Source organism: Budorcas taxicolor, chromosome 16 (assembly GCF_023091745.1).
Source record: "Budorcas taxicolor isolate Tak-1 chromosome 16, Takin1.1, whole genome shotgun sequence".
NCBI lineage: Eukaryota > Metazoa > Chordata > Mammalia > Artiodactyla > Bovidae > Budorcas > Budorcas taxicolor.
Window position 1 is genome coordinate 42497516 of NC_068925.1, and position 54984 is coordinate 42552499.

General features: G+C 50.2%; 2 protein-coding genes across 13 annotated transcripts in view; both read right to left on the bottom strand.

The window, feature by feature from the left end:
* Positions 1-10599, bottom strand: part of MIIP (migration and invasion inhibitory protein) — an 11588-nt gene extending 989 nt beyond the window's left edge. The window contains exons 1-10 of one of the 3 annotated variants that reach the window (XM_052653776.1): positions 10533-10599; positions 8576-8759; positions 8021-8356; positions 7501-7582; positions 4193-4301; positions 4053-4105; positions 3201-3330; positions 2955-3051; positions 1727-1861; positions 1-1444 (exon numbers count right to left, since the gene is read on the bottom strand). The exon at positions 1-1444 is cut by the window's left edge and continues 217 nt beyond it. In XM_052653776.1, coding sequence (XP_052509736.1) covers positions 1358-1444; positions 1727-1861; positions 2955-3051; positions 3201-3330; positions 4053-4105; positions 4193-4301; positions 7501-7582; positions 8021-8356; positions 8576-8689 — 1143 coding nt within the window. In that variant the 5' untranslated portion in view covers positions 8690-8759; positions 10533-10599 and the 3' untranslated portion in view covers positions 1-1357. Of the gene's footprint in view, positions 1445-1726; positions 1862-2954; positions 3052-3200; positions 3331-4052; positions 4106-4192; positions 4302-7500; positions 7583-8020; positions 8357-8575; positions 8760-10357; positions 10498-10532 lie in introns of those variants that run through there. The other 2 variants (XM_052653775.1, XM_052653777.1) reach the window with 2 other exon arrangements.
* Positions 10600-23164: 12565 nt separating this feature from the next.
* MFN2 (mitofusin 2) lies at positions 23165-50541 on the bottom strand. Of its 10 annotated transcripts, none has more exons than XM_052654189.1 (21): positions 50365-50541; positions 48970-49017; positions 48494-48561; positions 46347-46510; positions 44063-44241; positions 40388-40523; positions 37402-37564; positions 36638-36762; positions 35591-35699; positions 35371-35478; positions 33877-34030; positions 33640-33707; positions 33376-33497; positions 31802-31928; positions 31282-31386; positions 30926-31028; positions 30280-30500; positions 29530-29685; positions 27755-27951; positions 26588-26722; positions 23165-25325 (listed from the first exon to the last, which is right to left on the bottom strand). In XM_052654189.1, exons 5-21 carry the CDS (start codon positions 44235-44237, stop codon positions 25256-25258), a joined length of 2274 nt encoding a protein of 757 aa, XP_052510149.1. In that variant the 5' UTR covers positions 44238-44241; positions 46347-46510; positions 48494-48561; positions 48970-49017; positions 50365-50541; the 3' UTR covers positions 23165-25255. The 10 variants fall into 10 exon arrangements, with proteins under 10 accessions (XP_052510149.1, XP_052510143.1, XP_052510140.1 ...); XM_052654183.1 differs by having other exon boundaries at positions 48970-49108; XM_052654180.1 differs by having other exon boundaries at positions 48494-48578; positions 48970-49108.
* Positions 50542-54984: the final 4443 nt, after the last annotated feature.

Here is a 54984-nt window from a genome sequence, read left to right on the forward strand (position 1 = left end):
GAGGGAAGACTCAGGTGAGAGTTTGTATTGCCTGTCATTGTTGCCAATGGCCTGGGAAGTCTGTGTGTCCATCTTTCAGGGAAAGAGCTGGTGAAGTCATGACATGGAGGGCAGTAACACTCACCCAGTATACCATGCGCCCCTTCGTGTCCCAACTCCACGTGAATTAGTTCTGTCCAATGTACCACAAGCACAAGTGACCTGTGTCATTTCTGGGCTGAAGCCACTGGTGGAGCCACCATTGGTTTGGGTCCCCGAAAAACAATGTCAAAATAGAGGCCCCACTGTGAACCATGACGAACAGGTAGTGTGAGCAAGTCAGCAAGAAATAGGTCTTTATGTCAGACCACCGTAATCTGGGAGTTAATTTGTTGCTGCAGCACAGCCTCGCTTATCCTAATACATGTGCTGTGACTGGTGGGAAAGGTTTTCTCAGCTTCACAAGCTCCAGGTGGGAGCCACAGACCACAGCCCTAGTTCCACCCCTCTAAGCTAGAAATCTCAGAAAAAGCACATGCCTTCCCTGGGCTTAGGTTCCCCAGCCATTCCATTTTTATCCTACAAATTAGAAAGTTCGTATTATTCAACATATAGGGGGAAAGACAGGTGCTGCTTACTAATTCAGGAGGGCAGAGGTGAGCACTTGCCTCTGACTTGAACCTTCCTGGCCTTTTATTTCCCCAGGTGTCCCTGCTGGGGCTCTGAATCATCCATGGTTTCTAGGGTTGGGCTTGAGATGGAAATTAAGGAGCCACGGGGCCCAGGAACTTTAAGAGCATTCCTTTATCACTGGACCCCGGTGTCAGGGGTCAAGAAGGAGGGGCCGATTCACTCCCCACTGTCACAGCTTCAGCCTCATCTACAGGGGCTGGCCTGAGACCCCAAGCCCCTTGCTGAGGGGACCTTTTGATGCTGACCTTGACCCCAGCCTGCTTTGGGGACCCTCACCCCCAAAAGTGCCACACTCAGTGCTGGATCCACTCCACCCGGCACACGCTGTCAGAGGCGTCCTTCCCCAGATGAGGAGGGCCAGGCTGAGGCCAGGGCACCTCTGAGATTCTAAGGGCATCAGCAGGACAGACCCGGCACATGTGGGAATCTGGGGCTGCAGGGAGCACTGAGCTTTACTTACAAATGTGTCACAGAATCCCCTCACCCCAACCCCAGGGTCCCCTTCTGTGTCCCCAGGAAGGAGACAGGCCGGGGCCCACCCACTGGCCCAGCCTAGGAAGGAAGGTGGGGCCTGAGTCCACCTCCAGCCAAGACTGGGCAAGGCTCCCCTCTCGTGGGCACCCCTGCCAGAGGGGTGAAGCTGAAACGACGGCAGGAGCACTGTTCACTTCCAAGTGGCCAGTCCTCAGGGCTTCGGCTGGGGGGAGCGGGGCCGGGACATGGAGGGTTCTGACCAGATTGGGGTCGGGGGTGGGACCTGTATTGGCACAGCCTAGGGAATGAAGAGAAAGGTCTCAGAGGGGGCCTCTTTGGGATGGGTTCCCCCCATATGCAGCCTCATCCCCTTCTGGATCTCAGACTTGGGGTCAGCTTCCAGGGCATGGTGGGGTAGCCAGTGGGGAGCAGTGGAGACTGGAGAGGTGCTGGGGGTCAGGGCCAGGGATATGGGAGCCCACAGAGAGAGGCTTCCAGGTTCTGCGCCCCTCCCCCAGAGACTCTGCAGTCCCCAGGCTGCTCCAAGGTGTCTGCCCCTCCCAGGGCACCCTGGACGTACCAGGTGAGGAGAGCCGGTGGCTGACAGCTTCTGATGGTGGGCCTCAGAGGAGACACTGGACCAGAGGTCCAGGGTCTTGGGAGCTGAGCTCTTCTCAGACTTCGGAGGGATAATGTCCCAGCCCAGCAGGCAGTGCTGTGGAGAGCAAGGGATTAAGGCGCCTGGCTGGGGGCGGGGCTCCCCACTGACCAGGCAAGCCCAGGGAGGGGCTGCACCTCTCCTTCCGGACTGGCAGCCTCCTCTAGGACAGGGCTGTGTCTCCCATGAGGGGGGAGGGACCCCCCGCAAATAATCAGTGTCTCCCATGACTAAGGCTCCCCCAGGGCAGAGGTCTGTGTCCACCACTGTTCCCCCAGGCCTCCCTTTTCTAATCCTGCGGACCCAAACCACAGATGGGTGGAGGGAAGGCTGTGGATGCTGATGGAGCACATCCTGTGTGCCAGGCTCTGCTCCAGGCCCCTAACAAGTACTGACTCACTGACCTGCCCCCCGCTCACCCCATAAGCCTGAGGACAGTACACTGGACCCATTTTACAGATGAGCAAATGGACTTTCCTCAGTACTCCTTCTCCTTGCTTCCACTCCAGCATCCTCGGCCTCAACTGGGAGTGAGTGGGGTCCCCACTGACCCCTGTCCTACCCAGAAGACACAAAGGGTGGCTCTATGGGGGAGGCATCATGGAAGTATAAGACCCCAAGTTCTACCTGGCTGACCATGGAAAAGGCACCTCCCCTCTGCCTCAGTCTCCTCGTCTGTAAATTGGAATAACAGCAGGACCTCTATTCTCTGGAGAAGGAAATGGCAACCCACTCCAGTATTCTTGCCTGGAGAACCCATGGACAGAGGAGCCTGGCAGGCTACAGTCCATGGGGTCGCAAGTGTCGGACACGACTTAGCAACTAAACCACCACCACTGCACTCTCTGTTGCTTGACCCCACAAGATAAACCCCCTGAGGACTGTGCACACGGCACACAAAAGCATGAGAAATCAGACCTTTCTGCATTATGCTAGCTCATGGGCAGACGGGGGGTGGGTGGGGAGCCTGACCTCCATCAGGGAACAGGAACAGCACAGGTGACGTGAGTGGCCCAGTCTGAATTCCAGAGACTGGGGTCCTTGAGCCCAGCGTCACTGTGTGGCTCTGGGACAGTCCTGGCCCTCTCTGGGCCTCAGGACACAACCGAGGACTGGGCCAGACAGGGGGCAGCCCTACCCCCATCCTCACCCGGGGCAGTGCCAGTGTGTCGGAGGCATCGAAGCTCTTCCGCCGATGGATGCGGTGCCGGTGCGGGGGATCCAGGACGGACAGTGGGATGCTCACCCTGGGGGTGGAGACAGTGGGGGCGCTCCTGCAGGTCTCTCCAGGCTGCGATGCCCGACCTGCCCCCAAGACCATGGGCCCCAGGCTCTGCTCCCCTCTGCCACCGCCCCTGCGACTCCCCTGGGTGTCCTGCCCACTCAGGCCACTCACCTGACCTGCGCTGGCTCTGCCAGGGTCCCCGCACCCCGCTGGGCCCGTGGCTTCCTGCACAGGCGGCAAGGGGTGCCAGGATCCGCAGGCACCAGAAACAGGCGCCGGTTGACACGGTAACAGTACACGCCTGTGAGACCAGAGAGGAGCAGAAGTCCCTCCTCAGCCAGGGAACCTAGACCCCCTGGACCCCAACCACACAGGCCCACCAGCCCCTGCACAGCCCCAGTGGCCACATTCACAGGCCCACCCACGTGTACACGGAGTGTGCACACATACACGTGCTCACACACAACGACACTGAGCACCGCTTTCTACTCAAGCATGACACATGCGTGCACACGTGCTGGCATCTTCATACATTCAAGTGTCATCTGTGCACACTCAGAGCACTGCTTCATATAGTCACATTTGTGGACATATACGGTGTGTTTATACTTGTAATCACACATAGTGCACACACATATATGTCCACGTGAACACACCTCACACACGCATATACATACATGGATACAAACACTATACGTTGCATGTACAAACCCACAACATAGACTCAGATGCTCACGTGACTGAGCTAGAACCCCCCCCACCTCACATGACCCATATGCAGAGAGGAGAGGAAGGGGGTGCGGGCATGTGGGAAGCAAGGCGGTTGGGGAAGCTGGCAGTGAGTGCACAGGGCTGGCCCTACTCCCCATGAGGCCAGGCCTCAGCTCACCCCCACCCCTTACCCAGGGCTCACCATGCCCTGTTGGGACACCAGGCTCCCTCCCTGAGTCCTCAACACTCAGCTGCTTCCCCAGGCCCCCAGGCCTTGGCTGGGCTCTGGGGTAACCAAGTGTTTACACTCACATTCATGGTCCTCCTCCACGGCATCACTCTCCTGCAGGCCTAGGAAGTGGGGTCTGTGAGGGTGAGAGGGTGAGCAGGCCAGGGCAAGAAGGCGAGCAGGCCTGAGCCTCCCTGCCCACCCTGTGCCTGCCCCTGCTCACCCAGGGCCACTGCAAATACACTCCTCCTTGTTGGCTTCCCGGAACTTCTGCAGCTTCGAGAAGAAGGCCTCAGGCTTGCTGGTGACGGCAAAGGTGTTGTCCAGGGACCCTGGGGGGACAATGCACAAAGGAGCTGCTGTGTGGCCAAGACGCAGGGGTTGCTTAGCACTGGCGATCCAGGCCACTGAGTCGCGTACAGACCTGGAGGGGTCCTTCAACTCACGTGACACATGCATACCCAATCGTCTGTGCAAAAAGTATTTATAGAGCGCCAGCTACAAACCAGACAGTGTTTCAGGTGCTGGGGAAAGAACAGCAACCAGACTAAGCCTCCACCCTTTTGAGGCTTACATTCTAATGCAGCCACAAACCAGTCGCTAAACAAACCTGAGATACCAAGTGGAAAGGCGACACCTATCAGGAAGCAGGAGAGAAAGAGGGTCAGGAAACTGAGCTTGGCCGGCAGAGGGGCCAGAGGGAGCTTCCCTGAGGACGTGACACCTGAGTGGAGACCTGATGAGGGAGGGAGGGAGCCATAGGGACATCCCAGGCAGACAGAGGAGCAAATGCAAAGGCCCTGGGGCAGGTGTGTGCTGGTACACTGGAATCACACTCAGGAGGTGAAATGCGCAGAGCGGTGAGAGCTGAGATGTGACTGGGAAACCACTGATGGGTTTGGGGACAAGGAGTGATATGATCACATCAGCCATGTGCTTTTAGAGTACTCCTCTTCTGGCTGCAGCAAGGTGAGAAGAAGCAGGCATACCAGTTAGGGGACTACTGCAGGCATCCTGGTGGAGACAAGACGGTGAATTCTAGAAATATGTTGAAGGCAGGGCTACCAGGGTGTATGTATGAAAAGGAGAGGAAAAATCAAGGTTGATCTCCAGATTATGGCCAGAGCTGCCGCCAAGAGATAGGAAAGACTATGGGAGGGTGGACCAAGAGCCGTGGAAGTCAGGACCTTGATTTTGGACCTGAGATTAGTCTAGGACACCTAATGAGCCAGGCAGAGAAGAAAGTCAGATACACAAGTCTGGAATTCAGAGGAGCAGCATGGGTTAACTGGGTGAGAAGAGGGCGAGGAGAGTCTTAACACTGACGGGGCCTAGGAAGTTTGGAGGTTGGAACAAGGAAGCAGATCCGGCAGAGGAAACCGGATGGAGCTACCAGGGAAGTGGGGAACAGCCAGGGGATGCCCAGGTTTGGAAGCCAAGGGAAGAAAGAGCTTTGGGGAGGGAAGAGGGAGTGGTCGCTGTGTCCATGCTACTCAGGGCCCAAAAAGTGTGTGGACTGAGAACTCAGCTGGGAGCTGGTAATGCAGTGGTCACAGCTAACCTCGGGTGGTGTCAGGGACTAAAGCCCGATTTTAAGAAAAAGTCAGGGAGAGAAACTGGAGATGGTGAATCAAGATGGCCTTTAGAGTTTCATGATAAAGAAAAGCAGAGAACATGGGTATTAACTAGAAACAGGAGGGGAAGTCACAGACTTAATCAGTTCTCATTAATACTCCCAGCTTTACCCCAACCGGATGTGAGATTTGCTAAGCTTTTCAGTCTCTTGGCCCTCAGCCTTCTCATCTGTCAGTGGGGACAGTAATAGTATCCACCTGATCAGATGATTGTGAAGAGTCAAGAAGTTAATGGTAGGAATCTTGGGACAGGGCCCAGCACAGGACAAGTGCTCCGTGAAATCAGTTCTCATTAATACTTCCCAGTGTTCATAGGCTGACGGAGCAGAATGATGGTGGAGGGAGGACAGGAGAGAATTACAGGAAGCAAGAGCTTTGGGAATCAAGAAGGAATGGGGCCAAGCACACAAATGCACAGACAGGCTGGAGACAGCTCAGAAAGGAGGAGAGAGGTGCACATGGACACAGGGCAGGAATGAGGCAGGCGCCTCCGCTTTCCCAGGGACAGGAAGCAAGGCGGTGAGCTGGCAGACAGGGACCATGTCCCCTCCGCAGGGGCCCAGGAGCCTCACAGAGCCCCCGCCTTGTGGCAGGAACTCAACCTCTCCGAGCATCAGTTTCCTCCTTCATGAAAATGATGATCCAACAGCCCAAGCTCTGAAGGCTGTCCACTCACTCCTTCAACCAGTGTTGGTGTGCTGGCCCTGTTCTAGGCTCAAGGAACACAGCAACAAAAAGACAGCCAGGCCCCTGCTCCAACAGAGCTCATGAGCCAGACAAGAAACAAGCAAACAAGATGATTTCTGAGAATGAATGAACGAAGAACACAAAAGTAGCTGACGCTTACAGGCAAGGATGCAGGGGCGGTGTTCCTCCGACTTTGTGCTCATGCAAGGCACCTAATATTTGAGCTGGGTGCTTGGTGATGAAAAGGAACCCGCAGGTGTGAATCTGGGGAAGTGCATTCAAAGCAAAGGGAAGAGGGACTTGCATAGCAGTCCAGTGGTTAAGGCTCCATGCTTCCAAGGCAGGGGGCATGGGTTCAATCCCTGGACGGGGAACTAAGATCCCACATGCTGCACAACACCGCCAAAGCAAAGCAAACAGCAAGTGCAAAGGCAGGTGGCCATGAGCACACAGCTGGTTCAAGGACCAGCAAGGAGGCCAACGAGGCTGGAGCAAAGAATCAGAAGATAGATGGTTAGAGGTTATGTCACCAGGCCAGCAGAGGCCAGATCTTACCTCAGAAGTCTAGATAACGATTTTGGATTTACTTTAAGTGCTAGCTTCCTAGGTGGTGCTAGTGGTAAAGAATCCACCTGCCCAATGCAGGAGACGTAAGAGACCTGGATTTGATCACTGGGTTGGGAAGATCCCCTGGAGGAAGGCATGGCAACCCATTCCAGTATTCTTGTCTGGCGAATCCCATGCACAGAGGAGCCTGGCAGGCTACACGGGGTCGCAAAGAGTGAGGCACAAATGCAGTGACTTAGCGCACAGACTAAGCGCTAGGTATTCTGAATGACATGATCTGATTCCCAGGTTTCAAAATTCATTCTGGCTGTTGAGTCAAAAATGGATGATAATGGGGTTGGAAAGAGGCCAGAGGGCATTCAGCCAGGAAGCAACTGAGGTTGCTGGGGGAGGGGGAAACGTAAAGAGACGATACACATACAGTTTCCCAGGGCCTGGCACACAATAAATGCCAAAAAAATAAGGCAGCTCTCATTCATGCAACAAACACTCGGCGAACACCATCTCTGTGCTTTTCACTGTGCCAAGGGCCGAGGCAGGAGACGTGGTACTGAAGATGCTTCCACCTGGTGGGGGCTCAGGCAGGTGCATAAGCAAGCTAGGGCCCCCACCCCCAATCTCCAGGCCTTGGGGAGGGCCACACCTGCAATCCAGTCATAGCCCAGGTAGGGTCTCAGGCGCCAGCTCTTCTCAGGCACTGGAGACTCCTTTTTGGTCACTCTTGGCTGAGGAGGGAGGCAAAGAGAGACAAGGTTGTGCCAGCAGGCCCGGCCCAAAGGAGGCCCCACCTTGAGGGGAGGAAAGGGGCTATGTCTTAACTTACACCCTGACATAGGCCCCAGGGTTCAGCTGAGGGCTTGGGGGCTGGAGGATAAGAGTTTGACCCCCCACTCTCCCCACCATCTGTGACTGTGAACAAGTCTGTCCTCTGAACCTCGGTCTTCCCATCTGCACAATGGGGCTGGTCACCTTCTTCCCAAAGTGCTCTCTGAAAAACTAATGGCCACAACTTATCAAGCACTCAGGCTGAGCAGGACACGACTCACAGCACCTCCCAGGAGTCTCTCACCCTGGAAGGGAAGCTGCCTGTGAGTGCATCTGTCAGAGGAGAAACTGAGGTTCAAGGAAGCCCCATCAATGGCTGCCCCACTCTCCCACATTACCTTGGACAACTTGCCCTGTCGAGCCAAGATGGACCTCAGAGCCTGAGCCTCCTGGGTCCCTGGACTGTCCAGCTCTGCTGAAAGCTCTGGGTCATTTGAGTCTGAGACGGCCAGTAAGGGAGCTGAGTGGGGCCTCGGTGGGCCCAGGGTCTCCTGGTGGAGGCATTTGGCAGGTAGGAGAGAGTTCATCCCAGAGCTGGCCTCGCCAGGCCAGTACCTATCACAGGGGTCACCAGGGTGGGCATCTTGTAGGCAGGAGGCTCTCAAGGCAACTGAGGACATCTCTTGGGACGATGGCACCTCCGAGTCGTAGCTGCTGCTCGAGTCCAGGCTCGACTGGAACAGAGAGGCTTGATCACCAGCCACCCACCCGCTCCTCATCCTTGCTCAGCCTCTGCAGTTTCCCAGGCCATACCTTCCCACGCTGGAACTCACTCAGTTTTCTCATCATCAGTAAAATGGTCACACTGCGTAGGAGGACCTGGAAGGCCTGGATTCTGGCCTGAGGGTTAGGCAGCCCCTCTCTCACCCCTGGGACTTGGCCAAGGTGCTTACCTCTGAAGCTGCCTTGGCCACGGACCGCCGCACGGCATCCTGCCCGACCCACAGTTGCCTCAGGAGCTCCAGGTTGAGCTGCCGCAGCTGCACTAAGTCCCTGGTCTCCACCATCCTGGGCTTTCCACGACAGAGGTCACCGACTCCCAGACCACAGACTGCCCTCAGGGCTGAGTTCTCCTACCTGAAGCCAAGACAGAGAGCATGACAGCACTGAGGAGGCTGCCCTTCAGAGCCAGAGTCAAATCCCCACTCTGATACTCCCTAACTGGGAAACCTCGGGCAAGTTAATTAACCTCTCTATGCCTTAGTTTCCTCACCTGCCAAACAGACGATAATACCATCAACCTCCTAAGGCTGTTGTAAGGGCTAAAGGAGGTAATGCATATTATATTGGCGGTCCAGTGGTTAAAGACTCCACACTCCCAATGCAAGGGGCATGGACCGGTTCGATCCCTGCTCAGGAAACTAAGATGCCACACTCAGACCCGCCAAAATATTTTTTAATTAAAAGAAAATCTTAGTCCAATACCTGGCACACACAATGAGCGCTCAATAAATTCTTATTATTGTTAAACTAGCCAGAGCATGTTTCCTGACATGTCAAAAGAGATTAATCTCTCCCCTTTAACAACCTTAACTATGAAATTATGACTAGTTTAATTTGTAGAAATCAACCCTGAATATTCATTGGAAGGACTGATGCTGAAGCTCCAATATTTTGGCCACCTGATGCGAAGAGCCGACTCACTAGAAAAGACCCTGATGCTTGGAAAGACTGAAGGCAGGAGAAGGATGAGATGGTTGGATGGCATTACCGACTCCATGGACGTGAGTTTGAGCAAACTCTGGGAGATGGTAAAGGACAGGAAAACCTGGCGTGCTGCAGTCCATGGGGTCACAAAGAGTCAGACATGAATGAGCGACTGAACAACAACACCTTAATTTATAGTGGACAATTAGGGCAAGTCTACAAATGTAAAACATTATAACTTTCGAATTCAACACAAATCAGATTTCTGAAGGGACTGGTCCTTCTCTCCTGCCCTCCCTTCTTCTTTTCTTTTTTTTTTTTTAACAAATGAAGAAGTTCAGAGAAATTAAAATACTAGCCCCAAGTCACACTGCTTGTAGTGGCATAGCCAGGATTTGAACCCAAATCTGGCTCCAGGGTCCACGGTTATAACAACCTTTCCCCAAACAGTGTGGAGGGGGGCCTAGGAAGCCACCTCATTCTCCAGCCTTTGGCCTCCCAGGGATCTGGGCTCAAGGACACACTGATGCCTCTGGAAGAGATTTCAGCCGATTAGGTGAAGAGGCTTCATCTTCTCTCTTGAGCTCCAAGCCCAGATTCCTCCAACTAGAAATTCAGCCTCCCCCAGTACACACGATCCCTTTCTAACACTGGGTCCTGTCAGACACCCTGCTCTCAGAAACCCTGCCCTGACCCCAGCCCTTCCACCCACACTCCTCACCTGTGGACCACCCATATCGGGGCCCCCTCCTCAAGGCCCGGCTGCAAGGGCTAAAGCAGAGAGACCCGCCCCCCACATACACCCACGCAGGGAAGGGAGAACAGTGGAGATGCGAGTACAGTGGTGGGTGGTGCAGACAAGTGGGGAAGACAGCCTGATCCCGGTCCCCGCCCTCATCTGACTGAACGACTTTGGCCTCCATTTTCGCACAGCGTTAAAGAGAGAAAACCTCCGGCTCTGGAGGCTCTCTGGAAAGCTATAGCTGCGCCAAGGCGACGGGAAGGCAACGTTCAAAAGAGACACACACTGAGGCAGCGGCAGTGCAGCGGAACACAAGGGCGGGAGGTCCCCTCCCGGGAATGGGAGACTCAGCCTCCCTCTTCTTTCCCATCACCGGACCAGGACGCTCCGTGGAAGTGCACGTGGAACAATCCGTCCAACCACTCCTCTCCAACCCCGGGGCCTGCCACTTCCGCACTCACCGCCGGGAAGTCGGGGAATCAAGCTGCCTGCCGCAGCCAGCGCTGCCGAGAGTTCCGCCAGGCCCACCTAACGCGTCAGCAACTGAGGGCGGGGCCTGAGCCGGGCGCCCTGATTGGCCAGACGTGGGGCGGAGCCGAGACGCTCCTGGGAGCCGTTACTTCGCATCAGAAGCAGCAGGCTCAACATTGGGGCGGGGCTCAACGCTGATTGGTCAATTCCGAGACCTGGTTCGATCGTCAGAATGCGGCGGGCGTCTTCTGGAGCCCAGAAGACGGGCTCCGATTAGTCCGGGCAAGGCCTCAGTCTCTTTCTTGTTTGGTTGCGGAAGTTTTAGCTTCCGGGAGGGTAAGCGGCGGCCAGCGACTCATGCTTTCATACTTTCATGTACTTATCTTGCCTGTTTTGTGCCAGTAGGCACTATGCTAATAAGCACTTCAGTTCAGTCCCTCAGTCGTGTCCGACTCTTTGCGACCCCATGGACTGCAGCACGCCAGGATTCCCTGTCGATCACCAGCTACCGGAGCTTGCTCAAACTCGTGTCCGTCGAGTTGGTGATGCCATCCAGCCACCTCATCCTCTGTCATCCCCTTCTCCTCCTGCCTTCAATCTTTCCCAGCATCAGGGTCTTTCCAGTGAGTCAGTTCTTCGCATCAGGTGGCCAAAGTATTGGAGTTTCAGCTTCAGCATCAGTCCTTCCAATGAATTTCAGGGTTGCTTTCCTTTAGGATTGACTGGTTTGATCTCCATGCAGTGCAACGGACTCTCGAGAGCCTTCTGCAACATTACAGTTTAAAAGCATTAATTCTTCAGTGCTCAGCTTTCTTTATGGTCCAACTCTCACATCCATACGTGACTACTGGAAAAACCATAGCTTTGACTAGACGGACCTTTGTCGGTATAGTAATGTCTCTGCTTTTTAATATGCTGTCTAGGTTGGTCATAGCTTTTCTTCCAAAGAGCAAGCATCTTTTAATTTCATGGCTGCAGTCACCATCTGAAGTGATTTTGGAGCCCAAGAAAATAAAGTCTCTCACTATTTCCATTGTTTCCCCATCTATGTGCCATGAAGTGATGGGACTGGATGCCATGGTCTTAGCTTTCTGAATGTTGAGTTTTAAACCAGCTTTTTCACTCTCCTCTTTCACTTTCATCAAGAGGCTCTTTAGTTCCTCTTTGCTTTCTGCCATAAGGGTGGTATCATCTGCATATCTGAGGTTTTTGATATTTCCTTGATTCCAGCTTGTGTTTCATTCAGTTCAGCATTTTGCTTTATGTACTCTGCATATAAGTTAAATAAACAGAGTGACAATATACACCCTTTTCGTACTCCTTTCCAATTTGGGACCAGTCTGTTGTTCCATGTCCAGTTCTAACTGTTGCTTCTTGACCTGCTTACAGATTTCTCAGGAGGCAGGTAATGTGGTCTGGTATTCCCATCTCTTGAAGAATTTTCCACAGTTTGTTGTGATCCACACAGTCAAAGGCATTAGAGTAATCAATGAGGCAGAAGTAGATGTTCTTCTGGAATTCTGTTGCTTTTTCTATGATACAACGGATGTTGGCAATTTGATCTCTGGTTCCTCTGCCTCTTCTAAATCCAGCTTAAACATCTGGAAGTTCTCAGGTTGCATACTACTAAAGCCTCACTTGGAGAATTTTGAGCATTAGTTTGCTAGCATGTGAAATGAGTGCAGTTGTGCAGTAGTTTGAACATTCTTTGGCATTGCTTTTCTTTGGAGTTGGAATGAAAACTGACCTTCTCCAGTCCTGTGGTCACTGAGTTATCCAAATTTTTTGGCATATTGAATGTGGCACTTTCACAGCATCATCTTTTAAGATTTGAAATAGCTCATCTGGAAGTAGGAAAGAATTATGAGATGTCTCTGCCTGGAGAAGGGAGAGATAGCCTGTGGGTAAGATATGAACACAGATAGCTATGATTTAGTCTGTAAAATATGGGCAGGTTTATATGGTGTGCCTACTTTATGACAGGTATTTTCCATATACCAGTGTGTGCCAACCAGCCTCATAAATGTGCTTTAAGATGAGTATTATTGTCCCATTTTACAGGAAAAAAGAAAAAAAAATGAAAACGAGGTTATGAAAGATGAAGTGACTTGCCCAGAACTTTTAAAAGCAATCAGTGTGCTATATTCGAAATGGATCACCAATAATGGATAACCAGTAATGGATAACCAATACTATATAGCAGAGGACCCTGGCGGGCTATGGTCCATGGGAATCACAAAGAGTCAGACACAACTGAGCGACTACCACTTTCACCTCACTTCATATAGCACAGGAACTCTGCTCAATGTTATGTGGCAGCCTGGATAAGAGGAGAGTTTAGGAGAGAATGGATACACGTATATGTATGGCTGAGTCCCTTTGCTGTTCACTTAAAACTATCAAAACATTGTTAATCGGCTATATCCTAATACAAAATGAAAAGTTAAAAAAAAAATCAATCAGTGTAATTCCCCAATTAACAGAGGAAAGGAAAGGAAAGAAAGAAGAGTCATCTCATTAGATTCAGAAAAATCCACCAAGTGCTGTCCGTTTTTCTTAGTAGTTGGAAGTGGAGTGCCACAATATTTTAACTTGAAGCAGTGTTCCAGCATTTGACAAAATCTAACATTCATGTCTTATTAAAAAAAAAAAAAAAAAGCTTCCAAATAATCCAATTTTTAAAAAGGCAGAGGATCTGAATAGACATTTTTCCAAAGACATACAGATGGCCAACAGGTACATGGGAGGATGCTCAATATCAATAATCATCAGGAAAACGCAAATCAAAAGCACAGTGAGTTATTGCCTCAGTGTGTTAGATTGGCTATTATCAACAAGACAAGAAATAATAAGTGTTTGCAAGGATGTGTAGAAAAGGGAACCCTTATGCACTGTTGGTGGAAAATCGATGCAATCACTGTGGAAAATAGTATGGAGGCTCCTGAAAAAATTAAAAATAGGAACTTCCCTGGCATTCCAGTGGTTAGAACTCCACCCTTCAAATGGAGGGGCCATAGGTTCGATCCCTGGTCAGGGAACTAGGATCCCACATGCTGCATGGCATGTGGCCAAAATAAATTTTTTTTTATTAAAAAAAATAAAATTACCAATTTTTAAGCAATTCCACTTCTGGGTATTCATCTGAGGAAAACAAGAACACTGATTTATGCACCTCCATATTCACTGAAGCATTTTTTACAGTAGCCAAGATATGGAAACAATCTAAGTGTCCAGTAGTGGATGAATGGATACAGAAAGTGTGTTATATATGTTACTAAATGCAAATCATGTGCCTGACATACAATCAGGCCAAACAATACCAAAACATTGGAGTTTAGAGTTATCACCACTTCAATTCAGTATTACACTAGAGTTCTAGCCAGTCCAATAAGAAAAATAAGACATTTAGAATGGGAAGGAAGAACAAAAACTGTCTTTATTCACAGACAGCATGATAATAGAAAATCTCATGGTGTCTACAAAATAACCTACTAGAATTCTTAGCTTTGCAAAGTGTCAAAATACAAGATGAATATACACAAATCAGTTCTATAAGAAATCAGAAATTTAAAAAAGTTTTAATATAATTTAAAATAGCATCTATAAAAATAAAATATTTAAGAATAAATATGACCCCAAAAGTACACATATAGTTTAAAAGTTATAAAACAGTGTTGAGAAAAACTAAAGACTAAACAATTAGAGAAACTGTGTTCGTGGCTTGAAAGATTCATGCAATCCCAATCAAAACCCCGATAAATTTCTTTGTTGAAATTGATCATTTCTAAAGTTGATGCAGAAATGTGAAGGAGCAACATATCCAGAGAAGAAAGTCAGATGACTTGCACTACCTGCTTCAAGACTTATGATAAAAGCTACAGAAAACAAGAAAGAGCAGTATTGGCCGTCAACACAGACAAATAGATCAACAGAACAGAATAGAAAGTCAAGAAATTGTCCCACACATAAATGATGAATTAATTTTTGATAATGATGCGAAGGCAATTCAGTGGAGAAATGACAGGTGTTACAACAAATGGTACAAGAACAACTGGATACTCAGACACCCAAGACACACACACCACAAAGCAAAACAAATTTCTGAAAGCCCTCTTTGTACCATATTTGTACCATATGTAAAAATTAACAACTCAAATGAATCATAGATCTATTTGTAAAACTTCTAGAAGAAACCCTCAGAGAAAATCTTTGTGATACTGGATTAACCAGAAGTTTCTTAGATAGGACACCAAAAGTATAACCCCTAAAAGAAAGAATGGATAAATTGGACTTTGTCAAAATTAATAACTTCTGTACTTTGAAAGACATTGTTAAGAAGATGGAAATGCAAGCCATAAGACTGGAGAAATATTTGCAGATCACATGTCTAATAAAGATTTGTATCCAGATTATATAAAGAATTCTCAGGATTTCCCTGGTGGTCCAGTGGTTAAGAATCCACCTTGGAATGCAGGGGAGTTGCTGGGGAGGAGAGTTAGATCCCTGGTTGGGCAAATAAGACCCCACATGCCATGGTGCAAGTAAGCACCAGCACAGCCCAGTTGCTGAACCTGTACACCACAACAAGAGTGTCTGTGTGCCACCACAAAAGATCCAGCATGTTGCAACTAAGACCTGATACCACCAAATAAATAAATATTTTTTAAAACCCTTACAACTCATAAGAAAACAACCCAGTAATTTGGAGTATATTTTATTTACCATACTGTGTTACTTTTCTACAGTGATTCAGTTATATATGTATATATATTTTTCAGATTCTTTTCCATTATGGGGCTTCCCTTGTGGCTCAGACAGTAAAGTGTCTGCCTACAATGCGGGAGACCCGGGTTCAATCCCTGGGTCAGGAAGCTCCCCTGGAGAAGGAAATGGCAACCCACTCCGGTATTCTTGCCTGTAAAATCCCATGGATGGAGGAGCCCAGTAGGCTACAGTCCATGGGGTTGCAAAGAGTCAGACACAACTGAGTGACTTCACTTCACTTCATTTCACTCCATCCATATTTGATACCGCCAAATAAATAAATATTTTTTAAAACTCTTACAACTCATAAGAAAACAACCCAGTAATTTGAAGTATATTTTATTTACCATACTGTGTTACTTTTGTACAGTGATTCAGTTATATATGTATATATTTTTTCCAGATTCTTTTCCATTATATATTAATATAAGACATTGAATACAGTTCCCTGTGCTATACAGTAAATCCTTGTTGTTTATCTACTTTATATATAGCCATGTGTATCTATCAATCCCATACTCCTAATTTATCCCTCCCCCATCCCAACGTTTCCCTTTGGTAACCGTAAGTTTTTTCTGTCTATTAGTCTGTTTCTGTCTTATAAGTAAATTCATTTGTATTAGTTTTCATTTTAAAATATTTATTAACTTGTTTATTTATTTGGCTGCATTGGGTCTTAGTGTGGCATGTGGGATCTAGTTCTCTGACCAGGGATCCAACCCAGGCCCCCTGCATTGGTCACATGGAGTCTTAGCCACTGGACCACCAGGGAAGTCCATTTGTATTGTTTTTTAGATTGCACATATAAATGATATCACTTCACTCAGTGTGATATTCTTTAGGTCCATCCATATTGTTGCAAATGGCAATATCTCATTCTTTTTATGTCTGAGTAGTATTGCTATATTGGAGAAGGAAATGGCAACCCACCCCAGTGTTCTTGCCTGGAGAATCCCAGGGACGGGGGAGCCTGGTGGGCTGCCGTCTATGGGGTCACACAGAGTCGGACACGACTGAAGTAACTTAGCAGCAGCAGCAGCAGTATTGCTATACATATAGGAGCCTGGTGGTTGCAAAGAGTCAGACACAACTGAGCAACTCACTTTTTTATATATATATGAAATGGACTTCTTTGTCCATTCATCTGTTGATGGATTCTTAGTTTGCTTCCATTTCAGGGCCAAAAAACAACCCAATTTTTAAAACGAGTAAAAGAACTGAACAGACATTTCACTAAAAAAGAAATGCATACAGATGGTAACTAAGCATATAAAATATGCTCCACATCACAGAACTCTGCTATCGAGGCTAGTCAGAGACTCCCCACAGCACCCTTACCCACCATGAATACATGTAGCACCAGCTTTCATCCCAGTCTGGCTTTCTAGAGTCTTCTCTAGACAGATGTATTGGGTTGGCCCAAAAGTTCATTCAAGTTTTTCTGTTATATCTTATGGAAAAACTCAAACAAACTTTTTGACCAACCCAATAAAATAAAACCACAATGAGACATCGCTGCATAACTCTTTCTGTGTCTAAAATAATGGCATGTGAAATCAAAGACTCTTTATGCCAGTGTTGGCAAAGATGGAGAATAGACCGTACAGGCTCTGCTAGTGGGAATGTAAAATGGTACAGCCACTTTAGAAAACAGTTTGGCAGTATCTTAAAAAGTAAATATAAATTGACAGTAAGACCCAGCAGTTCCAGTGCTAAGTATCTATCCAAGAGAAATGAAAACATAAATCTATGCAAAGCCTTGTGTAAGAATGTTCCTGGCAGCATTATTCATCATAGTCACAAAAAAAGGGGAAATAATCCAAATGTCCATCAGCTCACAAATGGACAAACTAAATGTGGTATCTGTACAATAGAAGTGCTTCTCCAGTGGCTCAGCGGTTAAGAACCCACCTGCCAATGCAGGAGACACAGGAGACAGTGATTCAATGCCTGGGTCAGGATGTTCCCCTGGAGGAGGGCATGGCAACCCACTCAAGTAATCTTTCCTGGAGAATCCCATGGATGGAGGAGCCTGGCAGGCTACAGTCAGTGGGGTTGCTAAGAGTCAGACACAACTGAGCATGCACACTGGCTATGCTGCAACGAAGATCGACAGTCTCGCACACTGCAACTAAGATCTGGCACAGCTGAATAAGCAAATTAAAAACAATTTTTAATGGAAGATGTGTCAATGGTGGCCAGTATGTGGGGGCACAAAGGATTAAATCTTTGTGTCTCACATTTCAGGTCCATCAGAGAATGTCCACTGCTGGCGAGATGGTCCACAACCAGCTGGAAGGGACTAGGTGGCTGGTAAGTGTCAGCCAGCATCTCTGCTCAGCTTCCCCAGTGAGGATATGAAAGTCCAGGGACAGAGCAGGCAACATGAAGGTGTGAAGTCACCTGGGCTCCTTTTCCTAAAGGCTGGGTCCTGCTGCTGCTGGACACTTGGTCTGCAGGACCAAAGCTGAGCCTTCAACACTGCATCTCCAAGAGACCAGCCAGCTGCTGCCCTGGTGGCAGATCAAGTACATCAGAATCCTTTGAAGGAAGTGATCTGTACTTAACTGAAATCAATGCAGTTCCAGATATGGGCTTGCTTGGCCTGCCTTTGGGGCCATCACCAGCACCACCATCTGAGGGCTTCAGGCTGCCTGATACAGTGACATGGTCCCCCACACCACATTGTCTCACCAAGGGACCCATTTCTTGGCAAAACAGGTGGGACAATGGGCATCTGACAGAAGGATCCACCGGTCTTACCAGATACCCCTACACCCAAGTGGCCTGAGATATCATTCAAGGACCATACCCTGCAGCTCTGTTCTCCAGGAAGTAGACATATGCTGCTGTGTCCCCTGAAGCTAGATCACATGGGGACAGGAAGCATACTCACTACTACTCATAGTGACTCCCTGGTAAAATTTGTGTTTCCTATCCCTGCAAACATTGACTCTGACAGGTTGAGGGTCCCAGTGCTCAGGGCTGGGAAACTTCCACCAGGGCATACAGTTGAGTACCTGGGATTCCAATGAACTTGAAGACATGACCATCACCTGGTCTTCAGGCCTCCCTGCTGGTGGACCAGCAGGCAAAGAGAGTTTCTATACTGCCAGAGGTGATAGATTTTGATCACCATGAGGAGTCAGAGGTTTCCCTGGTGGCACTAGTGGTAAAGAACCCGTCTGCCTATGCAGGAGACATAAAAGACATAAGTTCGATCCCTGGGTCGGGATTCCCTGGAGGAGGGCATGGCAACCCACTCCAGTATTCTTGCCTGGAGAATCCTGTGGACAGAGGAGCTTAGCAGGCTACAGTCCATGGGGTCACAAAGAGACATGACTGAAGCCACACAGCATGGCATGGGATGAGGAGTCAGGACTGCATGAACCAAATGAGGCAGAGGGTTCAGAATCTCCTTGGGTGTCTCTTGATGTCTCCACACTTACTGATGATAGTGAGTTGCAGTTGTGGCGTTCACATCCCTCTCAGGGCAAGACAGTCAAAGGTTCAGACCCCTTGGGGATGAAAGTCTGGATGACCCCACCAGGAAACAATCAGACCAGCTGCAGCTTTGGCCAAGGTAAAGGATGATGGAATGGGGGCAGATGAGGGACTGGCTGTATCACCTTGAAGCGGCTCTGTCTGGTGGGACTTAAACCACCCCTCTCAAGGAAGGGTAGGATGGCAAGAGCAGATCTGAGTGATTGGAGGGGTGACCCATTCAGACCACTTTGGCCTTGCTTGTGTTTTATTCTGACTCTGCCTGGGCTGAGTGATCTGAAGCAAACAACTTGCCAGACCATACTCCCTGCCTGAGCCCTGCCTCTCTCACCTTCACCACTCCCGTGGGCCCAGCTTGGTGCCCAGGTGATTTCATATGTAACCCAGAAATGCACAGAGTCAGTCTCCCATGGGGCAAATCTTCAACCAACTGGAAGAGGGAGATGGCAGATAAATTCTGCCCCTTCCTCCCCACCAAGAAATGGTGCTGAGACTCTCATTACATGGTTCCTCAGGGTCACATTTGGTGGTGGCCAAGGGCTTCCCTGGTGGCTCAGATTGTAAAGAATCTGCCTGCAGTGCAGGAGTCCAGGTTTCGATCCCTGGAAAGATATCCTGGAGAAGGGAATGGTTACCCACTCCAGTGTTCTTGCCTGAAGAATGCCATGAACAGGAGCCTGGTGGGCTACAGTCGATGGGATCGCAAAGAGTTGGACACAACTGAGTGCTTAACACACACACACACACACACACACACACCACCCCACCACGCACACTTCTGCTGGCTCTCCCTCCTTCCAACTCCCCCACAACCCACATCTCTCTGGGGTCATTCTGTACATTAGGATGAGGGTACATATGTCCTCTGCATTAGGCTCTGCATCCTGGGGACCCCAGCCAAGGCACCATCACACGCTGACTCCCCAGTGTGCATCTCCGGGCCAGACTTACCTTGAACTCTAAGTTCACATATGCAACTATGGAAGAGGGACCCAAAGTTCAACAAAATGAAACTCCTGATCTTCCCCTCCAAGCCTGCTCCACTGAAGCTTCCCCATCCTACCACGTACCTAGGACAAAACTCGAGTCAGCCATGACTCATGCAGCACATCTCATTGTTTCTGTCTTCGAAAGGTCTCCAGAACTTCCCTTGGGCTGCCGTGGTTAAGAATCTGCCTGCCAGCACAGGGAGCACAGATCTGATCCCTGGTCAGGGAAGGTTCCACATGCAGTGGAGCAACTAAGCCCATGCGCCACAATTGCTGAGCCCGCGTTCTAGAGTCCAAGAGCCTCAGCTGAAGCCCTCGCACCTGGAGCTTGTGCTCTGCAGCAAGAGAAGCCCCCGCAATGAGAAACCCTCACATTGCAACGGAGAATAGCTCCTGCTCGTCACAAGGAGAGAAAGCCCTTGCAGCCGTGAAGACCCAGTACAGCCAAAAAGAAAGAAAGAAAAAAAAGACGTTTAAAAAAAAGATTTTAAAAAAGGTCTCCAGAAACGACCACTTTTCACAGCCTCCATCACAATGGTCGGGTCCAAGACAGTGTCCTCTCTTCCCTGGAACACTGCAGTTTCCTCCTGACCAGTCCCCCTGCTTCCATCCTCACTCTCTGCCGTCTGCTCTCCCCACAGCTGCCCAGAACCTTGGCTCAGATCACTCCATGGCATCTTCCTTGCTCACAGGTAAGCCAAGGTCCTCACAATGGCTGGCAAGACCCCAAGCTCCCCTGGATCTTTTTCCCAACTTAACTCCGACTACTCTCCATCTTCCTCACTCTGCTGCAGTCACACTAGTCTCTTTCTGTTCCTTGAAGATACTGGGCATACTTGCACCCCAGGGCCTTTACACATGCGGCTCCATCTGTCTGGAATGCCCTGTCCCAGGTATCTGCAGGGCTTCATTCCCCACCAAATTCATCAGGTCTCTCTTCAAATATCATCTTCTCAGAGAGGCCTACCCCAGCCACACTCTTGTTACACCCTACCCGACCTTCCCTGCCTCATTTCCCCTGTAACTCTTATCTTCTGATACACTGTCTTTTACACATCAGTTTTGCCTGCTGTTTGCCTTCCCCTACTGGCATATGAACTCCACCAAGGCAGAGCTTTTTTATCCACCTTATTCACTTGGAGAAGGAAATGGCAATCCACTCCAGTATTCTTGCCTGGGAAATCGATGGACAGAGGAGCCTGGCGATCTCCAGTCCATGGGGCCGCAAAAGAGTCGGACTGATTTAGCGACTAAACAACAACAAAATTCACTGCTGTATCTCTGGTGCCCGGAACCACGCTCAGCACACAGCAGGCACTCGAATATTTTGCTGAAGAAACTTCATTTGTACAAAGGGGAAAATCGATCACTAGGTTTTTGAGAGGATTGGATGCTATGCATAAATATGTCTGACATGCCAGGCCCTCCATAAAAGTCGGCTGTTCCTATCTCAAGCTTGAGTCTGACTCAGAGACAGGAAACCCTGTCCTGGAGCTCAGAGTGAACTTGGCTGACATCTGTGAGCAGGGCTCAGGGCTTGGAACAGAGAGGTACATTCCTGGCTACATATACTGTGATTAAATGGGGACATTGTTACTGAAGGGCCAAAAATCTCAGGCTTTTGATTCCCCAGAACTCTCAGTGGGCAAATGAGGTAGTCTGAGAAACCACAGGAATGAGTCTGGCCTTTGGGAATAAAGAACTGGGAGGTGCTGACTGAGGTGAAGTGGGTGAACACCTTTTTTTTCAAACTACCGGTCTTGACCCAGGAGTGGCTGGTAAGCAATTTAGTGGGTTAGCACTTCTCCGTGAGAAAATACCTGTGTATTATGAAAAAAAAAAAGGCGGGGGGTGGGGGTTAACGATTGACTTTTAAGTTTTTTGGTTTCACTTGCACGTGTGTACTCAGTTGCAAAAAATTTCTAATAGTGCGTCAGGGTAAAAATATGTTCAAAAGCCATTAGGCTTTGAGGAATCAGGACTTGGGCTCTAACCCAGTCTCTATCACCCTCTAGCTGCTGAGGCCTGAGCTAGTCCCTCCCTCTCTGAGACTCAGTTTCCACACTGGAGTTGAAAATGCTCATCGCTAAATACACAACACACATGGAAGCCCCTAGCAGTCGTGCCTACCTGTAGGAAGTTTTCAGTAGCATGTTAGTTCTGTCCGCCAGTGCTGAGGGTTGATAAATGTGTGAGACTGTGTTATCAGGACAGGATTTGCTAATTCAGCAAGTATTTACTGAGTTCCAATTCTGTGCCAGGTACTGGTCTAGATGCTGGGCACTTATCAATAAACACAATAGATAAAAATCTCATAGTGTGCTTATGTTTTTAGGGCTTCTGCTCTAACAGGTGCAGACACAAACAGTATTACTCAGATAATGACTTGGGGGAGGGGTACTCAGAAGTGCCAGAGAAGAGCCCGGGCGCGTGGGGGTCTGGATGCAGGTCAGCCCTGGTGAAGGCCTTATGGAGGAATGTACACGGCAGTTTCAAGGAAGAGCAAGCACCAGTGTGGCCGAAGCAGAGGGAGCCGAGGAGGCAGGGGGCAGTTGGAGCTTGGGTCCTGAAAGGCCACAGGGACTTTGGCCTCGATTCTGAGTGGGACAGGGAGCCAGAGTTGTATTTTGAGCAAAGAAGAAACATGAGCTAAGTTCTATTTCCAGCCTCCATCAAGGTCAACCGGCCTGCTGCTTTGAAGCAAGCGTGAGAAGGCAAGGGGAGTGAGAGGCAGTAACGTGGCTCAGAGCCGTGGTGGGACAGACAAGTCAGGGACAAGGTTTATTTTTAAGACAGAAACTGACAGGTTGGAGGCAGCATGTGTGACCAGTGAATCTGAGGTCATGCCCCACGTTGGTGACCCAGGAATCTGAAAGGATGAGGATCCCATCCACTGCCATGTTGAGGCCTTCGACATGGATGAGCTGTGCAGGCAGTGGGTGGCGCAAAGCCCAGGGGACAGGTGTGCAGGGTCAGCAAAACTGACTAGTCATGTCCAAGCCACTGCTGAGAGCCCTTCCAAAAAAAAAAAAAAGAAAGAAAAGGTCACAACCAAATTCTCAGAAGGCAAACTAGGGTGGACCAGTCTGAGTCATTACTTTTTAAGTGAAAAATGAATGGTTTAGAGTTATGGTGAAATCTGTAGAGAAATCACTCTAGATTTCCTGGTTCTTAAAGATCAGTTACGCCTTTTGTTCTTCTGAGAGCATCAGATTCCTTCCAAGAGTCAGGAGGAACCCACAGGCAGGTTACAGTGGGAACTTCCCCTAAGTAAAGTTAAGATCATTTCAAAATACAGCCTGTAGACTTTCTCATGTCAGAGAGAGTTTGCATAAGAATAAACTGAGGAGACACACAAACACAAAGCGTTTCCAACTAGGTTTTATTTTAGTGTCCAATATTATCAGCACTGATACAGGAGTAATTCAGGCAAATTTATCACCTTAAATACATCAGAGAAAAAACTCACTGTGTCAAGCACGTCTCGCACTCCAGCAAATGAACATAGACAGAGAACAGAACAAAGTTAGCAGCATTAAATTAAAGTGCTTTTTGCCACAATTCTTTCAGAGTCTCGCCCTCAGTGGTATAAACTCAATTTTATTTGTCGTATAAGAAGCTCAAAATCCCAGGGGATACATTAAAAAAAAATTCATGTTTAGTTATTTTAAATAACTCCCCCCCCACCCCAAAGCACAAAATTCACTGAAATTGTGCAATGCTGATTTCTCCGGACATACTGTGAGGTGACCACCACCCGGGTCTGGCAAAAAGCTTGGCCATCCTCTGCTGCACAACAACCTTGGCTAAGTCTATCACTTTGTTCCACACACCAGAGTAGACTGAGGGTTTGAAGGACCAGTGGGCACCTGGAGAGCACGCCAACTGCATGATACCCACCAGCGAGCAGAGGCCACTGAGCCATTTCCCTGAAGTCAGAGGCGGACTCAGAAGGGCAGGACAGGCCCCACTGCTCTGCCTGAGCTTGCCTCTTTCTGGGAGAGCAGTACTGCTGGCTTCTAGGAAGCTCTCTGACCTGCCCGGCAAAGGCTGTCACCTGAAGGCTGCCTGCCCCAGACGGTTAACATCATGGAGACAGGAACCTGCCCCCACTGTGACCAGTAACAATCCCCACACTCAATACAGGAAACATTTCTCAAGATCAGCGTGAGGCCCCGTGTGTCATCTGGAGGCTCCAGGGTCAGGAAGGGTGGGAGGCTGGGTGCTGGGCTCCCTGCGCTGCCTGCTGACCATGTGCAGCATGGCTGCCTCAAGAGACTTCACCCAGGGGTCTGGTGGCCAAGGGCAGTTTGAGCCAGGGAGGGGTGAGGAGTGGGAACATGTTTCTTGTGGAACCTCAAGCTGGTAGGGTGGGCTCTCAGACCCCATGAGCCCCTCCCAGAGTGAGGTCAAACAGAAGGCCCTGTTTTGTGCCAACTACTGATCCTTCAGCCATCCTGGGTGGGGTCCACTCCCTCAGCCTGCCACCAAGGTCCCCATCATCCACCATCTTTCCTTCTACCACATCCTTTAACGATCTGGACCAAACCACCTTTCAACAATAAGAAGCCAGACTACGAGGCTAAGGACCGAAAGGAGAACAAGGGACACAACGAGAAGGGAGGCAAGTCTCTCCCCAACATGGCACTGGCTGCCTAAGACAGCACAGACAGAAGGACACAGCTTCCACACACCACCTCCCTCCCAGCCACGCGCTCCAGCTGCCTCTGCGCTATCTTCCTGCCCCTCATGGCAGAAAGCCTGCCTCCGCCTAAAACCCAGGCCACACTCAGCCCACTGCCAATGCGGAAAGGCTGGTCTGGAAGGCTCTGCAAACAGACCGAAGCACGAAAGCCAAAGAACCACACTGACACAAAAGCCACAGCCTCCTGGGACTCTTGGAATCATTCCCAGTGCAAACTGGGAAGAAAATGCAGCCTCCCCACAAAGGCAGCCTTTCTCTGCAGGGGAGCTGGGGTGCGAGGAGGGCAGGTGTGCGGGAGCTGGGGTACATGGGAGGCAAGTGTGCGGGGGTCAGTGTCAAGCGTTGGCCAGAGGAGGGGGCGGTATCTGCCTGATACCCTTAAAGGCCCAACGAGGCCTTCTGCAACACTGGCCAATCCCAAGAGCTCATCAAGCAATCAATCAGCAGCTTCTCAATCACGAGAGCATGACAAAGCAAAGACAAGACCGAACTCCCCAGTACCGTGCTGTCCAGACTCATTTAAAAAAAAAAAGTCTCCTTTAGGGGCACAAGTTGGAAGGTCTTCCTGCAATAGCAGGCAAACGAGGGGAAAATAACTAGCGCTTCGGGGTTCAAGATGGTAGGAGACAGTGGGTGCTTTTGTTCTCATGGTGGCGGCAGTGGACAGGAGCTGCACGCAGGCCTGGTGGTGGGAGGCCCCCCGTGCTTGCAGCACTGTCCTCCCCACAGGGGCTCCGGCTCCGGGTGCCCACTATCTGCTGGGCTGCAGGTACTGGTGGGTGAACATGTTGAGTTCGCTGTCCAACCAGCCGGCTTTATTCCTGCAGAGAAAAGGTTACTTTGTAGCGGCAAGAGCTGATAACTAGCCATGGCGTCACCTGCCAAGCGCTGTGCTACCGGACACCTGACTTTTATTCCTCTAGTAACCTCCGCTTCACAGATGAGGAAAATGAGGCCCAGAGAGGTTAAATAATTTCCCACGGTCACACGACTCATTGGTGGTGGAAATAAACTCGGGCTTTTCCGACCCTTAAGCCCTGTGTTGGCTTCACTCTGGGCCCACCGGCAAGTTCCCAAACTGTTGGGAACACCGTGTTCTGCCTGTCAGCAAGGGGCAGTCCTTGTTGGGTTTACCCTGTCCCTGCAGGTGATGCACAGCGGAGACACCCATCCCCAAGACCCACGCCTCGTGAGATTTCCCCTGGGGATGAGCAGTGTATCTCCAGAAAATAGGTGTCCCTGGGCAGTGGGCGGGAGTGCACATCTGCCCTGCAGGGAGGGAAAGGCCCACGGACGCCCTTGGATGCAGCCCCACTCTGTGCTGACGTCAGGGCAGGGCAGGAAGCCCTGAGTCCCCATGTGCTGATGTTATCTGGGCCTGAGCGGCCAAGGACTCTACAGAGCACTTGTGCACGCAGCTCTGTGGCTGTGTCGTGAAATCTCACTCCATCTTACAGATAAAAGCAATGAGACTCGGGGAAGCTCAGAGATTAGCCTGAATGTGAGGGCTGGGACCAGAAGCCAGCACTCCTGACTCCGGGGACCCATCCTCTCTCCAGTAACCTGCTGCCCGAAGCTCTGACTTTGCAGACCTGGGTTCTGAGCCAGGCTCGGCCAGCCACGCGCTCCAGCTGCCTCTGCGCTATCTTCCTGCCCCTCATGGCAGAAAGCCTGCCTCCGCCTAAAACCCAGAGGGGAGCTGGCTGGCTCCCCTGCGGGCATGCGTTTCGATAGGCCACCATCCCTGGGCTCATAGAGAAATGGTGTAAGTGAGGGGTGGGTCTAGCCCAGTGTTCCTGCTGACAACAGAGGACAAGTAACGTGAGGAGGCTCAGAGGGTGCTGGTGCCCAGCAGGCTGGATCCTCCTACTCCCGGCTTAACCACCTACCGTGGGATCCCAGATAGGTTACTCAACACCTCTCCGGGCCTCAGTTTTCCTTTTTATAAAGTGAAGGTGATGACAGGCCCCTGCAGGGATGTTGAAGATCTGGACAGCACATATCAAGTGGCTGAGACACCGTAGTTAAGGACATGCCTGTGAGCAGTAACCTCACAGGTGGGCCTCCTCTGCTGCCACCTCACCTGAGCAGTTTGGCTTTGCTCTGAAGTGAATCAAGAACCTCGATTTTCTGGTTCATGGCGGCGATTTCCTGCTCCAGGTTCTCCCGGGTGACGTCAACTTGCTGACACAAATGAGCAAAAGTCCCAGACAGTTCCCTGAAGGGGGAGAGATTCAGGATCAACCAGGCTGTGTCGAGGGTAAACCAGACTCAGGGCAGGGCAGCCGCTAGCCTGCCAGTCACCTGCGCCGGCCACCACCTATCCTGCTTTGGCAGCATCTGCCCCACCTCCTGCTGAGACTGTGGACATCACAACCACCACAAATACCAGCATTACCATAGTGTGAGAACCAGGAGCACAGGGCAGGACACCCTGACCTGGACACAAGAGACCAGGATTCAGATCCCAGTTCTGCTGCTGATCAAGCGAGTGCAAGAGCCAGGTTTGTGTGTGTCCAGCTGCTCAGTCGTCTCAGACTCTGCAACCCCACAGACTGTAGCCTGCCAGGCTCCTCTGTCACCCAGGCAAGAACACTGGAGTGGGTTGCCATGCCCTCCTCCAGGGGATCTTCCCAACCCAGGAATCGAACCCACATCTCTTGCATCTCCTGCATTGGCAGATGGGTTCTTTATCACTAGTGCCATCTGGGAAGCCCATAGGAGACACACGACTCCTCTTAAATCTCAATTTCCTCATTTTGAAAAAGAAAGTGTCAATAAGAACAACGACTTCAAAGTGTTTGGGGGGAAAATGAAGTATTAGGTGCAAAATGCCTAACAGAGGGCCTGCCACGTAGCAATAAAAAGCAGGCAGCCAGCACCTTCGTCACCACCACCTAGAAGCAACCATTCGCACCTGCCCAAAGATATGCCATGAAGACTGGGCTGTGGCTTAGAACATCAAAGCTATGCCCACAACATAAGTCCTTCAAGGTAACCCGCTAAAGATGCCACAAGTAATGCCCTTCGTATTGCCGACTTCCTTCCTGGGGGACCAGAGGCCTACTTGGTCCCAGCCTTGGACATACGGTGTCCCCAGAGGCTCCTCTCCCACTCTCAACCTCCATGTTGTCACTGCACAGCTGATGGCCAGAGTCGGACAGCGCTCGGGGCCCAGTGGTCTCCAGGTCAGGGTAGGAGGGCACCGCGGGAGGCAGCACCGGCCCCTCGGGCTGACGGGGACACTCACTGCTGGACCTGGTGGCTGCAGTTGGAGCCGGTATAGCTGATGATGAGCTGCAGCTTCTCGCTGGCGTACTCCACAAACTGGCGCTTGAAGGCCCTCTCTTTGGCCTTGGTGGTCCAGGTCAGACGCTCGTAGACGTACAGGAGGCCATAGAGGCCAAGGGAGAGGGCAATGAGTCGCCAGCCCACGGCCTTCCACACCTGCCGAGGCACAGTGGTCAGCGGGTGCAGCCCTCTGCTGTCCCACCACCCAGATTCTTAGCCTGTTGCTGCCAGGACTTTCCCAGGAGCATCAAAAGGCCTATGTGCCTCTACTCAGAACACTCCTCTCAACATCTTCTTGGGCCCCACTAAGACCACAAGGGCAGGGATTGTCTCTATGGAAAATGAGGGAAACGGAGTGTGGCCCACACAACATGACTTGTGCAAAGGTGGCGGGGCCACCGCTATGGTTGTGAGCACAAGAGGCACAGACCCAGGCACACAGACATCTTAAGCTAGAGTCCTCCGAAGATACATTCCATTCTGGTGACACTGATGATGCTGATGCTGATGCTGAGTCGCTTCAGTCGTGTCCGACTCTGTGCGACCCCACAGACGGCAGCCTACTAGGCTCCTCTGTCCCTGGGATTCTCCAGGCAAGAATACCGGAGTGGGTTGCCATTTCCTTCTCCAGACACTGATGACAAGTGGAGTTCTGAGTACCGGTCCTTAGCAGATAGCTTCTTTTGAGCTGCTCTGTAACACTTTGGCGCAAGGCAGCACAGTTAGAGTCAAAGAGCAGGGACTTGGAGCCAGAAACAGAGGCTCCAGTGCTGTCTGCCATCCTGGCTATGTGACCCACGGCAAGTCTACTTACACTCGTTTCCTCTCAAAATAGGAATGATGGCTTCCACCCAGTTCCCAGGGTGGTTTGGATAAAATGAGACACCGATTGTAAGAGGGTTACATAACTGTCAAGTGTCAGCTTCTAAGCTAATGACCCTCTGCCAGGTTACCATCTACCAAAAAAAGAACCAGAGTAGGAAATGCCTATAGGCCAGCAGGGCGGGGCCTTAGCTCCAGCCTACCCTGGCCTTCCAAGCTGAGAAGCCAACTCCTGGCAGCTTTGTCAGCTACATTCTGCCACCACTCTACAACTCAAATGACCATCGCAGAGAGCACGTGCCCACATCATCAAGAAAATTCAAGGCACAAGTCACTCTGGCTGCAGCGTGTCTTGGGTCAAGACGTGGGGAGTACCCCAGTTATCAAGAAGGCAGCCTGTGACCTCAGGCCTCAGGGCAGAAGAGAAGGGCCATAAAACCACAGCTGGCAAGATGAGGGTTCACAGCCCAACCTGGCCTCTTTCTGGCTCAAGCCCTTGCAAGTTCTGCTGTTTCCTCACTTACAAATGAGAAACTCCTGGTCATGCCCACCTCTCTAGAACCCAGGTTTGTCAATTTCTCAGGTTACTTCCCTACCCACAGGACTAGCCCTACAGGGGAAAGAACATGGCCTTGGAGTCATATGGGGCCAGAGCTCAAATCCAAGCTGCGTATCCTTGGCAAGCCAACTGCAGATTTTTTTCTGTAAAATGGGAACCTCATTGTCACCTTATGTTGAATGAGACTTCCGTCCAGAAATGTACGTTTCAGGGCTAAGGTTGCATGGCTCCTGATATCACAGCAAAAAGTCATCATGATGTAAAGTGCCGGGCTGATGCAGGGACCACCACCAGATTGCCCCTCGGTCCCACCCACCTGCCCCCACCCTTCCCGTGCTGGGCTTGTCACTGACCACTCCTCCAACAACGAGAATGCCCATGGAGGTCCTGGACGTCAGAGAGGCCAGGCCAGTGACCATGGAAACCATGAGCTCCTCTTGCGTGAGGGAGCCCTGGGGCAGTGGGGGCATGCTGGGGTTGGCCGGGGTCAGGGGCATAGGCCGCTGCACCTGTGGAGAGAAACAGGGGGGTGCTAAGAAGAAGAAGGCAGCAAATCTCTCATTCCATGAAACCCTCAGGAACCCTCAGGGCCAAGAGTCCAGAACAGGGACACGGGCCATGACTTCAACTTCCAAAATAGAAAATGAGCTCCACACGTAGCAGACAAGGATTTCGGCTTCCTAACAGACCTGCCAGCCCAAAGGTAAGCACCATGGATATCAGAGATCATGAGCTGCAGCCACCCTGGAAGGCCTCAGCTTAGGTCGCCAAGCCTGGGACGTGGCCCAAGAGCAGCCCAGGTGATACCTCCAGAGGTACAGAGATGAGGGTGAACATCTAAACGTGAAAACGGTGGTATCTGGACAGATAGGTCATCTAGATTTAATAATTACATACTTATAAGCTTAATAAAAAAATACAGCTTGCTTTTTCACAAATATTAGTGCCTATGATAAAACTAGGTTGATTTGTGGCAGAACCCAACCGTAGTGGTGGCCCACATGCCACAGCCATGACCTCCAGGAGCCCCGTTCAGAACGGCTTGGGTGCCCAGGGCGCAGACTAGCCTCCCTCAATGCCCAAGGGGGAGGGACTCCGCTTGCCTGGTCGCTGTAGCCCATCAAGGCCCGGCGGCTGTTCTTGGGGCCCAGGAACCGGTTCACCAGCATAGTCCACCCAAGGGAAAAGTGAAATTCGATGTCCTCCTGAAAGTCGGCACACAGCTTGTCACAGTTGAGGTCGTAGCTGAGGGAGAAACACTGCCGAGGGACCAGCATGTCCATTTGATTCCGCACAGACGCAGGAAGGAGGGGTTTCAAGCCGTCTGTTGGGTACAGAGGTGGGGAGCAAGCAGAGCAGCTCAGCCCTGTGCCTCGCCAGTGCTGAGCCTCACCACACCTGCCACTGGCAAGGATGCTGGCAGCGCAACCCAGAAACCAGGCCCAGATGAGCCGGCATGTGGGTGGGGTACGCAGATTGAGGCTCCACACCCACTAATATGTGGATTTAAGGAGTAGGCCAAGCTCTCAGCCTCCGCTAGTCCCATGTCGTAACACAAGACGCCCCCTCCCCTGCTCACCCCTAGTCTACGCATGGAATGAACTCACAACACATGCCCAGAATCTCAAGATATGGAGCTGACTCATCACAAAAGAGGACAGATAAGGAAAGGTCATTAGCTCTGCAGGCTGGCCTGAAACTGATCTTGGGCAGCCCAGAGCCCCAGTCCTGAGCCCCTGCAGCACTGACCCATCATTTCCTGCTGCATGGTTTGCAGGGAGCTGGTGATGGCCGTGGAGCAGCGGTCTGACATGTTTCGGCCCAGTCCTTCCTCTATGTGGCGGTGCAGTTCCTGCAGCCAGAAGAGAGGGGAAAGAAAGCGGCATCTTCTGCCAGTGTTCCCTCCAGGGAGCCCAGAGCAAGGCAGAGGCTGGTCAGCCAAGGCCCAGCAGGTGACAGTGGTAGGTAGGTGGAGTGAAGCCTGGGGCTCAAGTGGCTGAGAGGCCCTGACTCAGACTGAATCCCTGTCTCTCGGTGACTCCATCCATAGCCAACAGGAAATATGGGGAGCCCCTGCCCAGAGCACCTGCCACTTAATGACTCACATTCTTGTAAACCTTGAGGACCACGGGGGAAGGGTGGAAGTCCATCTGATACTCGTCCACCAACACAGAGAGGCGCCGGATCTCCTCGGCCATTGCAGTCGACACCTGCAGCAAAAAAAGTGTGCTGTTGAGTGACCCGAGGGAATGTGGTTTAACTCCACAGCACCAGGAGAGTCTAACAGGCTCTAGGAGAGTCTAACAGGCTCTAGGAGACTGGATCTGCCTCCCTACACACCTGCAGTGTCCACAGATGGTCTACAGAGTTAAAGCTTTTGAATTCAGGGGTATTAGAGATTGGCTGACCAAAACTCATCTAAGCTGTGGAGGAGGACTTGCCCAGGGTCGCACGATGGAACAGTAAACCCCAGGAAGCACGACGTTGTTGAATCAGGGCTATGGCTTTCTCCTGGAAGGCTGAGAAGCCCCCAAGGAATAGGATGTCTGCGTTTTCACTTTTTGAGTGCTTGGCCTCTACTCGGGGTCCAAATCTCCGCAGTGTCCTTCCTCCTCCACTTCTCACCTGCCTCTCGACTTCCTCTGTAATCTGCTTAATTCTCAGTTTGTAGTCTTGCGCCAAGAGCTCCAGCTGCTTGTCAATAAACCTCAGCCGCTCCTGCCGCTCTTCACGCGTTTCCAGGCAGTAGACCCTGAGAAAAAGAGCCCTGGTTACCCAACTAAGCCAAGGAAAAGAGGGGGCGCCGGAAATCTGTGTGGGCCCCGGCTGTGATCCTGGCATTCCACGCACACCCCTGGGGGCCTGCTCTTCCCATTCCCAGGCAGGAGGGAGAGACAGTGCCAACAACTCGCTCTTAAGTTTTCCGAATTTGGAGGATGTGATGGTGACAGACAGGGGAGGGTGCTTTTTCAGGAACGTTAGCACAAGTTCTGCCATTCATACAGAAAAAAGTCCACTAGTAAACAAAGAAAAGAGAAAAAGAGGTACAACAATACCCAGAAGCCTGGCCCAAATCACCAAGTCTGAAGTACGGATCAGGGTCGGGGAATGGGAGTTCCAACATATACTGCTGGTGGGACCACAGACAGGGCCGGATGTTTCAGAAAGCCACGGGTAAAACTGGGTAAAGCTGAAATGCATACACCCCAAGACGGAACACTCCACCTCCACAAATTAATGCTAGTCTCTAGCAGATGCACACCAGGGGACACAAAAATTCGTGTCCACAGCAGCAGGGTCTCCAACAGTGAAATAATGAAATCTAAAGATCAATCTACAGGAAACTAATAACTGCTCTATCTCAACGAAAACTCCTAACCTCCAACTATAGGCATCAACAAGGACAGAGGATAAAAACAATGCTGAGTGAAAAGTGAAGCCAGGTGTTGCATGCTCCCGTACCTGTACATCTGAAACACATGCAGAGCAACACTGTGCATTCTTCAGGATTTACATAAAAAGTACTTTTTAATGAATGACAGGACTACACACCAAATTCATGACGGCAGTTACCTCTGAGGAGCAGGCAGAGGGACACTGGGGCAGGGACTGAAGAATCAAAGAGTATGCAATAGTTTTTTTCTGTGTTTTATTTGTTATATTCTGACAATAAAAAATATTATCAACTGTGTGCAATGGAAACAAGGTATATTATTCTCTGTACTTTCTCATATATTTTAATCTCTCAAAAAAGAGTACCTTTTAATTCTCTTTTTAATGTGTTTTTGACCATGCTGCACAGCATATGGGATCTGAATTCCCTGCCCAGGGATCGAACCTGCGTCTCCTGCAGTGGAAGCTCGGAGTCCTAACCAGTGGACCACCAGGGTAGTCCCCAAAAAAGATATTTTGAAGAACTGCTTTCTGTTTCTGGCCCTGAGAATGGCTGCAGTGCTCGGTGTAGCACTGGACCAAGGCTGGCAGCTCAGACTTTCAGGGAAGCTCACTGCACAGACCCAGTGGGACAGACAGACGCCCCACAACCTCCTCACTGGCTGCTCCTCGTGGCTTGAACGTGGTCTGGTGGAAACCGTGAGACCCTGCTCTGCTGGCTGAGCTCTGGCCCTGGGCCCGGCCTCAGATGAGGGTGAGGCAGTCATGGCTACGCTCCCTCTGCCTGTCTGCTCCCGGGCTCTTACCGCTGCTCCTGCGCTGCGATGTGCAGAGAGTCCATGATGAGGCGGACGGCCTCCGCGATCTGCTTGGCCCGGACCGTGTGCTGCTCAAACTTGGTCTTCACGGCCGACTGGGAGATGCACTCCTGGAACAGACAAGAGGTGCCAAGGGAGGCAGAAGCCACCAGCCAAGAGCCAGGCTCTGGCATTCAACTGCCAGGGACGTGGCCAGAGAGCGCCAAGGAGGCACAGAATCTCCAGACAACAGGATCAAAGGCTCATGCTCACCTCAAATCTCCTCTCAAAATTCTGAAACTCAAACATCCTCACTTGAAAGCCTTCTGCAAGAGCGCCCCCTAGGAGAAGTGCACCACATTAGTCCAGAGAGAACTCAGGCAGCCAAGAGCTTCTCACCCAGGGTTCCTCTCACCACCTCATTCTCACAACGATTTCTACCGGCTGACTTAGCACAAGACCCAGTGTCTCAAGCGTCAGGGAAAAGCAAGAAGCTGGTTCCATCATCACCTCCTTCGGGCATGCCCTGGGCCTTCTGGATCCTGGCGTTGAGCACCTCCTTGGCGGACACGAAGAAGATGCGGTCTCCAGCCTGGCCCCGATCCACCACACCCAGCTCGTCCACCAGGAAGCTGGTGCAGCGCTCCATGTGCTGTCGCCGCACCTGGAGCCCAAGCACACAGGTATTATATGACCAGGTGGGGCGCGAGGGGGCCCTCCTGAGGGAGCCCATGGCCCCCGGTGGCCTCTTTTCTAAGAGTACAGGTAATCTAGTCACACGGCTCAGGATTCAGAAGGTATCAACACACATGCAGTGATCATTTCCCACCATCTGTCCTCCAGCCACCGGGCCCCCCAAATCCCAAGTCACAGGGTTCCTTGGGGTGCAGCCTGTCCAAGACACCTCAGGCATCAACAAGCAGAAATGTTTACACATGTCCCAGACTGCCTTGTTAAGAGCCTACAAAAGTCTCCCTTTGGTGCCCCAGAAGGAAAGGAAGCTGGGGGTCAAGAAACCCACACCTGTGAGGGGGCAGGGAGAAGGCTCAAGAGGGAGTTGATATATGTATAATAATGGCTGACTTTGTTGTTGTACAGCAGAAACCAATACAACACTGTAAAACAATTTTCCCCCAATTTGAAATATATTAAAAAAACAAAACGAAACACAGAAACCCACACCTGGACTCTGTACTGACAAGCTGAGTCCTCCCTGGCCTTGTTTATTGAATGAGAGGGTGCCACCCAAAAATCCCTCCTCTGAAGCCCTAGGGCTCCACTGCTGGAACTTCAAAGTGATAACAGCCTCCGGTGGACACCTTCCACATGCCAGGCCTTTACTCAAGGTGAACAGATCTCATCTTCTGCACAACTCCATCTATTACACCCAGCCCACAGGTTAGGATTTACCTGGGTTAGTTAGGGTATGTTAGGGAGTTTATCAGACACTGCCCAGCATCTGCTGACTACACACTTGATCATAACCCCATAGCACCTGTGACTCCTTTTTCTTTCATGTTACCCATAAAAAGTAAAGCATTCTGAGCTGTAAGAACCAGTTATTCTTTGCTCTTCTTTTAAGCTTCTTTCCTGGATGCCTTTAAAAGCTACGCCTCTGACTCATTCTTCAAGAACTAAGGAGAGCCCTGGTCCCAAGGAAGGGCTAGGCCAATGTGGCGTGGAGGCCTCTCAGCACGGAGAAAAGCCTTCTGAAGATTAGAGGGGAAGGGGATACACATATTCTACAGCTGATCCACTCTGCTGTACAACAGAAACTAACAAAACATTGTAAAGCAGTTACACTCCGAAACAAAAAAAAAGAGGAGAGGGGTCCGGGGAAGTGAATGGGAGAAGTGAAGCGGTCCCACAATGACCCCAAACACCTCATGGGACAACTTTAGTGATGAAATTCATTCAGGGATGCGGCCAGGGAGAGCACGCAGAGAGTCTAGGTAGACGTACAGGATGGCATTCCCCAAGTTGCTGAGTAAAAGAGGTGCCCACCTCCTCCATGTACTCAGGCTCCGAGGCAGATGCGTCCCAGCGGTTGTTCAGGATGAATATGTTTGGGCGGGACAGGCGCTCGCTCACCTTGTGGAAGAATTGCTTTTCCTGGATAAGGGGAAAGACCTCAGTGAAGGAGGGGCTGTGCCAGCCAAGGCCCTGCAGGCCCACCCGTTTGGCTGGATCTTGGGAGTGTGGGGAAAGGCAGAGGATGGGTTACCGTCTGCATCAGGGTGGACTCTGAGTTGGCCACCAGCACGAACACGTCGGCGTCCAGGCAAAACTTGTCAATCCAGCTGTCCAGTTCTGTGGTGACGTCGATGCCAGGGCTGGAGGTGACAGGGGTAAACCATCATCAGACCCGGGGCCCTATTCTTCCTGCTCTGAACAGACCTGAGGCAGCAGGCAAAGGAAAAGAAAGCTACAGAGGAGAGGGAAATCGCCCTTATTGGAGGGATTCTGATTTTTCATCTCATATCCTTCCAGACTCTCTGAAAATGTGTTTTTTGTCATATGTATCTATCACTCATATGAAAACCTAAAGATCTAAATTTGACTTTGTGCATGCACGTGTGCATGCTAAGTCGCTTCAGTTGTGTCTGACTCTTTGTGACGCCATGGACTAACAGTAGCCTGCCAGGCTCCTCTGTCCACGGGATTCTCTAGGCAAGAATACTGGAGTAGGTTGCCAGGCCCTCCTCCAGGCGATCTTCCCAACCCAGGGGTCAAACCTGCATCTCCCACACCGGCAGGCAGGTTCTTTACCCATAGGAAGCCCCTGCATTTCACTTTGCTGGTATACAATTAAGGTGAAGTGCTACATTTATCTGAGTCCAGCAAGCACCCTCATACCAAATTTCTTGGTATAGTTATAGCCTGTCCACAAAGCAGGAGCAAAGTGTTGCCTTGAGAAAAATAAAACACAACAGGGACCTCATCAAGAACAAGCTCCACCCCCCTCGTCCAATAAACATACTAACATTGGGTTGAGGCCGAGAACCTTCCCCAGTTTCAAGCATCCTTCCTATCCCTCTTCACAGACCATCACTGGGAGATCTTCGGGGCCCTGATGCCTGCCAAGATGATACAATAACCAGACCCTGAAGGAAATCCACGAGGCTGGAAGATGTCGTTAAGCCGGTTTAAAAAGTAATATACTTCAGCAGAGCAACAACATGACCTCGGGGACACTGGCCTGGAGGACCCAGAAATGGAAACCTGGGGCCCTCCCCGTCTGCACCTCCTGGGGAGGCACCTGCCCTCTTACCTGTCCATCAGCACCAGGTCATCCTTGAGAAGCGGGCACTTGGAGTTGGGCCACATCACACTCACCAGGCTGCCGGCATGCAGCTGTTCATCCTGGTGAAGGGCATGTGCCAGCTGGTTCACCGTCTGATGGGGGTGGAGGCAGAAGATAATCAGGGTCAAGGAAGAGCCTCCAGGCTGGAGACCAGTGCAGCCTAGCCCCAGGACAGTGGCCTGGCTCGCAGGCCAATCTGCTACCCCTCTTTCATTTCATGCATACAAAGTCAAGAGTTGGGAGCTGCTAGCAAGAACCAACCATCCTTAACTCCTCCGTTAAGGTTCTTTCTTGGATGTTGCTCTGCATTAATTAATTCTTTATGAACCAAAATGAGCCTCTGGTCCCAACCCAAAGTGCAGCTGGCTCTCAGAAAAACGAAAGCATGCGAGCCCTGAGCTTAAACATCAGAATCACAGAGCAAATGTAGGGATCACTCTCTGGCAACACCCCCAGGAACAAGGCATACACACTCTGCATCGCAAAGAGAAAAGGCCTGCCCAGCAATTCACAAGGACTATGAATTCCAGGCTCCAGAACCTCCCTGAAGCTCTCACACTCCCCAAACAGCCACACTAGGACAGGGCTTCCCCAACTCCACTACAGGGACACTGGCCCCTCCTTAGAGGCACCTTGGGTCCTGGCCCAACAGACCCACTGGTTGCTCTCAGCCCAGACTCGACCCAACAGTGTGACTAGGGCCGAAAGCCAGGCCGGCAGGGCCCCCTCACCTTGACACTCCTCTTCTCCTCTGAGCCCTCCGTGAGGAGGAAGGCCTCGTGGCCATCTGTGCCCTCCACCCGCAGGAAGCAGTTGGTGGTGTGGCCGATCCCGGAGGGCAGCACTTTGTCCCAGAGCATGGCATTGATCACGGTGCTCTTCCCATTGCTCGTCCTACAAGGAAACCCAGTGAAGCTACCGCCATCTGCATCGCAGGTTGTCACTAAGAAGGGACAGCCTGGAAGTCCAAAGCCTTGTCCTCTATAGTGACATCAGCGCCCACACAGGCAGAGTGGGTGCTCTGTGCCTATGAAAATGGATGGACAACCCTGGTGGCCTGTGCATGTGACATGCCCCAGTTCATCATGGCAAAGCAACTACAAGGGGCTCCTGTGGTGTGATGTCAGCATGCAGACACTACCTGCCCTTGAGTGAGCCCCCTCAACATGAGGCTCTCAGCATCATGCAGGAGACCACCTGTCTGACTCGGAAGACTAACCCACTTCTCCTCTTCTACCAGAAGCCACTGACTCACCCCAGGATGTCTTCCTCCGTCTAAGTGACTTCAGCTGAATGACCCTGAAGTTTTTCTACAGAAGGCCAATTTTGCTGCTTTTCTCGCACCAGGTTTCTCTTGAACATGAAGCCCCACCCATCACTCCCAGCTGATAAGGGCCTGCTCCAGGGTAGACTATGGTAGCATTCTGCCTGCCACCCCTTTTTCTACCTTGTTTTTCTTTAAAACAGCTCCACTCCACAAACTCATCAGCTCTAGCTCACCAAAGCCAGGGCCACAGTTCTGAGGCGAAGATGAAAATCGACAGCCCAGAAGGCTGAAGGACACCCCAAGGTGACGACAGGCAGAGGGGCAGAGTGCCTATTCCTCAGGCTACCACTGTGTGCAGAGCATCCAACCTATCGGAGGCCTTTTTATCCCCCTGTGCTGTGCTTAGTTGCTCCATCGTGTCTGACTCTTTTTGCAACCTATATTGGGCTTTAATTTTTTAAAGGTGCTGTGGTTTAAGAAGAAATATATTTGGTCTTTGTCCCCAGTTCCTGGCAATTCCTTGGAATTTCATGAGTGATAGGAGCGTCCCTAGTTACTCATAAGGAGCTCCTACTGAGCATACCTGTTTATACTCATGAGGTGACTAAGGTGGGGCCCCCACACAGCCTCAGGATGGACCAAGTGATAAGAGGGTTGGGACTTTCAGCCCTACCCACTAAACCTCCAGGAAAAGGAAGGAGGGGGGCTGTAGATTAAGCCCCATCAATCTCTTGAACAGTGAGATCTGATGAGCTTCAGGGTGGAAGGCAGTGCGCCCTACTTCACAGGGACAGAGCTCCCCTGCTCAGGACCCTCCTAGACCTCCCCCTGTGCACCTCTTCATCTGTATCCCTCACAAAATCCTTTATAACAAACCAGTAAACCCAAGTGAATGCTGGTCAAGCAGATTAAACTCGAGGAGGAGGTTGTGGGAACCTCTGATTTATAGCCAGTCGATCAGAAGCACAGGTGTCCGAATGGCATCTGAAGTGGGCTATCTGTGCACCAAGTTCTTAACCTGTAGGGTCTGTCACGTCCTGGTAGAATGTCAGAACCAAGTTCACTATGCAGGACACCAGTCAGTGCCCACTGAGAACTGGAGAACAATTCCCTGGCACTGCAGGAAACATTCCAGAGGTGCTTACTTGACCTCAAAGCATAACAAAGATATCTGAGGGCTAAAAGTATAATACGTTTAAAAGAAAACATAGAGGGAAAAGCCTCATGACGCTGGAATTGGCAGTTTCTTAGATATGATGTCAAAAGTATAAACAAAGAAAAGTATAAATAAATTGGACTACTTCAAAATAAAAAACTGTGCATCACAGGACACAGTCAACAGAGTGGAAAAGTAACTGACAAAATGGGAGAAAACATTTACAAATCATATCTCTGATAAGGAAATTCAGGATTCCTACAACTCGAAAAACAAACAAACAAAAATCACAAAACAACTACAAAAACTCCCAAACAACCCAATTTAAAAGTAGGCAAAGGACCTGAACAGACATTTCTCCAAGGAAGATACACAAGTTGCCAACAAACACATGAGAAGATGCTCAGTATCACTAAGCATTAGGGGAGCAAATCAAAACTGTAACAGCTGCTAACTCACACCCATTAGGATGGCTACTGTCAAAAAAACACAGTGAATAAGTATTGGAAGGATGCAGAAAAACTGGAACCCTTGTGCACTGCTGGTGGGAATTAAAATGGTACAGTCGCTATGGAAAACCATATGGTGGGCAGCTTCTCAAAAACTCAAAAACGGAATCATCATATGGTCCAGCAATTCCACTTCTGGGTATGTATCCAAAAGAAGTGAAAGCAGGGTCTCAAATAGATATTTGTTCATAGCAGCACTGTTCACAGTCATCAGAAAGGGAAAGCAACAAGTGTCCATTGGGGATGAATGGATAAACAAGATATGAAATATACATGCAATGCAATATTGTTCAGCCTTAAAAAGGGAGGAAATTCTGACAAATGTAATGACGTGGATGATTCTGGAGGCTATTACACTGACTGAAATACGCCAGTCACAAAAAGACGTGATTTCACTTATATGAGGTTCCCAGAGTCAGCAAATTCATAGACAGAAAGCAGAGGGGTGGTTAACAGCAGGTGGGGGAGAAGGGACCAGGAGATGTTACTTAACGGGTATGTTTCCGTTTTCCAGGGGAAGTTGTGGAGACTGGTGGTGGTGACAGCTGCGTAACAATATGAATGTGTTTAACAAAACGGAACTGTACACTTAAGAAAGGTTACAATAGGAAACTTTGTTATGTCTATTTTACCACTGCTAAATATAAAAAAATTAAAAGGAGAGCGCCAAATTCTGTGGTGTGCTGCCTGCTTCCCTGCCTTGGGGTGGTCAGATCCAGTACAGAGAGCATGCCTCCCTCTCTCCCAGCTGGGAAGAAAGAAGGCATGAGGACTTCGAGACTCACCGGCCGAAAAAAGCCACCTTCATGTGCCGCCGGGCCAGCACCTCACTGATGCCCCTCACTTTGGACAGGTAACCTTTGACGTCCAGAACCTGTTCTTCTGTTGTAACTGGGTCCAGTTCTGCATTCCTGTAGGTTTCTGCAGGTGCAGATTGAAAACAGTTCAGCCCACCGTCAGAGTTGCAGAGTCCCAGTCTGGATGGCGGAACCCACCCCCACAGGACCCTGTTCCCCAGCTGGAGGTCCAGACTCCTGTGGGCCCCAGTGCAATACAGACTGCTGGGTTCCAGTGCAAGTGTTGGTTCTCACCTCTTCCTGGGTTTATGACCTCAGGCAAATGAACATTCCTGGGTCTTAATTTCCTTAGCTTTAAAACAGAGATAACACCAGCACCTACTTCATGTGGCTGGAGAACTGAATTAAAATATCGAAGTACCAAGAATGGGGCAGGTATCTGATGAAGACGCAAATGCTGACTGCCATCATTTACTTATATATTTGTATTTAACGTACACTCACCAAGTTCTCAGTATATGCCACGCACTGCTCTGGTCAAACACAGCCTCGTTTAATCTGAGTCATGTGCCCATCAGAGCTAGTAGACAGCGGGGCCAGGGCTGAGTCTGGGTCACTGTGCACCTTCCCGAGGCCCTGCCTGATCTGGCCCCACCCACTGCTCCAGCTGGGTCTCGGGCACCTCTACCTTGCATGCTGCCTCACCATATGCCCACATTCACCACCGCTCCAGGCTTCGCTTGGTGCTTCCTCACCCCACCCCTCCAAAGAACTAACACACCACCTCAGGGTGCTCTGGCTCATTCTCACTTAGCCTGACCTGATCCCACCAACCTGAGTCAGGTCCTCCTGGCTTGCGTCCCCGCAACACCCTGGACTTCTTGCATCTTAGCCCTTGTCTCAGCATCAGGTAACTGCCCTGCTCACCTATGTACATCACCTACCACGTGAGGGCCTAGCTGTCTGACCCCCACATCCCACATTCAGCAGGTGCACAGTGTTTGCTAAGTGAACGGATCCTGAGATCACTGCATTGCTTTTCCCCAAGGCCCTTGCCACATGGCTGGATAACACGTTATAACAGATGGGAGCAACTGAGAAAGACCCTGTCCCCTTCCCATCCAGCACTTGCGCCAGGAAGGTCCTGAGCTGGCTGGACTGCAGACGGGTGTCCGCCCCTCAGCACACCCTGGCTGCAGCGGACTGAATGTTTATGTGCCCCGTGTGATGACAGTGTGATGATACAGCTAACCCTTAAACAACACGGGGTTGGGGGTGCCAATCCTCCGAACAAAAATCAGCATTTAATTTAGTCAGCTTCTGTACGCACGCCGTTCTGTATCCACAGTCTGCATCCACGAATTCAACCATGGATTGTGTACTACTGCAGTACTTACTATGGGAAGGAAACCATGCATAAGTGGATCTGTGCAATTGAAACTCATGTTATTTGAGGGTCAACTGTACATAGGGACAGAGCCTCATGCCTGGGGTTAGTGTCCTTAGAAAGGAAAATCTGAGAAGTAGCCAGCCCCTTCTGCTATGTGATTACATGAGCTGCTATGTGAGAGCTGGAAGCCAGCCCTCACCAGACACCAAATCTTGGTCTTGGGCTTTCCAGCCTCCCCAAATTGTGAGAAATAAATTTGTGTTGTTTACAAGCCACCCAGTCTATGGTATTTCTGTTACAGCCGCCCAAACAGACTAAGGCACTTGTGAACCACGGGGCTGACAGGTCCCAGCCCTGAGAACATGCCCATGGCACCCAGAGCACGACAAGTGCATTTCAGAGCCGCCCAGTGAGTGTCCCCTGTAGCTGGTGCCAACACGGCCTCCCCACGCCCACTGGTAACCCCTCTCAGACCATCGACATTCTTCCCTTAAGTGGGCACATGGGTGTGGCTTTTGGAATGTGCCCCAGAGGAAGCTGGCTCTCCAGCCTGTGATTGGAGAAAGAAAATTTTAAAGAAAAAGCCATCAGCTGACAAGCTCTTGCTACTGCCCTTTAGAGAACAGTCCCAGGCAGTAGCCTTCCCCTCCCTTGGCCGGGACAATCCCAAATACATCTCAGGATCACCCCAGTGCTTTTCTCTCCCTGGAGGCCCATCAGTAGGAGAAGCCTCCTGTTTTCACAAAAAGAGAAATCAAAACACCCACTCCTGATGCCATTGCACAAACACCTTCATTATGAACCACGTGTTCCTCCATAGAACCATGGGAGTGAGTCAGAGCATCACAGAGGGTTCGTCTTGGCTCCGGAGGGGACAGCGGCCTGGTCTGTCCCATCTCTGCACACCAGAACTACTGCTAAACAGATGCTAGACGGGAATCATTTCAACTACCAATCCTTCACCCTTGAAATTCAGATCTTTAAACTGAACAAATTCTCTGGGAACACCTTTCCTGCATTAAGCACCACGCTGAGGGCAGGGCATGAAGAGTCCCTGCTTAGTCTGTTCAGGTTGCTCTTACAAAACACGACGACTGGGAAGCTTAGACACAACAGAAGTGTGTTGCTCGCAGTGCTGGTGGCTGGAAGTCTTGGATCAGGGTGCCAGCCTGGTGAAGTGAGGGCCCTCTTCCAGGTGGGAGGCTTCTAGTCATATCCTCATGTGGCAGAAGAGGCGAGGGAGCTTTATGGGGTCTCTTCGATAAGAGCACTAATCTCACTCACAAGGGCTCCACCCTCATGACATAACCCCTCCCCAAGGCCCCGCCTCCTGACACCATCACACTGGGCCTGAGGATCCCAGCACATGAACACAGAGGGACGAACGTTCAGACCCCAGTACTGGGACTACTTCCTTTCTTTAGAGGGAGCCTAAAGGAGCAGCCTGACATGTCAGCCAACCAAAAGCCAAGCTGCTCCGGGGCAAGGCATCAAGCAGAGAGTGGCATGTCCCTGAGGCATTGCCACTAAACTTCTAGAGCTCTGCAGACTAGAATCAGGAAAGCCCCAGTCTCCCCTAAGCTCCTCTGTCACAGATGAGGAAACCAAGGCCAAGGAAGATTCAGCTCCTGGCTGTTCACTGATAACCCCAGGGCCTGGAGCCAAGGTGTGCCTTCTAGGCAGGGAGTCTGAGAAGACAGTAGCTGGAGTTGGTGCTCAGACTGAGTGGGGCCTTGGGAACCAGTCCTTCTCTGCTGACAGAGTGAGGATTAAGGTTGGGCTCAAATTAGTAACTAGAGTAAAAGGTGCTGGTGATGCAAGTTTCTTATTCAAAGTCCTGGTATCTAAAAATATCAGAGAGAGAACACCCTGATCAGGAACAACCAACACCCAGACACAGGGTGGGGGACTGATGGCAGCCAGGCTGGGCCAAGGAAAACACCTGGACTTTGGAGTTAAGAGACGCCTAGGTACAGCCCACTGTGTCACTTCCACGGTATCAATGACTCTCAGAACCTCAGTCTGCTTGTCCCTCAGGTGAGGATACTGTATGATTAAGTGGAGCAGAATCTGTACAATTCTCAAGGATGGGTCCTGTGTTTCCCTGGCCCAGTCTCCCTGGAGTCCAGTTTCACGTGATTCCAGGAGCAGAGTACCACTGAGGTGACAACCCACCTGGGTGTGAGCTTGTCAAGGGCAGGGCTGTACCTCCCTGACCCCTATATACTAAGGCTGACAGGAGTGGGCTTGGCTGAGCAGGGTGCCCGTCTCACCTTCCAGGAAGGTGGTGCTCTCCTGGATGTAGGCCCCCAGCTGCTCGAAAATGCCATTGATCTTCTTCTTGGCGGTGACAAAGTGCTTGAGTGGGGAAGCATTCACTTCAGCCATGTGTCTCTTATCCTTCTTGACTGTGACAATGGGGTTGCATCGAGAGAAGAGCAGGGACATCGCGCTGTGAAAGAGAAGACATGTGAGCGAACCCAGGGACCTTTTGCTGGGGTGCAGAAGAGTGCGAGCGTCCAGAACACGGGCCCTCGAGGACCAGACTGCGGACAGCGAGATCAGAGCCTGCATCTCAAAACCAGGAAGGGACCGCCTGGGCCCATCTTCCTATCAGTGTGGGCACCCAGGGCCCGGACCTCGGGTCCAGTTCCGGTTGTTCCCTGCTGGGTGAACAAGGACAGGCCTGCCTCACCCACCTCAGAGAAAGATGGGGGAACCACAAGGTAACATACAGAGATGTCCTCCTCTGAGTCTTAGCCAGAAAAGAATGACAGAAATTGCACTTATTTTCTATACATCACCCACTGAGAAAAGGCACTGAACACTCAGAGCAGTGAAAGCAAAGTGATGCTCAAGGTCAGGCACTTCCACCCCCCTCCTTGGCCACTCTGCTGCCCAGCGCTGATGGCCCTAAATCCTATCAGGTTTTGTTTCTTTGTTTTCATTCTTATCTTTGGTTGCCAGTGGGGAGGATGGCAAGGAGGGCTGATCCTCAAATGAACGTGGTCTACTTCTACAATTTATACTTATAAATGTTTACTGTTATCTTTTCCTTATAAATGTGTCTACTGTAGAAAACGTGGGAACTAAAGGGGAAAAAGTCCACAACCTCACAGTTCTACAACAGGCACTGTTAACAGCTGCTTATCACCCCAGTCTGTTTTTGTGTGGTAGCTCTTTTGCCCTTACTCAGTCCTCAGTCACATGCACATCTTTGTGGCCTAGTTTTGGTTTTTTCACATGGCAATAACAAGTTAGGGGCCATGAGGCTTAACTCCAGAGTCCTAGAGATCTTTACTCAAAGTCAAAAGAGGCAGACAGACTAGGGAAGCTGGTCCCCAGTTGCAGCTGGCAGTCCCTGAACCAAAGTTCCTCAGAGTCCCCACCACGCACAGCGCCATTTCTTCAGCAGAGCCCTCAAAACCCTGGCAAGTCCCAGGAAAAAGGCCTTTTCAAGGATAAAGGGCGGTGTGCACAGCTGTGTATGCCTGGATATGCCCTCCTCAACACTCAGCACTTCCCTGTCGGTCCCTCCCTCCCCTGCCACCCTAATCACAGCGCCACCTGCTCTCCACCTGACCTGGCATGCACTCTATCTGGGAGATGACAGGGTACTGTCCAGGAGTGAACCTACAGAGAAACCGCCAAAGAGTGCTGAACCAGCTCCTGAGAAGCAGGAAAAAAAAAACAAAACATTCCTAATAACTGAAAACCGGCCCTTAGGAACTAACCATCCCAAAGAGTGAGGAGAAAGAGACCCACAGGGAAATGGGAACCCACATGTTTTATCTAAACCTACAAGTTACTTTTCAATGTTCAAGATTTCTGGAGAAATGAGAGAAGTGACTGTGTGTTCATTTCTGCCTTCCTCTTTAGGAATATACCACAGCTGTGAGATTTTCTTAGCATGGCGCCTACTATCAAGGGCATGAGTAAGAAAGACAGGGACTTCCCTGGTGGTCCAGTGGTTAAGAATCTGTCTTGCAATGCAGGGGACGCACATTCAATTCTGGTTGGGGAACTTTGACCCCATGTGCCACAGAGCAACTCAGCCCACAGGTCGCAACTAGAGAGTCCCAGCGCTGCAACGAAGGATACTGCATGACACACCCAAGATCCCACTGCTGCAACTAAGACCTGACGCAGCCAAATAAACAAATAATTGTTGAACAAAAAAAAAAGGAAGAAAGACAGCAGATGGAGCTTCCCTGGTGGCTCAGCAGTAAAGAATCCACTGGCCAATGCAGGAGACAGGGTTCTATCCCTGGTTCTGGAAGACCCAACATGCTGAGAAGCAACTAAGCCCGTGCTCCACAACTACTGAGCCAGAGCCCAGGAGCTGCAACAACTGAAGCCCTTGAGCCCTAGAGCCTGTGCTCTGCAACAAGAGAAGCCACAGTAATGAGAAGCCCAAGCGCCACAACTAGAGAGTAGCTCCCTGCAACCAGAGGAAAGCCATTACACAGCAGACACAGCACAGCCAAAAATAAATAAATAAACAGAATTAAGAAATACAAGAAAGACAGCATCGCTCCGAGAAGGGGAAGAAAATACCTCTGGCTCCTCCAAAGCAGAAAAGGAGAGTACACTGCTATCACGCTTCCTGTGGCCCAGCAGGAAAGACTCTTAGAGACACAGGGGATACACGTAAGCAGAAGAGGAAAGTCACCAGAAGGAGAACAGGGTCTCACAAGGTAGCTGGCGCTGCAGATGAGATTCTGGAATCAGAGAGAGCTGGGTTCAAGTCGTGATTGTGCTGTTTCTGGGCTGTTTAAACCTCAGAGCCTTGGAGTTGTCATGTGTACAAACGAGATATCACGCAGAGTCCATGAGAAGATGAAAGATGACACGGCACAAGCTCAAAGGTAGATTTACATACTATCAAACAGCAACAGTAATAAACTCTACCAGCAAGATCACAGGACTCCCACTGGAACAGGCAGCCTTCGGGGGTGAGCAGACACAATTCCACCACCAGCACGCCCACAGCCAACCCATGGCTACCATAGGGATCGAGGCACAGGTCTGCTCAGGGGTGAGGCTCAGTAGTGCCCCGCCCCAGAAGTGACTTGCTTGCAGGCAGCAAGTTCCCAGATATCAGTGGGGCTTTTAGGAACAGGCGCTTTCAAGTTCTGTTCATTCTTTGCAAACCCAAAGGATATGACGCCAGAGGCGTTAGTGTTCAGTAAGTGCAAGATTCAACAGCATGCATGTGAGTTAAAGCCGAGTGCTCCAAGGTCACCTGGTCTGCTCAGATGGCAGCCTGTCCAGGGGCTGCCCTGCTTTCACGTTCCCCAGCCTGTAGCTGCATGCCTGAACCTCCCAGGTGCACCCTACCACCAACCCCTCCAAACTAATTTCTCTGCCCTTATTCATGCCTGAGTTGAGAGTCTATGTTTGTGTTACACATGCTGCTTTCAGCCTGGAATTCTCTGCCCTTATTCACCCATTTGGCCTACGCCTCCTGTCCTTCTAGACCCAACTCTAGTGTCACCTCCTCCATGAAGCCTTCCTTGACATCTGCATGGAGCCCATGCAACCTTACCAGACTTTCAGGATTTTTTTAATCACACTTTCTCACCATCTAATTTGTGAGCTTCTAGAAAGCCAGCCTCTGATACAGAGCAGTGACCTATTTCCATTTCTACTTTCCTCCTCCACAGCTGTGAGAGACATGGTTTGAGTTAGTGAGTGCCCCTAAAGGAAATTACCTTCCTAACCTTCAAAACCTGGGATACATGTATTTACTTTTCTCTTAAAATGCAGCCTTTGGCCAAGCATCTATTTCTTAGTATTTAGAGTTCAATGAGTCAAGAGAGTTGATCAAATCTGTCAGATTCCAGGATGTAATCCTTCCAAAGAGTGAGCTGGGCATACATATGTGCACAAATGGACTATGGTTGCAAATACACACACACTCCAAGACTGGGTCCCACTATCTTGGGATTCCACCAGCTGGCTTCCTAGGCTTTCAGAGTCGGGGGAAGCAGCTGGTTCCTGATCCTCCTCTGGAAAGCCCTGATAGCCCCTACTTTACCACAGGGCTCACAGCAGACATGCGGAGCCAGTCCCCTAGGCGTAGCTGGGCCAGAGTCAAGCTCCAGTATCAGCTATCCACCAAGTGGCACCCATCAAGCTATTCCGACTGCCTCAAAGCGCTTCCTGAGGTCATGGTTTCAGAGAATTAACACTAGCATTTTCCAAAGTGCGGTCCACAGAACTCTAATCCAGCCAATGTTCCATACACACAGGACTCCACAGCAGAATCAATTTGTAAAACACCACATTCTACAGTCTCCCCCTGCACTGTAGCACACGAGCACAACTAAGACTGTGGGAAGGAAGGCTTGCTGTAACGACTCTCACTTAACTGTATTTAATGATGCATTTCACAAACTTATCTGAAGAAAACCTTCTACATAACAGGAGAAGGATCATACTTTGGGAAAAGCCTCATTCATCCTAGTAGTCGCCTTCTCCCATGACAAAAAACTGCTGGGGGCACAGGAGTAACAGATACTAAACTAAAACCAATTCTAAAATGCTACTAGCACTTGCAGGTACTGAAAAGCTCAGCCTCAACCTGGGCTATTAGTGGAGGCGGATTAGGTGCCGTGGGTGCAGGGACAGCAGCCACAAAATTCACTCCAAGGTGTGTTTGGATCCCAAGCACAGTCCCTGAGTCCACACCACCTCCTTACCCAGTTTCATGCACAGCGACTCCTAGCAGGGAAAATAAAATGGATCCACAGATCGTCTGCTGGTACAACTGGAACAGAGGAAAAGCTGAGAAATTGAAACAAAAGAGTATACACAGTAAAGAGGCAGAGGAGACCCTTAGAAGAACTGTGATAAGGAGCCAGTGACCCAACTTCCGGCAGGCAGAGACGGGGACAGAGGAGCCAGCACAGCAGAGAACAAATGAGGGAGATAGAGACTCGTTCTTCAGGCAGCCCAGAGATCCCGGCCATTTTCTTAACTGTCAATCTTTAAACGGGCTTTCTCGGCAACCAGTAAAATCATGTGAAAGGAGACAGTTTTTCCAACACAGGTTGGAAAAATCCAGCTCTGTTCAAGAGACCCCTGTCCAAGAGATTCGGCACTAGACGGCCAGCAGAGTACACCCCTTTCCACTCCACACAATTCCAGGGTGCCAGATGTCTCGGCTACCACTTACTTTTCCGATGGTGAGAGACTTTCACAGGGTAGGCATCATGAACACGGGCTGGGTCAAAAAGAGGAAAAGAATTTGAGTTCTCCTCCCTCCTGTCTCAGGTTGAAGATGGCTACTGAACGACTCCGCCAATTCCGAGTTACTAGAAAAGCAAAGGGACGAGTCAGCAGGCAGGGGAAAAAAAAGGGTGCCAAACAAGTCTAGTTAGGTTTAAAAAGCCAAACAAACTCATCCCTGAGGGAAGTTTACTCACTGAGGTACTGGGGTGGTAGGTGAGGAAGTGCCCAGGGGAAAAACAACCCACGGGTTCGGGGCCAAGCCTGGGTGTGCACAGACATGTGTTCAGCCATGTGCTGGGACTCTGGTAAAAGCACATCCAGAGGGACCACAGGAGAGGGCAGAACCAGTTCAAGGACTAGGCTTGAGGGCTGTGGCACTGAGGACCAGAGACGGGAAGGTGGAGTTGAGACAGAGAAGTGGAACTTACTGAAGGCCTCGATCTGTCAGATGCTGTAAAATGTCTTACTTGACTCTCAATTCCACAGTGCAAAGACAGGCTTGGAATATTTAAAGATTTATGAACTGCGAGTTAAGAAGCCAAGCTTGGAACTGAGATATGGCCTCCCTCCCATTGACTGCAAGCCTCACTTGTTTTCAGTTATGTGGAGGGGGCTCACCTCACTCTTGGGGATGGCAAGGGTGACAGTCAGAGCCCTTTCTGGGAGGAGAGAAAGAGAACAGATAGAGAAATTAAAGAAATAGGGCAATAAAGGCTCACAACAGATGGAAATGGGAATGGGCAGTTTTGGCTTCAAGCATCCAAGCAGCTAATTATGTATATTTTCTGTCTGCCTTGTGTGTGTGTGTGCACGTGTGTGCACACATGTGTGTGCATATATGTGGGTGTGCGTTCTAGGCGCTACAGTTAGCGATGGATAAAAAACAGCCTCTGCCCTCAACGGAGCTTACCGTCCATCCACAAGCCAAACAAGTAAAGCGACAACTGCGAGGGCAGTAAGTGCCCAAACTGAGGCGCCTACGATGATGAATATGGGCACCTATCATGTGCTGAATAAATGCTGGCAAATATAGAGAACTGGACAAGAAATGGGGAAAGGGCAAGAATAGAATCTAGGGGGGAAGGGTGAGAAAGAGGGAAGGCGGGGGAGTGACAAGAAGCCTCACGAGACCCCACCCCCAAATCCCGAACCCCGAGTCCCGCCCCCTCCTCCAAGGGCCGCGGAGGGCCCGGCGGCGAAGCGGGAGCGTGGGGACGCCCGCTGGCCCGGATCCTGAGCCTTCGGGAACCCGGCGTCCCACCGGCCCACGCTGGGGTATCCAGGACTCGCCCTGTAGGGCCGGGTAGGGCCCCACCACCCGACACACTCGCCCTCTCACCTTCACCTTCCTAGACTCCCAGCGGCCATCATACCCCAGACGTCACCAACGAGCGCCACTCCCAGCAGAGGCGAAAGGAGGAGGGAGGACGAGCGCGTCACTAGCCGTCGCAGGTTCGCCGTTCTGGTCCCCGTGAGTCGGTGGACTCCGAGCTCAGTGAGTTCCACCCTACTAACCCTTATGGGTCAGGGGTCAGGTGGCTCAGCTCCAAGAGAGGCGCCTCGGCGCTCTTATTCATCGCCAGGGCTTCCCAAACCGATGACGTACTTTCGGGACTCTCGCTGCATCATGGGGGCTGTAGTTCCGCCAGGGGCCGGTCAGGGCTGGGGTGGGCGGGGCCACGAGCTGTCAAGGGAAAAAGGAAACCAAGGGCGTAGGTTAGAGGTTCCCGCTCTTCTCTTTCGTTTGTAGCCCTAGAGCCCGACCCCAAGAGCCAGAGCCTGTCTGCTCTGCAATCCACGCTTGCGTTTGGTAATTATAGAGAAGAGCTCTCAAGAGAAATTCAGGAAGCACGCCTGAGCCTGCCGCCCTTCACCTGACTTTGAGGAAGTAAGAATAGCAACAGTCACTGAGCAGGGTACCCAGGGTATATCGTTCTAACCTTCACAGCAGCCCCAGCTGGCTCAGAGGGGAGATTACCCCAGCTCACATATGGCAGCTCACTAGGCCTCATTATGTGCCAGGCATTGGGACACAGCAGTAAACAGGTTCCTGGTGGCCTCAGCGACGGCAGAGAAGGCTCCAAGGCTGTGCTCTCCAGTATGGTAGCCCCTAGCCATGTGCCACAAGCAAGCTCCTGAAATGTTGCCAGTGCAAACTGAGATGTGTAAGACTCAGTAGGAAAAGGAATGTCAACGATCTCATATTTGAAAAGGAATGTCAACGATCTCATATTTTTATGTTGTGTGTAATGATATAGTATTTTTGGATAAATTGGGTTAAATGATATATATTACTAAAATGAAGTTCACCTGTTCCCTTCTACTATTTAAAATGGGGCTACTAAAAAATCTAAAATTACACAACTGGCTCGCTGTGATATTGTGGTTTATAATAATAACTATTCATTTGGTCTTCATTCACTGTTCCTGCCACAGAGCTCCTAAATACCTGGTAATTACCTATATAAGAGCCACAGGGGCATCATTTGTTATGTTTAGTTTTGTTCTCTGTTTATGAAATACCTTCAGAGCTATTCAGATAAAGATGAAATGACTGTCTTTTATGAATTATACCTTTCAGCCACAACTGAATTTATGTTAATGAGACAACTTTTGGAATGCTCCTAAGGATGGGGGCTGGTTGCCAGGGAAACCCAATCTCTTGATTAGAGGGGTTGGAACTTTCAGCCCTGCAACCCTGCTCCACCTCCTGAGAGAGGAGTTGGAGATTGACTTGATCGCTAATGGTCAATGATTTAATCAACTGTGTCTATATTCCCAGTAAAAGAAAAATTCTTGTCACAGAAAGAATTCAGATACAGGGAGGTTAAGAAAGAAATGCAAGAATTTATTTAAGCAAAAGTACAGTCTCAAGAAGGAAATGGCAACCCGCTCCAGTATTCTTGCCTGGAGAATCCCATAGACAGAGGAACCTGGTGGGCTACAGTCCATGGGGTCCCAAAGAGTCGGACATAACTGAGCGACTATCGCTCATCAATCACGCTCTCAAAGGGAGAGCAGACACAGGCAAGTAGCTGCCCAGAGTTTTCTTAGCAAGCCAGTTATGTGGTACATACAAATGAAAGGGTGGAATATTCATTTGGAACTGCAGGCTTAGGGGTCATATTCCCTGATTTTCACCCCAGCTTCACCTTCTGGAGGGGAGGAGGGATTTTTGTCCTTATTTAGCTTTGATTGAAAGTGGTGTGGCATCAGTGTGTAATGGGTACTTCTTGTCTGCAAGGCTGATTTTATTGTAATGAGAACATAATGAGCAACAGGTTAGGTTTAGACACCAGAGATTCCCACCTTTTCTCACCTTTCTTTGTCTGCCTCCAGTACACTTATCACCCCAAAATGTGTGGTTTCCTCTCAGTCTGGAGGTTTCTGCTTTTCTTTGTCTGACCATTACAGATGTGTGGTTTTCTGCCATCTGGCTCGCGCTTTCTCTGCTGATATCTAGCTACTTGCATGCTTTAATACCTGCATAATGAGGTCTTCATAAAAAGCCCTGAACTACAGTCTAAAGAGCTTCCAGGTTAGTGAACACATGGAGGTGCTGGGAGGCGGGTGCACCCAGAAATAGCATGGAAACTCATCACTCCTTCCCACATACCTTGTCCTATGTATCTTTCATCCAGCTGTCCTTTTTATTAAATTTTTTTATTCATTTATTAATTTAATTTTGGCTGTGCTGGGTCTTCGTTACTACACAGGCTTTTTCTCTAGTTGCAGCAAGTGGGAGCTACTCTCTAGTTGCAGCGTGCAGACTTCTCATTGTGGTGGCTTCTCTTGTGGCAGAGCACAGGCTCTAGGCATGAGGACTTCAGTACTGCAGCTCTTGGGTTCTAGTGAACGGCCTCAGTAGTTGTGGCACACAGGCTTAGTTGCTCCGCAGCACATCGAATCTTCCTGGACTAGGGATCGAACCTGTGTCCCATGCACTGGCAGGCAGATTCTTACCCACTGTGACACCAGGAAAGTCCTGTGCTATGCTGTGCTCAGTCACTTTAGTCGTGTCCAACTCTTTGCTACCCCATGGATGCTGGGCTCCTCTGTCCATGGGATTCTCCAGGCAAAATACTACAGTGGATTGCCAAGTCCTTACCCAGGGGATTTTCCCCATCCAGGGATCAAATCTGCATCTCTTGTGTCTCCTGCATTGTAGGCAGATTTTTTTTACCCACTGAGCTACTTGGGAAGCCCATGGAAAGTCCTAGCTGTTCTTAAGTGATATCTTTTTATAATAAACCAGTAATCTAGTAGGTAAACTATTTTCCTGAACTCTGTGAGCCAATGTAGTAAATTTAATCAAACTTGAGAGGGGAGGGATCATGGGAATCTCTAGTTTATAAATGGTTAGTCAGAAGCACAGGTGACAACTTGGACTTGCTGTTGGTATTTGAAGTGGGGACAGTCTGGTGGGACTGAGCCCTTAGTCTGTGCGATCTGACGCTTTGTTGTTCAGCCATTCAGTCGTGTCTGACTCTTTTCGACCCCACACGGACGACAGCACACCAGGCTTCCCTGTCCTTCACCGTCTCCCGGAGCTTGCTCAAACTCATGTCCATTGAGTCGGTGATGCTATCCAACCATCTTGTTCTCTGTTGTCCTCTACTCCTGCCTTCGATCTTTCCTAGCATCAGGGTCTTTTCTAATGAGTCGGCTCTTTGCATCAGGTGGCCAAAGATTGGAGCTTCAGCCTCAGTCCTTCCAGTGAATATTCAGGGTTGATTTCCTTTAGGATTGACTGGTTTGATCTCTTTACAGCCCAAGGGACTCTCAAGAGTCATCTCTAAGACCACTGCTCAAAAGCATCAATTCTTCAGCACTCAGCCTTCTTTATAAATAGTGTCAAAATTGAGTTAAATTTGTAGGACACCCTTTCTGTTTCTACTCAGAATTGGAGGATGCTTGGTGTGGGGAAAACCCACACACATTTCGTGACCAGAGTGTCATAAGTGGAATATTGTGTGGAGTTTAAGGAAAAACACTCCGATTTATGGTTCATATTATACAGTAGTTCCTTGGTATCAGCAGGGGATTGGTTCCAGGATCTCCCTCAGGTACCACAATCCTCAGATGCTCAAGTCGCTTATATAAAATGGCATAGAACAGCTCCCTCCATGTGCAAATAGGTATTTGGGTATGGAAAGCCAACATTGTCTCTACTGGACTGCACTGCTCTAGGGTATAATCTTGCCACAGATACCTCAATAGACAAATTGTTTGCCTCTGGACCAATGTTTTTCATACTTTTCATGGGACTGAAATTAAAAGACACTTGCTCCTTGGAAGAAAAGCCATGACAAACCTAGACAGCATATTAAAAAGCAGAGACATCACTTTGCCAACCAAAGTCCTTATAGTCAAAGCTGTGGTTTTTCTAGTAATCATGTATGGATGTGAGAACTGGACCATTAAGAAGGCCAAGCAACAAAGAATTGATACTTTCAAACTGTGGTGCTGGAGAAGACTCTTGAGAGTCCCTTGAACAGCAAGGAGATCGAACCAGTCAATCCTAAAGGCAATCCACCCTGAATATTCATTGGAAGGACTGATGCTGAAGCTGAAGCTTCAATACTTTGGCCACCTGATGCGAACAGCCAACTCATTAGAAAAGACCCTGATGCTGGGAAAGATTGAGGGCAGGAGGAGAAGGGAGTGACAGAGGATGAGATGGTTGGATGGCATCATCAACTCAATGGCTATGAATTTAAGCAAACTCCAGGAGATAGTGAAGGACAGGAAAGCCTGGTGTGCTGCAGTCCATGGGGTTGCAAAGAGTTGGACATGACTCAGCAATTGAATAACAACTGGACCAGCTTATCAGCTCCCAGTGAGGTCAGAAGGAGCTGTTCTACCCTTTCTGTCCTAACTGAACTAGTAGCCTCCCCTCCTGAGAGTCAGACTTTGGACTGTGAGGCCACACCCAGACCCTGCCTCCAAACCTGTACTC

Coding starts and splice junctions, on each gene's coding strand:
- MFN2 (XM_052654189.1), bottom strand. CDS start 44,237: ATGTCCCTGCTCTTCTCTCGATGCAACCCCATTGTCACAGTCAAGAAG. Junction 36,763..37,401: donor AGGAGAAGAGGAGTGTCAAG/GTGAGGGGGCCC, acceptor CACCCCCATCAG/ACGGTGAACCAGCTGGCACA. Junction 25,326..26,587: donor AGCAAAGCCAAACTGCTCAG/GTGAGGTGGCAG, acceptor TTTTCTCTGCAG/GAATAAAGCCGGCTGGTTGG.